Here is a 67,840-nt window from a genome sequence, read left to right on the forward strand (position 1 = left end):
CCTGCCCCTGTAATACTGGCTCCAAAAGGAAGTGTTTTTGTGTGTGAAAATGTCAACCAAGTGTAGATTTATTCACTAGAGCTCTAATGTTCCTTGCGGGGAGGCTGCCCTGCACCTAGAGGGTTCTGGAATATACCCTCATTTTCTCAGTCCTCCACCCACCCCCACCCTGGGGAGTAAGGATGAGAACTGTGAGGAGTGCTGCTGGCTGCAAGGACCCTAGGTTATTTGAGGTTTGGGAGGCCCAGAGAACACAGACTTAGGGATTGGTAGGTGGCAGGGAGCTATAGAAAGTTCTGGAGCAGTGGACAGTGATGGAACCAAGTATCTCTGAACAGTTACTCAAGCAACAAGATGGCAACATGTGATGAAGTTAAGGTGGGCAGAGTGAGCTTAAATGAGAGGAGGGTCTGCATCTTTCTGGGTGACAAGCAGGGAACATTTTTCAATGCAGTGACATTTGGCATGGGTCTTGAAGGATGAAGAGGAGTTCTCTGGTTTAAGTTGCCCTGCCCACAGCTAGAGGCCATGAGTTCTATCCTCTAGATTCTCATCAGACACACGTGCCTCAGTTTTCCCAGGGTGCACACAACGTTAGAGTGCACTAGGGTTCGTATGGATAGATACCGCTTTCTCGAGGTGGGAGGTGCTGCTGTGTGACCAGGGGATTAAATCCTGACCCTTCCTGCTTCCCTGAGTGAACAGTGGGCCACATTCCCAGGTTGGAGAGTAAAGTTGGAGTGGAACAGGGGTGAATGTGGGACAGTTTTTAACCAAAATCTCTCCCTGGTATCAGCCTCAGTTTCCTCCCCTGGCACAGAAGGGGGAAGACAGCGGTTATTTACAGCCCCCGTGCAGTATGGCCGTTTGAGCCTTTGTGGTCAGCCCAGGGTAGTGAGTCCCACTCCTCCTTAGTGGGTCGCTTTCATTGCTGGCCGGGAGGTGGGGAGGGCAGGCTCAGGACTGTGGGCCAGGCAGAGAGGGATACGCCAGCCAGGGAGGACGGGAAAAGGTGTGGCCTGGGCCCGCCGGGGGCCCGCCTCCCGCGCGTGGCACCAGCAGTTCTGTCCCCACAGTACCCGCTGGTAACTTTGGGATGGGTTTTGTGCGAGTGCTGTGGCTGGGCCTCGCGCTGGCGCTGGGACCCATGCCTGCCAGGGGCCACCCGCAACCCTGCGGCGTCCTGGCGCGCCTGGGCACCCTCCTGCCCCGCGCACCCGCTGCCCGCGTCCGCACCCGCATCGCCCTGGCCCGGGCAGTACTGGCGCCACGGCCACCGCACAACTTGAGCTTGGAGCTGGTGGCCACCGCGACCTCTGCCCGCGACCCCGCCTCTCTGGCCCGTGGCCTCTGCCAGATGCTTCCCCGAGGCGCGGCCGGAGCTGCCGCCGCTGCGTTTCCTGGGGGCCGCACGGAGACCCCAGTGCTCAGCCTGCTGCGGCTGGAGGCGCGAGCCCCTCGGCGCCCGGTACGCATGACGCGCGGGGACCCGGGACGCAGATCAGAGAGGTCCCGGGACGATCCTGGGGTGCGGGAACCCTGGGTCCAATGCCTGGGTCCTTGGAACGCACGGGAACTGACAGACCTCTGGACCGCAGATGCAGGAGTCCCAGGGATGCCCAGTGGTCCAGGTGACAGCTGCCCAGGGGTTGGCGAGACCTGGGCCCCTGGACCCCGGATGCTCCCAGAACTCGGGACCAGAGGCAGGAGTCCAGGGATTCAGGCACCTAGAGCCCTGGTCCCATTGCTCCGGGACCCCGCTAGACTTCTCTGGACCTTGGAATACAGAATCCTCAGGACTCCCCCTTTAGGGCACGGAACCCCTGTGCAGACCCTTCCTTGGGCCTTGGTGGTGGAGTCTCACCACCAGGCTGCTGACCCTTTCAGCCCCAGGACCCATCCCAGTCGCTGCAAATGGCCCCTTCTAGGTCCGAGGGTGCCTCCTGGTTCCCACCCCGCAGGACCTCAGATCTGGGAAGGGAAAACGGGGCTCCCTGTTTGCTCTCCGGGGGTGGGGTGCCCTTCTTGGGTCCCCAGGCCACTCTCACCCTAAAGCCCTCCCTCTATCCTCCTTTTCACCCTCTCCACCTCTTTGGAGTTTATTTTCTCTTCTAGATTCAACCCCCATTCCCATCCCAGGCCCTGAATTTGGGATGAAAATTTAAAAAATGAGATAAGGAGGAGAGAAGGGTGACAGGCAGGGCTCTGGGGACCCTTTTGTGTCAGCAGGGAGAGGCCCAACACTGGGACGTGGGTCTGGTGGGAGCCTCCCTCCCTCCAAAGCCACCTTAAAGCCCCCTCCAGACCTTCTTTCTCCTCAGGGAAAAGAGACCCTGACCCCTGAGAGGCCCTGAGTCTCATCAACCCAGCTGACCCTGCTGAGGCCTGTTTTCCATATCCCCGCTTTCTCTCACGGGAGAGATGCAGGACCCAAATCCAGTTCCGTGGCGCCCTCTGCTGCTGTCTCTAAGAACTGCGGCCCTACTCGGAACTGTCCAGCTTTTGTAGGGACTGAGCAGCAGCGTCCAGCCTGTCCCCCAGCACTGGGCACCCTGTCTCCATGCAGGCAACATCCTGCCCACCTTAGGTGTCTGAGAAAGCTCTCCCCTCCTTCACAGGCTGAGCAAATCCAGGATAACTTTCTGGATGCCACTGACACAAGGGACCTCTCAGCCCCTGGTTTACCTGGCTCAGGGGCAGTGATGTGTAGGAGTCTTAGAGGAAGCACTCTGGCTTGGCTCCCAACATGAAGTCATCAACCAGTTTGTGATCATGGAGCTTTAGTCCTGGGCCCTTGAGGGATTCCCATCCAGGAGGGGTGGGTGAGGTCAGAACTGTAGTGAATGAGAGATTTGAGGCTGGGAGAGTCCAGAGGGGGAGCCAGAGTTCTGCATGGTTGATGGGCATGTCTAAATAGAGGAGGGGGCAATGGGGCTGAGTTTTGGGGTTTTTTAAAAAATATATTTTACTGATTTCAGAGAGAGGAAGGGAGAGAGAGATAGAAACATCAATGATGAGAGTCATTGATCAGCCTCCTTCTGCACACGTCCTGCTGGGCATCGAACCAAGATCTCTCAGATCATAGGTCGATGCTCCACTGCTGAGCCGTGCTGCCCGGGCTGGGACTGAGTTTGGAAGAATGTGTGGGATTTGACTGGCTTAGAGGGAGAAAGGTATTCCAGGTTGGAAATGGCACATGCAAAAATCCTCAAAGTGGAATGCTACCAAGGTGGCCAGAGACACAACAGAAGGCCCTGAATGTCAAGCCAGGAAGGCTGGGCTTTGTGTTGATGCCTGTGGGGAACCACAGAAGAGTTTAGAGTGGAGGTAGGCTGGGAGGAGGCAGGCATGGGGTCTAGTTATCAGAGTGACCTCTGTTTATTGAACACCTACAGATAGGGGTGGGAAGGATATGGTGGTTGCCAGCCCTAACTATGACCACCCCCTCCTCAGAACCCGTTCCACCTACAGCTGGACTGGGCCAGCCCCCTGGAGACGCTGCTTGAGGTGCTGGTGTCCGTGCTACAGGCCCATGCCTGGGAAGAAGATGGCCTGGTGCGGGACCCTGGTGGCCTCATGGCCCTCTGGACAAGCCAGGCTGGCAGGGCCCCAAAGTTTGTGCTAGACATAAGCCAGCCAGACACCAGTGATGCGGGGCTGCAGGCCCACCTTTCCTTGCTGGTGGCCCTGGAGGGGGGCTCAGCCCTGGTACCGGTGGCTGTGCTCCTTGGCTGTGACATGGCCCGTGCCCGTCAGGTGCTGGAGGCTGTGCCCTCTGGGCCCCCTGGCTGCTAGGCACACCACTGCCTGCTGAGGCACTGCCCACTGAAGGTCTGCCACCTGGGCTGCTGGCGCTGGGAGAGGTGGCTTGACCCCCACTGGAGGCTGCTATCCACGATGCTGTGGAGCTGATAGCACAGGCACTGGGCAGTGCAGCCCATGTGCAGCCAGAGCATGCCCTTCTCCCTGCCACCACCAACTGCAATGACCAGAAGCCAGTCAAGCCCAAGTCCTCAGGCAGCTTCTTGGCACAATGAGTGGAGACCCTGCTGTGGGAAGGGTGTACAGCCTCCACATGGAGCTGCCTCTGCCTGGGGCAACATTTCGGGGCACTTGCTGTATGCCAGGCACTGTGGCCTCACGAGAGAGCAGCTTTGTCCCTATCTGAGAAAGGGATTCTGGTGAGGGGTTTACTTGGCACTTTGGGAGAAGTGGGAAAGGAGAGGGAAAGGAGCAGAAAAGGTCAGTAGGCATATATCTCTGCCTGAACCCAGGGGAGCTCTGGAGGGTGGACAGTGCTCCAGAGCCAGGGGGCCCTACCGGGACATTCAAACTGGGTAGCTAGTCATTGACTTTGGGTCCCTACTGGTAAAGAGATCTGGTGTGGGGGGACACAACAGCATCTACTGTGGTTCCTGGTATGTGCTGAGAGGTGGGGAGCAGGGTCTGAGCTTTGCTAGGTGCTCCCGCTGCCTGATGCCTCCTTGTCCCCCACCTCCTGCTAGGTTCCTGAGCAACACATCCTTCCAGGGCCGCACAGGGACAGTATGGGTGACCAGCTCCTCCGAGGTGTACATGTCCAGGCACTTCCGGGTGTGGAGCCTTCTCCAGGACCCGCTGGGCACTCCAGCTTGGGCCACACTGGGCAGCTGGCAGGATGGGTGGCTGGAGTTGGAGCCAGGGGGTGCCGCTGTGCAGCCCCCACCCCCGCTGGGCACCCAGGCCCAGCCCAAGCTGCCCGTGGTGACCCTGGTGGAGCACCCATTTGTGTTTGCCAGAGAGCCAGACAAGGACGGGCAGTGCCCGGCAGGACAGCTGTGCCTGGCCCCTGGCACCAATGACTCAGCCACCCTGGATGTGCTGTTTCCTGCCTTGGCCAATGGCTCAGTGCCCCACGCCCTGCGCAAGTGTTGCTATGGTTACTGCATCGACCTGCTGGAGTGCCTGGCAGAGGACATACCCTTTGACTTTGAGCTGTACATTGTGGGCGATGACCAGTATGGCGCTCTGCAGGATGGCCGCTGGACTGGCTTGGTGGGAGACCTGCTGGCTGGCAGGGCCCACATGGTAGTCACCAGCTTCAGCATCAACTCAGCCCGCTCAAAGGTGGTGGACTTCAGCAGCCCCTTCTTCTCCACCAGCCTGGGCATCATGGTGCAGGCGAGAGACACAGCCTCACCCCTTGGCGCCTTTATGTGGCCGCTGCACTGGTCCACGTGGTTGGGTGTTTTTGCCACCCTGCACCTCACCATGCTCTTCCTCACACTCTATGAGTGGTGCAGTCCCTATGGCCTCACGCCCCGTGGCCGGAACCGCGGCACCGTTTTCTCCTATTCTTCGACCCTCAACCTCTGCTATGCCATCCTGTTCGGACGCACAGTGTCCAGCAAAACACCCAAGTGCCCCACGGGGCGTCTGTTCATGAACCTGTGGGCCACCTTCTGCCTGCTCGTGCTGTCTAGCTACACGGCCAACCTGGCTGCTGTCATGGTCGGGGACAAGACTTTCGAGGAGCTGTCAGGGATTCACGACCCCAAGGTGGCTGGCTGTGGGGGCTGGGGGCCAGAGCTAGGAGTTTGCCCACTCACCACCACCCGTCCCAAGACCCAACCACATGTGGCCATCTACTCTTGCAATTATTTATTGAGCACTATGGTGTGCCAGGCACTGGGGACCCAGCTGGGACAAAATAGGTGAAGATCTCCATCCCTGGTGGAGAATCAAGATAGATAAGCAAAACAGATGGCGTGTGAGATAGTGATAAAGTGCCAGGGACAAAAATAAGGCAGAGTGGGGACACAGGAATGTTGGGACATTTTCTCAAATGGGGTTAGGAATTCCTCTGGGAGGGGGTGAGGGACTTTTATGTAGGCATCAGAAAAGTGAGAGCACAACCCCCACGCAAAGGCCCTGGGGAGGACCTTGCCTGGTACTTTTGGGGTGTTTGAGGAACATCCAAGAGGCTTGAGCAGAGGGAGGGAGGTGAGGTCAGGAAGGTAATACAGAATGTAGGTCCTACAGGGCCTGTGGGCGCAGGACACCCTGGGCCTCTAAAGCAGTTCCCTCTGAGATTAAACTTCTGGGAGCCCTGGAGGACTGTAGGGAAAGCAGGGTTGTGCCCCAGTCTACACATATTTTTCTTTTCTTTTGATTTTAGGGAGAGAGAGAAACATCAATGTGAAAAAGAAACATTGATCAGTTGCCTCTTGCACACACCCCAACCAGGGACCAAACCCATAACCTGGGCATGTGCCCTGACTGGGAATCGAACTGGCGATATTTTGGTGCACAGGATGACTCTCAACCAAGCCACACCGGCCAGGGCTACTTATTTTTCTTTTTAATAAAAATTTTTTTAATATCCTTGAGTGGGGAGCAAAGAACATGAATGAACCCACTGTCTGGCTCAAAATCAACTGCCAGCCGCTTTCATCTATCACTAACCTTAGCTGCTGGGTTATTGCCACACAAATCCCAGACCTTGTGTCATTTCACCATAAATACTTGGAACTTTAACAAATATCGGACCCCTTTTCCCAGTTGTCTTTTTTGAATGTTTCAGTTGGTTTGACTCACACATTGCAGATGTTAGAAACCTCTGGGTTCTCAGCTCTGAGTTCCTTCTCATCTCTTTTGTTTTCTAGTGTTTGTTGAAGAAACTGTTGGGGTTTTTTTGGGGGGGGTGCCCCATACCATCTCCCACTGTTTGAATCTGGCTTATTGTGACCCCTGAGGGGTGTTCAGCTTGTTCTGCCACACACACCCCTTTTGTAAATCAGTAATCAAACGTAGATGCTGCCCAGCCGGGCATGGCTCAGCGGTTGAGCATTGGACTAGGACCCAGATCGCAGTTGGATTCCCAGTCAGGGCACATGCCCGGGTTGAGGGCTCGATCCCCAGTCAGGGGCTTGCAGGAGGTAGCTGATCAATGACTCATCATCGATGTTTCTCTCTCTCTCTCTCTCTCTCTCTCTCTCTCTCTCTCCCCCTTCCTCTCTCTGAAATCAACAAAGATTTTTTAAAAACCCAGATGCTGTGCTGTCTGATGCACTAGCCACTCACTAGGTATAGCCACTTTAGAAATTAAATGTGAGTGCTCAACAGCCACAGAGAACAGCACAGATATAGAGTTTTCATCATTGGAAAGTTCTAGGTGGCACTGTTCTAGAGGCTCAATCCAGCTGGTATGGCTTTTGGTGATGCTATAGCCCCATGGGGAACAGCCACACATTCAGGAGGAGTTTGCACAGACCATGGGCAGTGCGTAGAGAGCAGGGTGAGGAAACTGCACTGGTCCAGGAGGGATGGTGGGGGACATGGTGGGGCCTGGATGGGGGCTATGAAAGGGGTAGGCAGTAGGCTGGTTGTGGTGTTGTCATTCCTCACCAGAGGATATTTTTTCCATTGCTTTTTGTGTGTGTGTGTGTGTGTGAGAGAGAAAGTGGAAGGGAGAGAGAAACATCGATGTGAGAGAGACACTGATTGGCTGCCTCCTGCAGGAGCCCTGACCAGGGCCAGGGATCGAGCCTGCAACCGAGGTACATGCCCTTGGCCAGAATTGAACCTGGGACCCTTCAGTCCACAGGCCAACGCTCTAACCACTGAGAAAACTGGCCAGGGCAAGTTTATGGGTGTTTGTAAGGCAAAGTGGACCCCACAGGATTTGCAGGACAGGATGTGAGATGAAAGGAGGGAGAACAAGGAGCCATGGAGGCGGTAGGAGGAGGCAGAGGTCTGGAGTTCAGGGCCAAGTCTGTGATGGACTTCGGATACTTCGTGCTTTTCAACTGGGCAATTCTGTCCAGAGGGGACACTGTGGTTATCACACTGGGGGTGCTCCTGGCATTGTGAGGCTGGTGCCAGGGATGCTGCCCTACACTCACAGTGCCTGGGATAGCCCTCCACAGAGAATGAACTTGCCCCATGTCAGCCAGGAGGGGAGACAGTGGTTAAGAGCCTTGGGCCTGGGTTGGGAGCCAGAGCAGAGTTAGGTGGGGAGCCAGGTGAGGGCACAGGGGTGGTGTGGTACAGACTGGTCACCTGCCCACAGCTGCACCACCCGTCCCAGGGCTTCCGCTTTGGCACTGTGTGGGAGAGCAGCGCAGACGCCTGCATCAAGAAGAGCTTCCTCGAGATGTACGTGCACATGAGGCGACACAGTGCACCCACCACACCCCATGGTGTCGTGATGCTTACGTGAGACCAGGGCATAAAGAGGGGAGTGGCGGGGTGGTACACCTGGGCAGGTGTTCACCTCCTCCACATCCCTGCAGGAGCGACCCCCCCAAGCTCAATGCCTTCATCGTGGACAAGTCGCTTCTGGACTGAGGTCTCCATCGATGCCGACTGCAAACTGCTGATCATGGGCAAGCCCTTTGCCATTGAGGGTGAGGGGCCTCTGAGACCAGTGATCCTGGAGCAGCAGGGAGCCACTGGGGGCTCAAGGTGGGCACAGCTCCCCTGGGCTGTGTCCAGCCTGGTCCCAACCCAATTCCTGGCCTTCACCAGGTTATGGCATTGGACTCCCTCAGAATTCGCTGCTCACCTCCAACCTAAGTTCATCAGCCGCTACAAGTCCTCTGGCTTCATTGACCTGCTGCATGACAAGTGGTACAAGATGGTACCTTGTGGGAAGCGGGTATTCGCTGTCACAGAGCTGGGACAGGGCCTGGGATATAGGGTGGGGGTAGGTGGAGGCCCTGAGCCTGAGTGGGCCTTGACTGAGGTGGCTAATCCCCTGTTCATAAGCAAAATGTGTGTTGGTCTGCTTTCATACACTCTTCATCCCATAACCCCAACTCCAGTGCCCTCTCCTCCTTGAAACCTTCCTCCAGAACACGGAGCCCTAGCCTCCCAATCCAATTGCACTGCCCCAGGTCCACCTCTGGCCCAACCTGTGTCCCCCAGGCCAGGGCTCCCCAAGGGTCTGCCATTACCATGAAGGGCTTGTGCCTGTGTTCCACCCTCTGCAGACCCCGCAGATGGGTATCTACCACTTATCAGGTCTCTGTACTGTTCTGTGTGGGCGTGGGTAGTGCCTTACTCAGTTCTCTGGGGAAGCACATTTTCTACCTCCTAGTGCTGCCATGTATCCAGAAGGGCACAGGCTGCAGTACTGGCTACACACGAGCCAAGTGAAGAGATGGCACAGGGCGGGCAAGCATGGTCAGCCTCCCAACCTCACCCAACCCAGCCTCAGTCTCGCTCACAGAGAATCCACAGTGCCCTCAACACGGAGCCGCTGGACAGGGAGAAGGAACCTGAGCTAAGGTAAGGGGCTCCAGGGTCACTCCCACCCCACCAGCTCTCATACTTGCCTTCAGGCCTGCCATTTCACACCTCCCACTCCAGACCCAAACTAGTCAGTCTATGCCTCCCACCACCCACAGCCTCCTCAAGGAACCTGACCCCAGAGACCAGAGAGGGGCCACCTGTTCCCAGCCCATCCATCCTCTGTCCCCAGGGGTCTGGAGAAGCAGCAGCAAGACATACCAACTGCCCCCTCAGGCCAGGGTGACTGGACACAGGTGCATCAGGCCATGGTAAGGGAGTGTCACGTGTGCTGTCTCCTGGAGTCAACCTTGGCCACTGCTGCATCAGTAGTGGACACAGATATGGAAGGGGCCAGATCACTCGAGGGTCCCATTGGGCTCTGCTCCAATGGCCGGCTACCCACAGCACTACCCACAGGCGCCCCACGCCCAGGTGAGCTGGAGGAACTGGAACAGCACATCGCAGGTGCACGTACAAGGCTCCACCAGGCACTGGTGCGGCGTGGGGAGCTCATGGCCCAGCTCCCAGATGGAACTGTTACTGTGCCTGCTCCAGGCCTACAGGGGAGCAGCAGGGGGCCTCCTAGTGAGGTCTCCACCTGCTTTGTCTGTGGGAGGTGGCCATGCCCCACCACACCCAGCCCACTTGGTTTTGCATGAGGGTGGACCCTGCAGGAGTTAATCCCAGCACCTGGAGCATGCAGACACTGGCTGGGTGCTGTCAACAGACAGTTTATTCTATATACAAACACAATTTGTACACTGCAATTAAATAGAATGGAATGAGCGCTGTGCAGTCCTCACCGAGTGACCTAGTTGGGCCGCTGGCTCTCTCTGGAAGGAGCAAGGCTGGACCCTAGCGCCTGGTTGCTGTCTTTGAGAGTTGGCGCCCGCACGCCGTGTTTCTGTGCCAATACCCCAGCCCTGGCACACACATACGGGGGCAGGGGCTGTGGAAAAGGCACTGCGCACAACGGAGCACCAGCTGAGTGGCCAGGACAGTGAGGGAGGCCCCCACTAGTGTTCACCTGGCTCAGAGACTTGCTAGACTCTGTCCCTAGATACAGCTTGCTCCAGACATTACACCAACCCTTTCCAGAACCTTCCACGGAGACCCTACCCCCTTTCCTGCCCCAACCTGCCTTGATTCGCTGGCTGAGGGGGCCCACCACAAATGTAGCAGGGACACGCTGTGGGCAGGCCCCACACCTGGGGAGAGGAGCCCATCCCTGGGCAAACCAGATGGACCCTGACACAAAGCCAACTGGGCAGACCCAGGGACACTGGGGATAGCCTCCCTGAGCCCCAAGGACCCCAGTCAGGTCACACCGAGCTGGCCTAGACAGCCAAGGACAGAGGCACTCAGTTGCCTAGGACTTAGGAGCCGATCTCCAAGGGCTCATCTGCTGGGGCTGGGGACTCAGGGCTGGGCCCACTAACCCCGGTGGCCAGGAGGTGTGTGTCAGGTGCTGGGGAGTCGCTTGGGGGGACACTGTCCTGGGGGACTTGGAGGCCCTGAGGGAAACCCCCACCTGGGCTCAGGGGGCTGGCTGCCCTTCGTTCCAGGAGAGAGGCGCTCAGGCCAGATAGGAAAGAGGCATCTGTGATGATGGCAGCTGTCTCTGCCATCCAGCCCAGATCACTACTGGCTGCTGCAGCCACTGAGGCTGCTGCAGCCACCAAAGAGCTGGGCGCTTCAGCCACTGGACTGGGGACACCACCAGCCCCCAGTGAGCCAGGGTCCAGGGTGGGGGGCTGGCTAGCAGGGTCAGGAGCAGCGGCCGGGGCACCCCCATTGTTGTTGAGGTCATCTGGCAGCGCCGTGGGGGTGCCAGGGCCCAGTGGCGGTGTCTGTAGCAGCATCTCCTGGATGCGGATCTGCTGCAGGATGGCAGGCAGCTCATAGTGGTGGAAGAAGTAGATCATGGAATGCTGGAGGCAGGGTGGGCATGCATCAGGCCCAGTACAGGGCCAGACCACCCACAGGCTGGACCTTGGGGAGCAGGCAGGACCCCTCACCTGGATGAAGAGCCAGGAGGTGACTAGGGCCAGACTGCTATACTGCCCATTGAAGCGGTAGTGGTAGGCATAGAAGGCGAAGTGGTACAGGTAGAAGAACCTGCAGGAGGCACAGTGAGGTGCCGCCAGTCCATACCCCACCCCAACCCCACCTGGACCCCCATGGCACTCACCGCAGCCAGTGTCTCTTGCTGGTGTTAGTGTGGCAGCAAATGGCATCATACTGGTCAGCCAGCCACACGATGAGGATGATGTAGAAGGCGGTGGTGGTGTCATTGAAGAACTCTGACATGATAGCCTCCATCCCTGCAGGAGGCCGTGGGTTGCGGTGGGCATGGTGGGAAGGCCAGGGACAGAGGGGAGGTGGGTGTGGGGGGCTGGGTGGGGAGGCAGAAGGATGGGCAGAGGTCCTCACCCACGAGGGCCAGGATGACGGTCAGGAGGGGTGCTGCAGGGAAGGCGATGGCCATGTTCATCTCCAGCATCTGCAGCAGGTCCACTGCGGGCAGAGGGTGGAGGGCGGGCAGACCGGGTGAGGCGCCCCTCGGGGGGTGGGGTAGGCAGGGAGCCATGGGGGCCATGGGGGCCTAGGGCTGACCCCACTATTCCTCCCGCCACCTGGAGGGGAGACTCACCAATGAAGACAAAGATTTGGTGATGGGAGTATCGGAGCAGCATGGACACACTCAGGGTCTGCAAGGGAAGGAGGGTGAGGCTAGGGAAGGGCCACCTGCCCCAATACCCTCTGCCCCAGCCCCAGTCTCAGGACACTCACAAAGATGACCATGATGACAAAGGCAGCCAGATAGGATGCTCGGGCCATCCACATGCTCACAAATCTGTAGTGCTCACCTGACACCACGTTCCGCAGGAAGCCTGTACAGGGAGGCCGTGAGCACCACTGCCTGCCTTCCATCCCGCCACTGCAACCCCCACCCTCCCTAGCCCTGGTCCCAATTGCACCCTTGTTCTCTTCGTTCTCGGCCAGGCCCTTCACGCTGGACATGAGGATGTCATCGTAGCCCAGGAACTCAGCCAGCAGCAGGCGGCTGAAACGGTCCCCGAAGCACTGGTCCCGTGTGGGGTCTGCAAGTGGCACACCAATTGGGGTGCACCTGGTAAGGCTTCCATCAGCCCTCATCCACCCCACCCAGGCAGTGCTGTGACTGTCAGACCTGGGGGACAGTCCAATGAGACAGGGGGTTGGGGAGAGCTTTCTGCAGCTGGAGCAGGGATGGCCCCCGGACCTCGGTCTTAAGCGCTTCTGAGTCACCCCCTACCCTGGCCATCTCCCAGGTGACTCACCCAGGGTGACAACCATGACTGGGATGCTGAGCCGCTGTCTCGTGGCCTGTGACAGGCGCAGGAAGCCGTACTCCAGCGAGTACTCCACAATGTACTCGTCCTGTGGCCACACTGGGTGGGAATGGCCTGTCAGCCTGCAGAGCCCCAGCCAACCCTACTCCCACCTTCAGAGGAGGGGCCCAGAGAGGGAGGGGCCCAGAGCACCTCCATCAGTCTCACATGCTGACAGATGGGGAAATGGAGGCTAGGAGTGGCCATTCTCCCCATTCAGGAGGGTGACTCCACCTGATACCTTGGCAACACGTACCTTTCGAGGGTGTCTCGGGGAAGGGGAACTCCTGGCTATCATTCAGGGCCTCGGGGCCAGTGGGTGGCTTCAATACCTTGGGCTCAATGTCCAGCTCAAACTGTGGGTCACCAGGAGGTGGGGCGTCAGTGGGCCCTTGGCACCAGAGGCCTGGCACAGAGACCCCCCTCTCCTGCCACCTGGAAGGAGGAGTGCTGTACCCATCCACTGTGACCTCCAGCCTCTGTCAGAATGTCCTCCATCTCTGGGACTGAAGGGCCTCTGACCAGTGTCCCATTAAAGACCCCTCACCCAACACCAAGATCATGGCCATCTCCAGGTCAGTGTCTGTGCCCTGAAGTTGGGGATGGGGCCACCTGGGTGAGGTCTATACAACACCCTACCCACACCGACCCCTTCACCCACGGAACTCTGCCTTCTGACGGTACAAGCATGTCCTTCCCTGCAGGCTGTGGGCTCCACACACCCACCCCTGCGGGCAGCTGTGTCATCTGGGATGGCCAGGACTGCTAGAGCTCTCAGCCCAGACCCTCCTTGGGCCTCCTCAGCACCCCCAGAACGAGGCCAGTCCCTTTAAGGTAACAGTCTGCCTCGCACAGCACCCCTATCCCACCCCAAGGCCACATGAGTGCCAGGCCCTGCAAGGTCCAGAGCTTCCCCAGCAGCTCGACCAGCTTACCTGGATAGAATGGTTCCCAAACATCTCCATAGTTAGCTCCTCCTCCTCCTCCTCCAGCTCCAGACCACCAGGCTCAGCAGCCAGGCTAGGGAAACTGCTGCGACCACTGTCACAAAACTGCAGGAAGACGGGTGCACGACTCGAGTTCTGCTGTACCTCCACGCGTAGGACGCCCTCTCGTGGCCACTTGTCACGCACGTGCTCCAGGCAGTTGATGGGAGATCGGGAGAAGACGATGTGGATATAGGCTAGGACGAAGAGCACAAACAGGGCCTGGGGGCAGGAGGCCCCAACCCCAAAAGTGAGGCCTGAGTTTTGTGGATGAGGGAGAGGATCCCCAGGGCTCTGAGGTCCCCTAAGCCCTAAACCCACCCTGGCCTCTCCTGGCAACATGGATCCTGGGGGTGTCACTGGTCCAAGGCCCTGACAACCTTGCTCTGTGAGAGTTAGGATGAGGCACTCCTTTGCGCATGTGGAACCCCCACCCTGGGAGAGACCATCAACTAACTGCTCCCATCCTAGGAGGCCCAGCCCAGATGCCACCACCCCTGGGCCACCTGCTGGGCCCCTACTGTCCCCAAGAGGCCTACCCAGCCACCTCACATTCTGCCTTGTCCTCAGAGTGCCCCTGACCTCACCAGCTAAAAACAGCCTCTCTCGCCCACCAGGCACACTCTGGCAGCGCCAGCTCTCTCTGCGGTACTTTCTCCATCACTAAAATGAGGACAGCAGGGGTTTCATCTGGATGCTCCTGTGCCCAGGGGGTGGTGCCAGGGGATGCTGCTCAGCACCCCAGTGATCAGGATGGCCCCCCAAAGAACAAGCAGCCTGATGTTAAAAGTGCCGAGGGGGTCTCTGCCTAGGTCACTAACAGCACCTTCTGCCTGCCTGGCTCAAAGTAAGTGCATCAAAAGGACCCTCCATTTGTATCTATTTAGAACACCCTTCCCCCAAGAGCTCACCTCACTGACAATCTTGCTTCTCATAGGGCCTCAGATGGCCAAGTGTCACCCTCCCATCCTTGAAGCCATGGGCATCACCCCCATATACCCTGCCCACTGCCCACCTTTGGGGAAAGGGCCCAGCTGGCCCAATGTGGTGCCTGCCTCCTTGGGAAAAGATAGGTGTCAGGGAACCTTAATGGCTATTCAGCCAAAAAATGGGGTGATCCTTCAGCTGGGCCAGCACAGCCTCTAACCACCCCCACCAAACACATGCTCCCACACCAAATTACTACTCTCTGGGACCAGCTGACTGTGTGGTCCAGAATCACAGCTTGGAAAAACCTGGGTCACAGACACCAGAGCACAAAGTCCCTCCTTGCCTTCTGACAGGGATACTGATGCTCAGGGGGTTGTTGAGTTGCCCATGGCTACAAAGCTACCAGTAAGGCCTCCAGAACCCCATAGGGAAGTATCAATGCCAGCTGTGGACCACTTGGCCTCCCCTCTGGAGTCTGCTCTGCAGACTAGGCAAAGGCTGGGTTATTAAGGCACCTACTCCTGGTCTGGCAATGGTGGCTGTGACCTGAGAGGGATGGGGAGAGGCGCTGTGTCTGAGCACACCATAGCATGCCTGGATCCAGCCATGCCTGAAGCTGCAGGAGCCCATCCCAGACTCCTCAGTTGCATGAGCTCCAAGAGCTCTCTTGGGCCAATGTGAACCACTTCCTTTGCTTGCAGACAAAAGTGCCACAGGAGGATGGAGGTTAGGGCATCAGTAAGATCTCAGCAGACAGACCTCAGAGCACCTGGGCATTCAGGTCTCAACAAACAGATGCTAAAAACAAGAGTACCTGGGGCCTCTGTTAGGTGAGGAGAGGGCTGGGTGAGGCAGTGTGGAAGGTCAAAGGAGCCTCCACAGGCCAGCCTGCACCCCAGCCACTCTTCTGGGGACCACTGGGCTGGTGATGGGAGTTGTGAAGTGCAAGAGGCAGGGCCTGGGACCCAAAGCTGTGGTGGGAAGCAGGTAGCTAACTCCGAAGCCTCTATGCTCAGCCCCCAGCCCCGCTGCTCTCCAGGCCCTGGGGCTGGCCAGCAACCCAAGTGCCTCCACATCCAGCATTAGCCCTCAAGCAAACCCAAAGCTGGCTTCACAATGTCAGCACCCCCAGCCCCTCCCTGGCAGTACTCCGATGGGAAACTAAATGCCTGTTTCTCCCTGTCCTCAGCCAGGTCAGGCAACAACTGGGACCACCCCTCCGCTCCACCCAGAAACCCAGAACCCTAGTGCCCAGTGAGCTCTGGGCCCACACTTGAGCGAGCCAGCCCCCTTCTTAGAGGAAACTAGATCAATGTAGGTTCTTCCTGAGATGCACTCATGGTTGAAACCTCTATGCCACCTGAGGAAAGATGGGAAGGAGTTTTGTGTGCAGCATCTTGTTAAGACATGAGTAGCATCGATGGCTGTGACGTTATCATTAACCCTGGGAGGTGACCTCAGCTAGGTCACATTCCCCTGTAAGGCTCAGAGGAGGAAGAGTTGGGTTGGGGGGACTGATAGAGGGTCCAAAGGAGGGGAATAGCCCCAAGAAAAGGGGATTCAGAAGGAAGAGATGGAAGGGGGAGCATACTTCCAGTGCAGGTGGGTGGTCCCAGGTGTATCCTAAGGGGAGCAGGGTGCTCTGGAATCTTTCCCAGTTTGAGGAAGCCCAGGATTGGGGACCTGGGCCAGGACAGGCAAGAGAGGACAGGATTGGGGGGGGGGGTGTCCTCCCAAGGCTGATGACCCCAAGTAGCATGGTAGGGGACACAGGGCTGGAAGGAGGTCCCAGGCAGGTCAGAACGAGGCTCCAGGCTTCAGGGAAGTGGGTCATCAGTAAAAGGGTGAGGCCAAGAGTGGGTGCGGCCTGGGAGTTCCTGGAATCGGGACCAGGGGCCACCCATAGGGTGAGATTCGGGCCTTCTGAGGGTGAAGTGTCAAATAGGGGGGATCAGAAGTTAGGGCGGCTGCCTAAAGGGGATGGTACCCTACGGATCAGACCCGGTCTAGACCTCCAAGTGAAGGGGGTTGGCTGTCCTGGGTGGGTTCGGGGTCAGAGGTCGCAAGTCTAGGGGGTGTGGATCCGGCTGTTGAGGTCAAGAGTCGGGGGGTCGGGGCCGCGGTCACCTTGAGCAACACGAAGAACTCGAAGAGACGGCGAAAGGCAGGAGGGAAGAGACGCGAGTAGGTGACTGCCATCTTGAAGAAGAGCGCGTGGAAGAGCCGGTCGCGCACGTTGATGAGCGGGTTGGGGTTTAGGTTGGGGGTGCGGGGCCCGCGCGCGGGAGCAGGGCCGCCGCCGTTAGGCCCGGGCCCCGGAGCTCCGGGCGCCGCGTGCTCCGACATGCCGCCCAGCGTCGCGCCTTAACGGCCCGCGGGTCCCCGAGGGCGCCTCCCGGCCGCCATCGGCCGTCCTCTCCGCCGCCGCGCTCCTCACGGCCCCAGGGCCGCCGCCGCCATCTTCCGCCTCCGCGGCCCTGCTGACGCCAGCGAGTCTCAGCGCCGGCAAGAGCGGACCTTCTACGCCCGCGAGGAACGTAGGGATGCCGGCTGTCTACCCGCGGCGGCCCCGCCCTCTGGCTTACCCGCGCCGAGGGGCGGGGCTGGGTCAGCCAGGTCTTTTGTATACTGCCCCACAATGCCCCGCTGCTGCTGAGACGTGCTTGGGAGGTAAAATTAATCAATATTTGAGGCTTAACCAAAGAGACCTTAGGTAAGCGCGACGGTGGAAGATATTTTTTGAGGTGGCGCTGTAGAAGGCCAGGCCAAATGGAAGCATAAACTATGTCACTCTAAATGTAAAAGTAAGTTCTTTATTGCCTTTAAATCCCCTGTGACGTACGTGGGGGGGGGGCGGCCTCGTGCGCTATATTGCAACTTCGGGGTGGTGTGCTGTTACTTTGCCGTAAGGATAGCGCTGCAAAACTTTGTCGCTGTTTTGCCCCGCCACGCGGGCTGTTGAAACAGTCCCCTCGCGGGGGAGCGGTCTCAGCCAACCCCGCCCTCCCGAGGAGGAGGAGTTGCTGAGTGACCCCCCATCTGAGGCAAGAGGCCGGCGTCGCTGAGCCCGCGCCTCCTTCTCTGACCTCTTACTGGGCCCGTAGCTTGTGTGTCCAACACTCACTGAGTGCGCACTGCGGGCCAGGACCTTCCACACGCGCTACGGTCCCAGGAGCGGGCTGGTTACATGGAAGCGTAGAAAGCAGGGCTCCGGAGGCATGGAGCCAGGGCCTTCAGCGGCCACCCTGACGAAGGACAATGGACACCTAGGCCTGGTGCAAACAGGTTTAGGGAAGTGAGCGCACAATGTCCAGGGCGGTGGTGGGGCGGGGTCCCTGCCCTCGCAGAGCTCGGGGACCAGCATGGAGACCGGCAAACAGGCAAGGGGGGTGTCTGATCTGGCTCCTGGTGTGGAGCTCCCACCGTGAGGTGCGCAGACAGGGCCTCTGAGAAAGGCCAGGGCGTGGGAGGTTGTGGGGGTGGCTGTCCTGAATTGAATCCTGTAGTCAGGGGGGCAGGTGACTTCAGCTGTGACCCAGAGGCTAAGGAGAACCTTCCAGACCTACCTGTTGGGTTTTATAATCCTGGGAGCCCAACACTCTGAGTGGACAAACAGACCGACCCATACCTGCGATACCCAACCAGGAGGCTGAAGTCATTCTCCTCCTGTGTTCTGCACGGTGCCTGCATACAATTGGTGCTCAATAAATGCACACTTCTGAAATTATAGATAAACCCCCAGATCACTTGTTAGTTGTAAAGGGAGAGAAAAAAATCATATTTTCTAATGGAGAGGCCAGGCGGTCTTGATCCCTCTGACCTCGGGGAGCACACCATGCTGCACTGTGGCAGGCACTGTGGGTCAATGATCCCTCCATCACGGCCCAACACATCACCCACACGGGCTCCTGAGCAGGGAAATGTGGCCAGTGAGGCTAAGGAGCAGAATTTTAAACTTAGTTTATTTTTATTAATGTAATTTCTTTTGAAATAGCCCCACGTGATAGGTGGCTGCTGTATCCAGCAGCACAGTCTAGCGCTCACTTATAGATATGTGGGACCCACGATGCCAGTGCAACTTCACCACGGGTCAAAACTGTGTGGCCAGCCGCTGGACAACTGTCGCCATCAAGAAAAAGGACAAGCAGGGAAAGAGTTCTAAATCTAAATCACAAGGCATAGAGGACCCAATGCCTCGCCACCTTCCTGGGGACAGCAGGGGAGTTAGAAGCTTGCCTGAATTTCTGAGGATACTATGGGTGTGTGTGTAGATGGAGAGGGGGTTTGGGGTGGGGGTGTTGAGGCTAGCCAAATTCAGGCAGGTTGGGAATTACATGGGATCTTGGGTTGGGACACTGAGTAGGTGACCCGCCAGCCATGCTGGAAGGAGGGCAGTGAAGGAACCAGGTAGAGAATATCAGGCAGAGGGCACAGCCAAAGCAAAGGCCATAAAGCAGAGCAAGGAGAAGGTCAGTGTGCCCAGGGCAGAGCATGGGGGCCTGGAGGACACCTTTGTTGAGGGAGCAATGGGGATTTATGGCGAACTGTGAGCAAGAGAGGCTCCTGACCCCAGTTAACCGGCTAAGATTGTTACTTTTGTTGTTTTCTTTTTTTAATCCTCACCGGATATTTTTTTTCCAGAGGGAGACAGAGAGGGAGGGGGAGGGGGAGGGGGGAGGGAAAGGGAGACATTGATCTGAGAGAGACACATTGATTGGTTGCCTCAGGCCAGACATGGAACCTGCAATGGAGGTACATACCCTTGGCCGGAATCCAACCTGGGACCCTTCAGTCCATGCGCCGAAGCTCTAATCACTGAACCAAACCAGCTAGGGCACTTTTGTTGGTTTGGCTGCATCATGCTTGTTTATCTGAGGAGCAAACAATGACTTTTTGCAGAGAGCAAGGGGAGTGTCCATAGTCCCCCAGGAGATGCCCAAAGCCTCTGCTGAAGGGCCCAGCCCTGGGTCCCACACTGAACTTCTGGGGTCCCTCTAAGAACCCAGACACTTCAGGGAGAGGATTGCCACAGAGATGTCTGCTGATAAAGGGGCACCAGGGCCCTCACTGCCCCTGCAGCCCCCCTGTGCCCAGCCACCAAAACCCCTGGGCTCAGACCCCTGTTCAGCACCTGAGACCCCTGCAACCCCAGGTCCTCCAGCCCCTGCAGTCTCCCCAGGGGTCAGCCTGGATGGATCAGTGAGTGCCATGGAGCCAAGGGCACAGGGCAGCTGCAGCAGCTCAGGACCTCCCTGCCAGGTTCCCCTGGCTGAGGCCAAAATTTCTAAGATTTTGACATGTGTTGACTCAACAGCCCTTATCTCAGGGTTTACACACATGAACCCACAGATGTCAGCCCTAAGGGCAGTAGATGCTTTACAGATAGAAGAGGGAAGCACAGAGAGGTGAAGTGTAATTGTGGAAGGTCACACAACCAGGTGGGCAGTCATAATTTGAACACAGGCTCTAAGGCGGGGACACTGATGTCAAGAGAACTAACTACATATAATTCCATCAATCTAAGGTCCTCCAGCAGAGGTCCTCGAATTTCAAGCACTCCTTATTTTACTGCATTTTGCTTCCTTGTGCTTCACAGATACTGCAGTTTTTACAAATGGAAAGCAAGACCCTCCACCAACAAAAGGGTTATAGCCCACCTTATTTCAATACTCACTTTATTAAGGTGGTCTGGACCCAACCCCACAGTATCTTCAAGGTATGGGTGTATAAATATTCTAAGCTTCTGGGACCCCAGGATTTCAAAGTCTGGGAGGTCTGAGTCTGGATTTCTGGGGTTCTGGGAGACTCAAAGCCTAGACCAGGGGTTGGCAAACTGTTTTCTGTGAAAGGCCAGAGATCCATTGTTTTCAGTTCTGCAGCCCAGAAACCACCCAGCCCTGCATTAATGGTTAATGCCAGAAGGTTAATGGTCAATAAACGAAGGAGCTGAGCAACGATAAAACTTAGGACACCGAAATTTAAATATTTTGTGATTTCCAAGCTTTGTGTAACAGTATTTTTTAAAATATGCTTTCATTGATTTTTAGAGAAAGAGAAAGGGAGAGGGATCGAGAGATAGAAACATTGATGAGAGAGAAACATCATCAGCTGCCTCCTGCACGCCCCTTCCTGGGGATTGAGCCCGCAACCCAGGCATGTAGCCTCACTGGGAATCGAACCAGTGACCTCCATGCATGGGACGACGCTCACCCGAGCCGCACTTGCCAGGGCTAACTTGCCCAGCTCTTATGTGGCACTTATGACACTGCAAACGCCCCAGGCTTTATTCTGAACGCATGGTGAATATCAATGCCTGGGAGACAGACAATTTCACAGATGGGAGGCTGAGGCTGGGCGGGTGGCGTTGCAGGGCTTGCCTCCGTCTCTGGCAGGCAGGCAGGCTGGTGGGTGCTTCTGGGGTTTGGAACCATCCAGGCTCATTCTTCTTATTTCTGTGTTTTAGCTCCTGGCCAGCACTGTGGAGGCCCCACAGCTTTCCCTGACAGAAATGCTGTAAGGGGACCCAGCCCCCCCGGACATGGGCGGGCTGCTGTCCTGTGAGTGTGCCTGCCTGGACTGGCATGAGTTGGACACAGGGCTGCAGACACAGGTGGGGGTCACATGCAACTTCTCAGAGATTCCCCACTCAGATGGTGTCCCTAGGGAGTAACTGGTGGCCCCCTGGACAAGCACCAAGGGCCATGGCATGGCAAGGAGACCCATGGCCATGTTGCCAGCAGCCACTGACCACCACAGGCTGGCTTGAGCCCCCTCTCACCACTGGCCTCCACAGTTCCCTGGGGCCCACCTCCTGCCCCAACAGGACCTGCATGGAATCCACTTGAACACCCCATGCCCTTACCATCTCACAGCTCCCACCTAGACATCAAGAAACTGAACTGTTCCCATACTCAGAGCTGCATTGCCTCATTGTTGACCCTCCCCTGTCCACTGGTCCCCATTTCACAGATGATGAAACTGAGACCCAGAATGGGAAGGACTCGCCTAAGACTACCCAGCTAGGACTTGAACCCTGAAGAAAGGAGTCTTCAGATAGATGGAATGGGAGAATGACAGGCAGAGAAAGAGGAAGTAGACACTGAGAGTGGGGAGCCAGGGATCAGTGCTCTCCAGGGAAGGGGCAGTGGTAGGTCATCTCTGAGCTTTCACAGAGTCCAACCAGCCACTTGTCAAATGTGTCAAGTTCCTATACATGCTTCAGAACCCCATGTCATGTCTCCTCTTATGTTCAGCTTTCCTTGACCCCTCCGAGTGGAGGCCCAACTTCCCTTCCAGGTTCCTCCACCCCAGGCCCCTTTTTCTGTCCTGTACTTGCTCACTTGGGGCAGGGGACTCTGTGCCTGGCTCTGTCTTCCCCAAGATGGGCAGCGCTAGAGCTAAGGTCTCCTGGAGCCAGCATCGCCTAGCAAGGGACTGGCCCAGAGCCATCTCAGGGAGCTTTAGATGAATGAATAATGAACAAATTACTAAATAAATAAATTTATTTATTGTTATTTATTAATTGATTGATTTATCTGTACAAGCAGACATCACCTATTGAGCATCAACGGTGTGCCTGTTCTGGTGCACTTGGTAGCCTCAGACCTAACCCCAGGGCATCTCCTGATTTCAACTTTACACTATTTCATATACACACACCCATCGCCCCATTATTCCTCAGCCCAGAATTCAAGGCTCCTTCTCATCCCTCCTCCCCTAATCTATCTAATTGATCTCTACATGCTTTCAGCCACTGACAGTCCCTCTAGGTCTTTGCACCTTTTTTTCTGCCAGGAACACAAATCCCTTTTGGACTGGCAAACTCCTACTCATTCACCAGAGCCCCAGCTCCAATGGCCCCCTCAGAGCTCTGAGGACCCCTCTAGTTTCCTTGTCCACCACCCACCTATGGAGTTCCAGGAAGGGAGCTACATTGGGAGGTGCCTCTAAGTGGTAGGGAGGAGTCCTCATTCGTGCACCAACGGAATTAGGGTCCCACCTCTCAACAATTCCCCGCCTTCCATCACCCTGCACGAAGGGAAACTGAGACCCAGAAAGAGGGAGAGAGCCACTTAGAGGCCCCCAGCAGAGAGAGGGCAGGCGTGTCCTGCCTCGGCAGTGCAGAGCGCCCGCTCCTCCCTGCCTCAGTTTCCCTCCGCGCCCCTGGGGCTCGGGCGCTCCGCGGGGGCGGCTGTGGGCGCGGCAGACTGGGTCCAGGAAGTCCGCGGCCGCAGGAATCCGGCGCATCCCGGCCTTATAAGGGCAAGTGCGCCGGGGGCCAATCAGCGGCGGAGGCGGGCCCGGGCCGCGAGTCCCCCGCCACCGCACCCGCTAGGCGGTCGGTCCCGCCGTCGCCGCCGCCGGCATGAGCTCCACGCAGTTCAACAAGGGGCCCTCTTACGGGCTTTCGGCCGAGGTCAAGAACCGGGTGAGTGAGGGGCGCCCTCGGTCCCGCCCCCGGAGATCCTGCACCCTCGGACTTCTGCGGGGCTGGGCGCCCCCCTAGGCTCCCCGACATCTGGGGCTCAATGGCTCTGAGACCTGGGGTGAAAGTGGCCCTCCTCCTCCCCAACATCTGCGGTTCTTGAGGCGCCCACCGAGACTCCCGAGACCATGGCGGAGCAGTGAGGTCTGCGATCTGGCACTGCCCCAGCATCTAGGAGTGGTTGGGTGTAACCCCTTCCCCAGTCCTCCCCCATCTGAACCCCACAGTCTTGGGCTGCTCCAGCACTTCAAAGCCTGAGAGAAAACTGAGGGTCTGAGAGGACCCCAGCAGCCCCTTCCTCATCCCCTGGCCACGCTTATGCTTTTGGAGCCACTTAAGCTGTAGGAGGGGAAACAGCTGGGCCAGGTGGTTTTTTTTATTAGGGTGTGGGCACCCCCACAGGAATTTCCCAAGGTCTTATACCTGGGAGGGAAGGCACCAAGGGGAAGTTGGAGCGGAGGAGGCCTGCTTGGGCTGTTCCCTTGTATGTTCTCTTTGTCTTCATCTGACAAAGGAACAGCAAAGGGGTCCACAGGACACCTGGGTCCACTGAGTGTGACCCTAAAATGTGTGGGTTTTGTAACCTGGAAACACGGGGTGGAGCCAGTGGGAGACACTTTTAAAGAAAACTCTTGTGGTCCTGGCTCAGAGAGGGGCAGACAAGTTTGGAGGATCACACAGCTGGGTCCGTCTAGGGAAGAGGGAGCAGGGGGTGATCCCAGACCAGGGGGAGGTCTCAGGCCTGATAAGCAAGGGCCTTTCCAGCTGAGGGGGTTTTGCCATTCCTGTGCAAACCCTGCTCCCCACCCCCCCATCCTCCCACCAGACATCTGGGAAAGGAACCTGCCTGGGCATGCTAAGGAGACAGCCCAGCCAGCCCTGGCCAGCCCCAGCCAGGCACCTGTAGTCGTCACCCGAGGGCTTGTGGACACGAGGGGGAATTCTCCATTGCCTACAGTAGGCTCATTGGAGCCTCCCTCCATCCCTTTGACAAAAGGGGAGGCTGAGGCTTGAGAAGCCAAGAGATAGAGCATGGTCACTCATCAGGCTCCCGACCCTCCCCCTTAAGTGCATGAATCCCCATTCCAACAATAATTCCACAGAGTGAACATTGAATGTTGATTGGCCGCCTGTGCAGGCGCATGGCATGTGCATGCTGCCTCACACAGCCAAGGCGGTTTAAGGGCCCCAGTTTGCACGGGGCTCAGAGCTGCCCAGGACCACACAGCTTGCAAATGACAGAACCAAGGCTGGAACCCAGACTTGCTGTGTCCAGTGCCTGATGGCCACTGGTCCTCCTGGACCCAGCGTTTACCCTTGGGCAGCAGGAAGTCGGTGAGAACCAGATAGCTTCCGGAGATGGAGTGAGATGGGGGCAGGTTGATACCTGCACTGGTGGGTGAAGTCAGAGGCTCCCTGAAGTCAGGCCTCAGTTTGCAGGTTTGGAGTATGAGTGGGGCACCTATCAGCTTGCCAAGGTCACTTGGCCCAATTCCTATGGCTTGGAGCCCATGCTCCGCCCACTTTTCCAGCTGTTTAAGACAGGGGAGACCCAAAGACCTCTGTCTGGCCCCCGTGCCTCAGTTTACCCACAGCTGGGTGGCCTGAGGCAGGCAGATGTCCAGTGTGTCCCTCTGAGCAGCCATGGCCACTTGATTCTGGCCATGAGTGACTGGCTTTTAGACCACTGAGAACAGCTGGTCTCAATTTAGCAGATTTTGCAGGAGGCAGTGTCTGCATTCCTGGCAGTTTGCGGTGATGAGGACTGCTTCAGGCCACTGTGGGGAGGGCCAGGCGCCTCTGCCCAGCTCCCTCAGAGCTGTCAGGGAGCGATCCGGGACAGCCCAGCTAGGCAGGTGACCCAGGCATCCAGACCAGCCCATCTGCCTCAAGCTCAGCCATCAGGATGTGACCCTGCTCATTCCTCAGGCTAGACAAAGCTTCACCTGGGCTGGACTGCTCCCCCAGCCATGGGAACCAAGAGGCTGCAACCCATGGGGGTGGGCCAAGCGGATCAGGTTAGCCGATCAGCCTCGTGCCTTTGTCTCCCCTGGGCTCTGGGCGGGTGATTCCATATCATATCACGGGGGTTTATATGCAATCACCAGGAGGTGGGGCAGGGTTCAGGAGACCCCTATGCAAACGATTCCAAACATAGATGGGAAACTGAGGTACAGGAAAGAGAACTGTCCACAGTCATGGGGGAGTTGGGGGCAGAGCTAAGAGTAGGAATTAGGTCTGCAGAAGGTTTCAATCCCCTGGGGGATGGGAGGAGAGGAAAAGAAAGGTCCTCCCAAACGGGGACCTGTGAGCAAAGGTGGGCAGGGGGTCTGGAGCAAAAAATGCACCCAATGGGACAGTCTGGTCCTGAATGGGAGCTGGACTCGACTTTTTACCACCTCCAAGGAGCTGCCCTGGGGTTGACCAACTCTGCCCATATTGGCCTGCGTCTCCCTGACTTCTTGGAGCTTCCCTGGGCTTCAACCATTCTGACTTTCTCAGCCTTCAGTGCTCTGAGATGCTACCACAGGGAATGGGGTGTGTGTGTGCGCTTGTGGGCAATGGTGTGCACTGATGGGGACTGGGAGCACTTTTATCCAGAAACAGCACTGAGCTGGATGGCAAAGCTCAAGAGGGGATGGATCATAAGTAAGAAGCTGTATCTTAACAGAAAGTGGAGATAAAAGCTATGAGGAAAATAAGGCAGGGTCAGGGAGAGGGGTATGAGGAGAGCCATCAAAGTTAGCATGATCAGGGAAGTCCTCTCCAAGGAGAGGAAGTCCACTTCAAGTCCTCTTCAAGCTGTGACTGGGTGGAAGACAGGGACCCAGTCATGCAAACATCAGAGTCAAAAGTGACAGCACGTGCAAAGGCCATAAGCCAGTAACTGGTATGGCCAGTTCAAGGCACAGAGAATGGTTTAGTGGTTCCTCAGTAAGTTAAACAGAATCACCACATGATCCAGCAATTCCATTCCTAGATATGTACCCAAACAAATTAAAATAGGTGTTTAAGAAAACCTGTACATGGATATTTCTAGCAGCAGGATTCACAATGGCCAAGAGGTAGAAACAGCCTAAATTTAGCCCATCAATGGGTAAATGGATATGCACAATGTTCTTCATCCACACAGTGGAATATTACTCAGCCATGGAAAGGGCTGAGGCGCTGACACTCACTACAACATGGACGGATAGACCTTGAATGTTTGATGTTCAGTGAGAGAAGCCAGACACAAAAGGCCACATAGTGTATGACCCCATTTATGTGAAATGTCCAGAACAGGCAAATCCACAGAGACAGGAAGTGGAAACAAAAAGGTTTGTCTATAGTACAGGTAGAGCAAGGAGATGAGAGGTCGTGGGATGGGGGGCAGATTTGTGGGGGCCTTCTTGGCTGCCATGTGGGGTTTGGCACCATTGGAAGTAGGTTACAGCTAATGTTTGTTAGTGAGAGATATGAGTGTGTCTGGGGAGGGTGGTTTATCTGTGCCTATGAGTGTCCCTTCTGGTGGGAAAAGGGGATGGTCAGCTCCATAGTGTGGAGTCCTCTAGACCACTCTGTCTCTTTTTTCCCATGGAGCCACCAGCCTCATCCCATCAGGAGCTTCAGAGAACTTCTACTGGGTGTATTCTCATCCCAATCCTGTGCCCTCTCCTCCTCCAGCTTCTGTCCAAATATGACCCTCAAAAGGAGGAGGAACTCCGCAGCTGGATCGAGGGACTCACAGGACTGTCTATTGGTCCCGACTTCCAAAAGGGTCTGAAGGATGGAATTATCCTGTGCACGTGAGTGCGGGTGTTGGCAAATGCTTCTCATCCGGATTGTCCTGCACAATGTGGTCATGCTCCACGTGCCATTTGAAGCCTGCTTGCTTTTCCCTCAATGAGTCTTGTGTCTTTCTCTTTTTTTTCTTGTGTTATTGCTTTGTCGAGGATCTCTTAACAGGGAGCATCCTTGTCTTATGCCCTTCTTTTCATGGGAGAGCCTTTAAAGTTTTTGGAGGCCTTTCTTCTGCTGCATCCTATTCAACTTTTCAAACATTCCAAGGTTTGCACGTTACAAATGTGAATGGAAATTCCCAGATTCACTCCCAGAAATCAGGGGTTCTGGATTATATTCTCAATACTCGTTATTGTCACTCTTTAGCATCTTTGCTTTGTGGGTGAAGATGATATTGCAAGAGGGGAAACTAAGGCCCAGAAAGAGGCAGTGAGGTTGTCCAGGAAGGTGGCCAAGATTAGAATTAGCCTCTTGGGTGTGTGAGATTTGGGTTCACCTATGCTAATAGAAGTTCCTGTTTCCTCCCCACCTATGTGTCCCTTCCCCCCAGACTCATGAATAAGTTGCAGCCTGGCTCAGTCCCCAAGATCAACCGCTCCATGCAAAACTGGCACCAGGTGAGGGACTGTCGGGTGGAGTAAGGATGGGGTTGGGAGACCCCATCTAACCTGTGGGCAGCCTGAGGTTCCCTCACAGCCCCTTTCCTGCCTCCTCCCAGCTAGAAAACCTCTCCAACTTCATCAAGGCCATGGTCAGCTACGGCATGAACTCTGTGGACCTGTTCGAGGCCAATGACCTGTTTGAGAGTGGAAACATGACACAGGTGCAAGTGTCGCTTCTGGCTCTGGCAGGGAAGGTGAGTCCCAGAGAGGGGCAGCGACCTGCCCAAAGCCACACAGCAAAGACGCTGCAGATTTACAGATGCCAACAGATATAGTCCACCCTTTAATAGGCTCACAGTCTGATGGAGGAAGCAGACAATAAAACATTATTTTTAATTAAGAAAAACAACCTTTATTTTAGAGCATTTTTAGGTTCACAGCAAAATTGAGAGGAAGCTATAGAGATTTCCCATATGCTCCATGCCCACCCCAGCTCATGCACAGCCTCCCCCACCATCCACAACCTCACTGGAGTTTGAACCATTTGTTACCATTGAACCACCAAGCACACCTCATCAGCACCCAGAGTCCAGAGTTTACATGAGGCTTCCCTCTTCAAGTCATTTTTTTGTAAGTTATGTCATAGATTGTGAGACACACTTGGAGGGAGAAGAAAGAATTAGACCAATATGTGAGGTCTAGTGACCCTTAAACAGAGACCAGGTTAAGTTGGAACAGTGTTTCCAGAGGAAGGAACATCAAGGCCCTGATATTGGGATAGGGAAGAGGTTCTCATGTCAGGAATTGTGTTCTGAATAGTGTTTTCAAGAGCCACCTGTGGCTGCACCATGAGAACTGGGGACAGAGAGACCAGAGAGGAGCCAGGGGCAGGTGTCTAAGTGAGAGATGGTGGCCATGGCCTGAATAGGCAGCAGTGAGAGTTGGGTAGAAGATAATGGAAGATGAAAGAGCAGTGGCAAGGACACCCCCCCAGAATGCTTGGCCTGAGCAACTAGAAGGCTGGGGACCAACAGGACCTCTGAATCAGACAGCTAAGGCATTGGGCAGCAGGCAAAGGGACCAGGTTGCAGCCCAATCCCCGTGTCTCCAGGGTCACACACTCGGACTGGTTCAAGGGTCCCAGCTGTCCCTCCCTGATACTCCCAGCCCCCCTTCCCTCCAGGCCAAGACAAAGGGGCTGCAGAGTGGCGTGGACATTGGTATCAAGTACTCGGAGAAGCAGGAGCGGAACTTTGATGATGCTACCATGAAGGCAGGCCAGTGTGTCATCGGGCTTCAGGTGGGCACCACAGCCTGCTGTGTGTGGGGAGGATTCTGCTGTGATCCAGGCCCTGACCCACCCAGTGTTCCCTTGAGTTTGGGGCAGTCTGACCTCTCCTGCTTGCCTTCCTGCAGATGGGTACCAACAAGTGTGCCAGCCAGTCAGGCATGACGGCCTATGGCACAAGAAGACATCTGTATGACCCCAAAAACCATATCCTGCCACCCATGGACCACTCAACCATCAGCCTGCAAATGGGCACCAACAAGTGTGCCAGCCAGGTGGGCCTCACCCAGTGACCTCAGGTGCCCGCCCCCCCCCCCCCCCCCCCCCCGCCAAAACCCTTGTTCTCCCTTGACAACCCCACTCTGGGCTTCCTCCTGCCTTCACTGTCTCTGCCCCAACTTGCTCTGTGTCCCCAAAGAAGTTTCTACCCAGCTCCATGCCTCAGTTTCCCTCAAGGAATTGCCCTAAGTCCCATTCAACTCTGAAATTTTTAGATCCTGTGATTCTCACTTTTCCTGCTGTGTCACATGTAGTGGTATGATGATAGTTTTGGAGCACTCAGGTTTTCAGGAGGCCTTGGCTCCAGCCTGGGAAGCTTTCTGGCTGGCAGGGAGAACTGGACCCAAACACCCTTGGTTCCAAAGGAGAGGGTCACTGGTAATGAAATCTTAGTACAGAGTCAGAAAAGAGGGTATCTCAGCAGGGCTTGGAAGGATACATAGGAGTTTGTACTGTGACTGTAAAGGGAGATGGGAAATGGTATGGAAATTTTGGGGCCTTATGTTTCCCCCTCATTCCTTCCATCCTGACTTTCTCTTCTCCCTTTTCAGGTCGGCATGACGGCTCCTGGGACCCGGCGGCACATCTATGACACCAAGCTGGGGACTGACAAGTGTGACAATTCCTCCATGTCTCTGCAGATGGGCTACACACAGGGTGCCAACCAGAGCGGCCAGGTCTTTGGCCTGGGCCGGCAGATATACGACCCCAAGTACTGCCCACAAGGCTCAGTGGCTGATGGGGCTCCAGATTCAGCTGGTGACTGCCCAAGCCCAGGGAAGGCCCCAGAGTACCCCCCCTACTACCAAGAGGAGGCAGGCTACTAAAGCCCCCTCCTTGCAGGGTATCCCCATATCATTGCCCCATCTGAGATTTCAGGTTTTTCTGTGTTTTCATCTTGTTTTTCTGTGTGTTCAAGTGCTTCCAGTTGAGGGTCTGTGAAGGCCAGATCCAGATGTGGGGCCAGGGCACATCCAGGTAGCAAATTTCCCAGCAGGCTTTGGGCCAAGCTGTCAGGGGGAAGAAGAAACCTGTGCAGGGAGAGAAACTAGCCCCAAATGGCTTCCGGTTGCTTCTGCCCATCTTCCCTTTTCTTTGTTGATCAGTTTGTGGTTTCTGTACCCACAGAAGTTTCAGGCAGTTTTAACGAGTGATTTTTTTTTTTTTTTTTTTTTCCGGGAAATGGGGTGGGGATGGTGGAGGGGGGTGATGGGAAAGAAGTTCCCTGGGAGAGAGCCAGGCCACAGTCACCAGATATTTTAGGCATCATGAGAGACTGCATTTCCCCAGGACCCTCACAGGGGCCCAGTGAGGAAACACGCCCAGGCAGGACAATAGAGTTCTGAGTGGTTGAGGCAAAGTCAGATCCCCTCCCCTTCTATACTTGTTCCCTTTTCCCCACCAAGTACTGCACAGGGATTCCCCCCAGGAGGCCCTCCCTGGGACCAGTCCCACCCAGGAGCCCTGGGACCAAGAGATAATGTGAAATACCAACTATGGACCAAAGGCAATAAAAACCTCTCTTTAAAAGGAAAGGTGCTGGGAGAGTTGGCATCAGAGGCAGCCTGGGGGAAATGTTAGCTTGGATCCCTTCTGGGGTCCTGAGGGACCTGGGGGTGGGGCAGTGGGACAAATATCCTCACAGCTGTCTTGGGGGAAGGAGAAGCTGAGGCCCAGGGCACAGACCAGTCTGGGTTGAAAAAATGACCTGAGGCCTAGGACCTGGGATGGAGGAAGAGGCTGGGTCTCCTGGCTGGAGGTGGGGCCTCAATGCCAACCCCCCCCCCCCCACACACACACACTGACAGCTGGGGCTCCGCCCAATGCTCCATCATCCAGCCTCCTGGTCTTTGTGCATTCACTCCACCTAGAGTAATCTACCTGACAAACTCCTATTGTCCGAAAAGCCCTAACAGCAGCACCACCTTCCCCCATAGAACTTTCCCCCACACTGCTCACCCTTCCCAGGACCCCCAGAACTGTGGATCCATACCCTTGTTTCATCTTGATCTTGTGAAACGCACCCACTTCAACAGAGTGGGAAACAGATCCCGAGATTTTCCCCGAAGTCGGGGTGACCATTAGAACCCAGGCCTCTCATCTTAGAATGCTGGGGGGCCCCTTCCCTTTCTGCCATCACCTGTATCACCCCAGGGACCAAGGATAGTTTGTGTGATGAATGATGAATAGTCGAGACCCCGTTTTCCTGATTGACAAATACAGCCTCAGGGTAATGGGGCGAGTCTGGCTAGAACCCAGATCCTCCAGGGGAGGGTGGGGAGAATGGCCTGCGACCGGGAGCTGCGTATTGCAGGCGTCCACGCGGCGTGCGCGGAGGCTGGCCGGGTAAAGCGAGCCTGCCGCCGCGCCCCCTCACAGTAATACCGCAAAAGGAGAGCGGTCCTCTTAAGGAAGGACCTGGTCGGCGCTGCCCCGCTGTGACCGCACCTATTTCCCCGGCGCGCGGCTCCGGCGGGCCCAGCCCGGGAGTAGCTGCACCGCGGCCGAGAGCAGCGGGCGGAGGCAGGGCCAGCGCCGCCGGGGCAGCGGGTGGAGGCACCGTCGGCTGCAAGGGCGCGGCGCCCGCTAGGGGGCCTTTTCTTAAAGGGGCCGTGCTTTCCCAGCCGCCGTCGGGCAGAGGGAAGGCGGCTAGTGCTGGGGGCTGGAACGGTGAGAGGGTCCCGGAGAGAAGGCGGCCCCAAGAGGATGCAGGTGTGAGGATGGGTGGTACGGAGGCAGGTTTCCTGGGAGCTAGGGGGTGCGGGCGGAGTTCGGACTCTCACTCACCTTCGCTTCTGCGGGTGAGTATTGGGGGGCAGCAGAATTGGCCACAAATTTTCAAGAGGGAGTTTGGGCATTAAACTCACCTGAGAGGGGCTTGGCCAACATATACCTGCAGCCTCTTTCCTCGTGAGAACCTCTCCAAACCTCCGTTTTACAAACGGAGAAACTGAGGCCGCTCTCCCAGATCCTACCTTATGTAAAGGAGAGCTCTAGAGTGGGGGCCGGGGTTCTGGGTCCTAGATCCCCCTTTGTATGTGAGCTGTGGCAACTCCCTCTCACCCCCTGGCGATCCCATCTGTACAGTAATGAAGTAGGCCAGAGCTGGGCAATTTCAAGCAAGTGACGAGGTCAGGAATCTCTGGTTCCAGGAGCCTCCATCGCTGTCCCTTCTCCTAATCCATTTTCTAGATCTTGGGGGTCTTCTGAGGGATAAATAATACATGAAGGGTAGGCAGGGCTGGGGTCCCGCCTCTAGATGGACGACTGCCTGTCTCTTTGGGCCCCCTTCCAGCCAGGCGTGTAAAATATATAGCACAGTAAATACTTTGCTGTTATCATCGGGGAAGAGCGGGGGGTAAATGGGGATCCTTCCCCAGGTCAGGGATGAGGTTGGGGGCCAGGATCTGGAGGCTCCCAAGTGGTTTATGGTAGAGCCTAGTTGTGAAAGTTAAGCCGAGCCCCCGCCCCCTGAATAATTAGTTGATAGCCTCTTCCACCGCTGGCGCACTACAGGGAATGACAGCCCTGTCAACCAATCAGATGCAAGAACGGCTTCAGGCAGAGCTCCCATTGGCTTACTGTGTCTAGAGTAAGCACTTCAATAAGTGCTTACTGTTTGCATTCCCCCCCCCCCCCCCCGCCTACATAAAGTACCTGGACCCTGAAGGCGGCTTACATTCATGCTCCTCCAACGGGGAGTGGGAATAGCGGACCGCCACCAGAATGAAGAAGAGAAAGAGAAGCTACAACTCCACCAGGAGCTGGACCTGGGGTAGACAGAACAAGCAGCCAGGACGCAGAGGCCAGCACCAAGTGGAGGCCCTTCGAGCCTTTCTGGGTCCCTGTGGCGGTGGCTACAGCTGGCAGGCGGCTTATACAGATGTAGAGAATCTGGTGGGCATACTGGGCCGTGCTGTGGAGGTGAGGGGCCATCCACTTGGGAAACTTTTGAGGGGGAAGATAGCCTCTCCTATGGAGGGGTCTGCTGGAGGAGTGGGCTCTACGCTGGGGCTCCTAGGAGAAAGCTTGGCTCAGCCCTGAAGTCCAGGACAGGACCAGCGCCCCTCTGACCCAGGCCTCCCACCCTCCCCAGCGTGTGACCCTGGACAAGCTGGAGGCAGCACCCTCAGAGGCAGCCCTGGTAGAGCGGGCTCTGGAGCTGCTTGCTGAGCACCACTTCTGGGCTGGTGTTGTATTCCTGAGCCCCAAGGATTCCCCCGACCCAGAGCAGCTCCCAGGCCCAGGCCACATGCGCATCAAGATCTGCATGGACATTGACAATGTCATCAGAACCAATAAAATCAGGGACAGGTGAGGGTGTGGCCACATGTGGGGGCGGGGTCAAGAGCTTGATGGGTGAGACCAGGGCATCCTGCCCTTGGCCCATCACCCATCAGAGACCACACAAGCAGAGTCTGATTGATTCCTTAGACCAAGGGGTCCATGGTGGGTGGGGTCTAGGTTGTATAAGATGCCTGCTGAAGGACTTGGTGTGTGGGCTCAAACCTTGGCTTCTGTGATAAATGGGAGTGGGTGTGGGACAACTGGGTGGCAGGCCCAGCCGGGCCTATAGTTGAGCACATGGTGAGGACAGAGCTAAGGTTATGAAATGGGCATGGGGTGGGGGTGAGGGTGTTTCCAGCCAGCCCCTGCAGCTGACTACCATGCTCCTTGCAAGTTTGGGGACCCTGGCCTGGCCGCTGACCCCCTGACAGATCTGCACTATGTGTGGGGTGGCTTTGTGTACCTGCAGGAGCTGCTGGAGCATGCAGCAGTACACGTGCTCAGTGGCAGTGCACCCTGTGCCAGCCTCTACCTACAGCAGATTCCCTACCCATGCTATGTGGATGATGTGTGAGTGCCCCCTCCCCTCTCATTCCCTCAGCTGCAAATCCCAGGTCTCAAGTGGGACCTGGTCTCCATTTGGAACATTCATGAAGTCAAGGCTATGAATAGCTGGCTTAGGTGGACCACCCCCTGTGACCTGTAGAGGAAGGAGCAGGGACCCCTTAAGGGTCTGGAGATTCCTAGTGCAGAGAGAATGTGGCCTGTGCTGACAGCTGGGACCCTGAGGCTCAAGGAAGGGTCCAAAGATAAGGAAGGGTGAATGGCTTTGGCTGGCATAGCCAAGTGCTTAGAGCATTAGCCTGCAGACCAGAGGGTGCTGGGTTTGATTCTCGGTCAGGGGCATGTACCTGGGTTCAGTAGGCAACCAATCAATGTCTCTCTCTCACATCGATGTTTCTCTCTCTTCCTTCCACTCTCTCTAAAAAGCAATGGAAAAAATATCCTCAGGTGAGGATTAAAAAATTAAAAAATAAAAAAAAAAAGAAGAGAGGATAAATGTCCGTGGTTACCTGTGCCCTCAGATCCTGGGGTGGGAACCATAGCTACCTGTGCCTTATCCCTGCCCAGGTGGGATGCAGTGAAAGCTCTCAATGGCCATTGCCTTTGTGGGTGGCTCCCAAGTCATTATCCTGGATGAGCCTATAGCTGGTGTGGACCCTGCTTCCCTCGCAACATTTGGGAGCTGCTGCTCAAATACCAGGCAGGTAAGAGTTGGGAACAGCACAAGGTTCTCCTGGATTCTGCTTGAGGGGCCAGAAAAAGGTTTCTGATAAGGAGAAAAGGTTTCTCATCAGGAAGTGGTAGGGATGGGGTTTTGAGGCAAAAGGGGCAGCCAATTCCTGGCAGAGGCTACAGCACAGGCAAAGACCTGGTGGCTTGATGATACATATGTGTTGGGTTCCTATGCTTAGGTCGCACATTGATCCTTTCTACCCACCACCTGGATAAGTCAGAGCTATTAGGAGACCAGGTAGCAGTGGTGGCAGGTGGCCATTTATGTTGCTGTGGCTTCCCACTCTTCCAGCATTGTCACTTGGGATCTGGCTACTACCTGAGACTGGCAAAGTGTCCCCAGTCCCTGGCCACCAGCACAAAGGTGAGGGCTGGAGCTAACCTCTGACACCCAACCACTGATGGTTCTATCCAGCTCCAATGGCCATGTCAATTGGTGCCCCTGTGCCCACAGGGTGACACTGACATGGAGGACAATGTGGATGCCAGGCAGGAGAGGGAGCTGGGCAGCTAGGGTAGCAGAGCTGGTAAAGGCTGTGGTGAGAGAACCAGAGGGAGGGGCCAGTGGGTGGCAGGTGCTTGGTTCAGGACAACAAGGCTTCACCATCCCAGACTGGACCCCTGACCCTGGGCTGAACCCAGACAGAAACCTACTCCTGATCTCTGACCCTGGGTGAACTCCAGTTCTGATCCTAGGTCCTACCCTCAGGTATTTAACCCTGACCTCCTCTGTCCACATGCCCAGGCCCCTTATGAGTCACCCAAGTCCCTTCCCCAGGGAGGCTTGGATGAGAGGGGTGAGGCAAGAACCAGGGCTGCCCACCTTGCCAGGGCCCTTGATGCAACCCTCTGCTCGCTCAGGTACACCCCAGCTGCTGGGAGTGGTGCAGTGCCAGGTACCTGGTACACAGCTGGTCAAGGAGCTATCGCATGAGCTGGTGCTGGCGCTATCCTACGAGGGTGCCCTGGATGGCAGCTTTGCCAAGCTCTTCCTTGAGCTGGACCAGTGACTGGGGGAGCTGGGGCTGGTTGGCTATGGGATCTCTGACATCAGCCTCCAGGACATGGGGGAGGGCTGTCTGGAGGAAGTGGCACTTGAAAGGAGGAGGAGTCTTTTTATCTACAGCAGGGCACCCCTGCACTTGTGCATGCCTGGAGGCTTGGAGTCCTTGGAGAAGCTGAGGGTGGGAGGGTTCTTGAGTCCCTGGCTCCCTCCTGTGGGTCCTCAGGCTTTGATCCCCCTATTCTGTCTCCTCAGATCTTCCTGAAGGTGTTAGAAGACTGTGCTATGGACATAAACCCAGAGAGTGAGGCCGTAGGTCCCTGTCCTTGACCCCTAATCCTGGTCCAGAGTTGGACCTCACTTTATACCAAGTCCCAATTCCTGGCTGGGTCTGGCCCAAGACATAGCCCTGACCTCCATCTCTGACTCCTGATCTCCTTCATCTGTGCCCCCGAACCCTGACCCCTGGTGGCCCCACAGATGGTAGCCATAGACAACACCCCTGTATAGGCATTACTCAACCAAATGTGACCACAGGGCTCAGGATTCTGCCAGAGGAGTCAGCCCTGGAGGACGGGGAGCTGGGTGAGTTGCCCCACCCTGACCCTGTGGCAATGCGGCCTCTCCTGGGCCCACCAGCATGAGCACTGACCATTCCATCTCCCACAGCTGGGTCTGCCCCAGAGTCACAGGCCCTGCAGAGCTCTGGGCCGGACACCACTCTGGCCCCCTCACCCCTATTCACTCTGGTCCCCCCTCATTCACTCTGGTCCCCTCCTTACATTGGCCCCTCACTCTCACACTGATCCCCTTGCTCATGCTGATCCTCCCAAGTTAACTCTGGCCTCATCCTCATTCTGGCCCCCCACTCACTCTGCCCCCCCAAGTTCACTTTAGCCCCCCTGGCTCACTATGGTCCCTCCTGTTCACTTGGGTCCTCATATTTACTCTGGTCCTACATGCTCACTCTGGCCCTCCATGCTAACTGTTCTTCCCTGCTTACTCTGGTCCCCTCAACTTTAATTGGTCCTCCCACATTCACACTGCCTCCCTCCCCGGCCTGCCCATAGACAGTGAGCTTGGGCCTGGTGAACCCGGGGCTCTAGCAGTATGCTGACCAGCCCGTGGGAACATACGGTGGTGGCAACAAGCGGAAACTGGCAACGGCTCTGGCGCTGGTGGGGGATCCTGCAGTGATCTTTCTGGCACGTGTGCCGAGGCCTGGGTGAGAGTGGGGCCAGGGCAGGGCAGGGCCAGTCTTACTGAGTCTTACCCCTGCCCCTCCCAGGATGAGCCAGCCACTGGCATGGACCCCAGTGCAAGGCGCTTCCTCTGGAACAGCCTCCTGGCTGTGGTGAAGAAGGGCCGCTCCGTGGTGCTTACCTCACACAGGTGGGCCCTGCGTCCAACATCAGGGCTGTGGGTCAAGATGGTCCAGGCTCTGGGGAGAGAGGCAGACCCCAGTGAGAGGCTGTGAGATAGAGCATAGGGACACACAGGGTGGGTGGTCCTGACCCTGAGGGAGGATGCGAAAGCCTGACTGTGAGGACACAGGGCAAACCCGGGAACTGAGCGGTCTGGGCCCAGTTGGACATGTTCACAGTAGAAGGGTGGTCCAGGCCTGGAGGGTAGGTGGTCTGGGCATAGCTGGAGCTCACATTTGGCCCTGACAGCATGGAGGAGTGTGAGGCACTCTGTACACACCTGGCCATCATGGTGAACGGGTGGTTCTGCTGCCTCAGGAGCCCGCACACCTCAAGGGCAGGTGAGCTGGGCCAGGCCTCAAGGGCTGGTGTTGGGGCAGGAATAGGCTGGAGGAGGGTGGAGGTGGAGGTGGGGACTGAGGAGAGACCAAGTTCAGGGCCAGCTTGGCTCTAACAGTGAGGATCATGGACTGTCTAGGAGAGATGTTGAGGGGGCATGGAAGGACCAGGAGGGGCTGGAGTCTCATGGGTAAGGGTGGGTCCATGGGTGGAGATAGAAGAGGGTCAGGTGAGTGGGGGGGGCAGGGCCTTGAGAGAGGAGGGGTTAAAGAAGGGATGAGCATTTTAAAGACAAGGAGGAGCAAGAGATGGGGTCACATGTGCTGGGTAGGGGGTTGAGAGGGGCCTGGCATTGAGGGTGGGGCCAGAATAGAGGAGGAGGGTGGTATGGGTGGGGTGGACTGTGGGTGTGTCCACTAACCCTCCCCCTACCTCCTACCCCCCCACAATCCCCCACACCCCCTCCACTACCCCTCCCCTCCACCACTACCCCTCCCCTCCACCCCACCCCTACTTCACCACCACCCCTTTTCCACCATCCCTTCACCACCATGGCCCCTTCACCACCACCACCACCCCTTCACTTTACCATCCCCCTTCACCTATACCACCCACCCCCTCACCTTTACCACCACCCCCCCTTCACCTTTACCACCCCCCCTTCACCTTTACCTCCACCCCCCCTTCACCTTTACCACCCCCCCTTCACCTTTACCACCACCACCCCTTCACCTTTACCACCCCCCCTTCACCTTTACCACCCCTTCACCTTTACCACCACCACCCCTTCACCTTTACCTCCACCCCCCCTTCACCTGTACCACCACCACCCCTTCACCTTTACCACCACCCCTCCTTCACCTTTACCTCCACCACCCCTTCACCTTTACCACCCCCCCTTCACCTTTACCTCCACCACCCCTTCACCTTTACCACCCCCCCTTCACCTTTACCTCCACCCCCCCTTCACCTTTACCACCCCCCCTTCACCTTTACCACCCCCCCTTCACCTTTACCTCCACCCCCCCTTCACCTTTACCACCACCCCTCCTTCACCTCTACCTCCACCACCCCTTCACCTTTACCACCCCCCCTTCACCTTTACCACCACCCCTTCACCTTTACCACCACCCCCCCTTCACCTTTACCTCCACCCCCCCTTCACCTTTACCTCCACCACCCCTTCACCTTTACCACCACCACCCCTTCACCTTTACCACCACCCCTTCACCTTTACCACCACCCCCCCTTCACCTTTACCTCCACCCCCCCTTCACCTTTACCACCACCCCTTCACCTTTACCACCACCCCCCCTTCACCTTTACCTCCACCCCCCCTTCACCTTTACCACCACCACCCCTTCACCTTTACCACCACCACCCCTTCACCTTTACCACCCATCCCTTCACCTTTACCTCCACCACCCCTTCAACCTTTACCACCACCACCCCTTCACCTTTACCACCACCACCCCTTCACCTTTACCACCCACCCCTTCACCTTTACCACCACCACCCCTTCACCTTTACCACCACCACCCCTTCACCTTTACCACCACCACCCCTTCACCTTTACCACCACCACCCCTTCACCTTTACCACCCACCCCTTCACCTTTACCACCCACCCCTTCACCTTTACCACCACCACCCCTTCACCTTTACCACCCACCCCTTCACCTTTACCACCCATCCCTTCACCTTTACCACCCATCCCTTCACCTTTACCTCCACCACCCCTTCAACCTTTACCACCACCACCCCTTCACCTTTACCTCCACCACCCCTTCACCTTTACCACCCCCCCTTCACCTTTACCTCCACCACCCCTTCACCTTTACCACCCCCCCTTCACCTTTACCTCCACCCCCCCTTCACCTTTACCACCCCCCCTTCACCTTTACCACCCCCCCTTCACCTTTACCTCCACCCCCCCTTCACCTTTACCACCACCCCCCCTTCACCTTTACCTCCACCCCCCCTTCACCTTTACCACCCCCCCTTCACCTTTACCACCCCCCCTTCACCTTTACCACCCCCCCTTCACCTTTACCACCACCCCTCCTTCACCTCTACCTCCACCACCCCTTCACCTTTACCACCACCCCCCCTTCACCTTTACCTCCACCCCCCCTTCACCTTTACCTCCACCACCCCTTCACCTTTACCACCACCACCCCTTCACCTTTACCACCACCACCCCTTCACCTTTACCACCACCCCCCCTTCACCTTTACCTCCACCCCCCCTTCACCTTTACCACCACCACCCCTTCACCTTTACCACCACCACCCCTTCACCTTTACCACCACCACCCCTTCACCTTTACCACCACCACCCCTTCACCTTTACCACCACCACCCCTTCACCTTTACCACCACCACCCCTTCACCTTTACCACCACCACCCCTTCACCTTTACCACCACCACCCCTTCACCTTTACCACCACCACCCCTTCACCTTTACCACCCACCCCTTCACCTTTACCACCCACCCCTTCACCTTTACCACCACCACCCCTTCACCTTTACCACCCACCCCTTCACCTTTACCACCCATCCCTTCACCTTTACCACCCATCCCTTCACCTTTACCTCCACCACCCCTTCAACCTTTACCACCACCACCCCTTCACCTTTACCACCACCACCCCTTCACCTTTACCACCCACCCCTTCACCTTTACCACCCACCCCTTCACCTTTACCACCACCACCCCTTCACCTTTACCACCCACCCCTTCACCTTTACCACCACCACCCCTTCACCTTCACCACCCACCCCTTCACCTTTACCACCACCACCCCTTCACCTTTACCACTACCCCCTCCTTCAGCTTTACCACCACCACCCCCTTCATTACCAGATTCGGTGCTAGCCACAGGCTGACCCTTCGAGTGCCCACTGGGAGGTCTGAGTCAGTGGCAGCCTTCGTGGCAGCTGCATTCCCAGGGGCACAGGAGTCGCCTGTGCTTCCAGCTGCAGCCAGGAGGGCGCTGCACCCTAGCACAAGTCTTTGGAGAGCTGGCTGCACGCTGGGCAGAGCATGGCGTGGAGGACTTCTCAGTGAGCCAGGCCACCCTGGAGGAGGTATCCCAAGCACCTGGGAGGGGCTGGAGGCAATGGTGAGGCTGGGGGCCGTGCCCTCAGGCTGACCTCCCTTCCCGTCCTCTCGGTTTCCCACTGGCTAGGTATTCCTGTACTTCTCTGAGGACCAGGGGAAGGAGGGCAAGGAGGGTCACCAGGAGTCAGGAGTGGGGATGGATCCTGGGTTAGGCCCACAGGTCCCCAAACTCATCACCCAGTTCCTGGATGACCCCAGCATGACGGAGACAGTGCTATGAGCCTCCCTCCTTCTGTGGGGCTGGTGGGAGGCCCTGGGAGTGACAAAGGCAGGACAGAGTGCCTGGAACTGGCTCCCAGACTCCCAGAGGGGCTGCTCCCCTAGAAGAAATAAAAAGTTATCCTGTGAAACTTTGTGCACATGTATCTCTGTGCCAGGCTGCATGTGTGTCCAGATGGCTCTGTGCAGGTGTCTGGATCCAGCTTGAGTGTGTGCATGCATAGGTTTGCGGATACTTGCAACTTATAGGGCACAGGTGAGAACCCAGCTACAGCTGACTGGACTCCCAGCTGTGAAGGCTCTGAAGGGCCTGGGAAGTGGGGGACTTTACATGCAAGTGTGGGCTTCATAGAGCCTGGACACTAGTCCCAGGGTCCCGAGTGCCCACATGGGTCTGGCTCCTGAGGGCAGTACCAGTGAGTGCCTGGCCATGAAGTGGGCATGAAGTCAGGGCTTGGGAATGTCCAGCGCAGCTTAGAGGAGTGACTGGGACCTTGAGACCTCAGGCTTCCTGACCAGGCCAGAAGCCTACCAGCTAGCCAGTCTACCCTTACCACCTGGTCCTGGCCCCCAGAGCAATGAATGGTGGGCAGAAGGAACTTCCAGGCTGGATTTGCAGATGGGCCTGTGCCTGGAGAACTGGGTTTGGCATAAGGGGCTGCAGCCCACGTTCCCTGTGCCCTGGAGATCCACCCCTCCCACCTGAGGTCAGTGAGGGTTGGTGTTGGGTAAAGGGGTTGGGGCTTGGTGGGTGGGATTCCGGAAGTATAGGGGAGAGGGCCCAGACTGGGGGGGCTCCAAGAGAATAGGTGGTCATGGGGGAGGGGACAGGGTTCCAGGGAAGGTAGAGGAAGGCGGGAATCTGTACACATGGCTGATACCAGGATGTGAGGAGGTGCATGGTGGCCTCAGGAGTGTTATTAGCCCTGCTGCCCAGTGCGGCCTTGGTCAGCCTGTGTGTCCCTGGAAGGTAGAGTGGGGGATGGGGTAGGGAGATGAGCTGAGGCCAGTGCAGACACCAGGCTGAGGGGGTGACCTGCTATGCCCTGTGTAGCCCAGGCCTTCGGGTTTGCAAGGGTGAGGGGTTGCCTGGGGACATAGGGCAGGGATGCTCATGAGGGGACATGGGGACTGAAGGGAGGTGTCTGTGTCCCAGGTCTGAGTGCAAAGCTCCAGGTCATCCATTTCATCTGTAGAACTTCGCGGAGTCTGAGCATGTGTGTGCATCAGTGTCCCTGCGGTTCATTGTCTCTGTGTGTCATTGTGCACACGTGCCAGTGTCCCTGTGTGTGTTCATGTCCCTGCGTCTGTACTCCTGCTTGCATTTGGTTGTGTCTGAGTGAGGGTCAGCGTGTGTGCAGTCAGCCGTGTGGGTCTTTGTGCCTGCGGGTGCCAGGAGGGGGCGCCCAGTCCAATGCACACGCAGAGCTCCTAAAAATGGAAGCTGGAGGCGGGGCCTGGGTGGGGGCGGGGCCTGAGACCCCTCCTTCAAGCCCACTCTGTGGAGGGGCAGGCTGAGGCCTAGGAGGGTGGTGGGGGGAGTCTGCGTCACTGCCTCCGGAGGCCTTTTCCTGTGGGGGGAGGGCCCGCCAATGAGGGCAGGGCCTGTCACGTGGACCTGACAGCTGGGGAGGGGGTGGCTAGTGACTATGTGGTCCTGAGGTGGTCAGCTCCGGGCACTGCAGCACTGAGACCCCCAGCCTGCCCTACCCCAGCCTGCCTGCCTGGGCTGCTCTGCGGCCCCACCATGTTCTCCAGGAAGAAGCGCGAGCTCATGAAAACCCCTTCTATCTCGAAAAAGAACCGGGCGGGAAGCCCCAGCCCGCAGCCCTCGGGGGTGAGTTAGCCTCTTTGGGGAGGAGTGGGTGGAGACCTTGGAACAACAGGGGGACAGGGTGCTCCCTCTGCTTGGGCAGCGGGACAGGGGCCCGGGGGCAACATGCTGGGCCTGCGGTGGGGGGCTCACGCCAGCTACAGCCCCCACCGGGCGGGACTGCAGGGGCCGCGCAGCACCAGCCAGGACCCTGGCATTCAGCTCATGGTAGGAGCCCTTTGGGATGGCCACTGCCTCCCTCGTCTGGTCCAGGGCTGGCTGCGGGATCCAGGGAGTGGAGTGATGGTGCCAGGGTGGGGGGTGGCATTTGGTTGTGGACTCTGTAGGATGGGGCTCAGGGAATTTGGGGGTTCCGGCGCAGTTGGGTGTGAGAGCTATGGCACATCATTGGGCAGAAGGTTTAGAGCACAGCAGAGCATCTAACAGGATCCGCGGGTGTAGGGCCTCCAGGGCCCAGGGGTGTACACAGTTTGGGAGGATCTGTGGGACTTAAGGGTCTCTTGGACCATTAGGGTATAGGAATTGTCAAAGGTGTCTTTACGAGGGCCTAGGTGTGTCTGCCACAGACTGAGGTGGGCTACAGGGCCCAGGACCCTCTTCTGGTCCTCCTTCCCCCACCAGGAAGTGGGGTGCCCGCGCCCCCGCAGGCCCCGCCCCTGGCTGTGGTTTGGGCAGACGTTGTTTGTGAAAGCGCTGGGGAAGAGGATGTTGGGTAACAGATGTGGGAGGGGCATAGCCCCAAATCTCAGCCCTCTGACCTCTGGCCTTTGACTCCCATAGAGTCAGACTGAAGACCCCCCAGAGTCCCATTTCACTTCTGGGGAAACTGAGGTAGTACCTGGGCCAGAGCACCTGCCTTACCCCCCCAATCCCCAGGAGCTGCCCAGGAAAGATGGGGCCGATGCTCTGTACCAGGGACCCAGCGTGGAGCCACTGAGTGTGGCCTCCAATGCCAAGGCCACAGGCACGCTCAAGAGGCCCACGAGCCTGAGCCGTCATGCCAGCGCTGCCGGCTTCCCCCTGTCCGGTGCCGGTTCCTGGACGCTAGGCCGGGGCCACCGAAGCCCACTGACAGCAGCCAGCCCCGCTGAACCACCCATTGAGGGGCCCTGCCCTGATGCCGTGGAAGACATCTCCCACCTCCTGGTTGACGTGGCCCGCTTTGCTGAGGGCCTGGAGAAGCTCAAGGAGTATGTTCTACATGATGGTGAGAGCCAGCAGGGACACTGAGGCCTGGGTGGAAGGCCAAGGTGGATACAGATATCCCAAACCCTGCGGGGTCAAGGCAGGGTAGAGGGAAGGACTTGGGGAGGGTCCGAAAGTGGTCACAGGGAGAGCTTTGTGGAAGGAACTACTGCAACTAAGGCTTTCAGGGATGTGTAGGAGCTTGGTGGCAACTAGGAGGGAAAGGCATTGAGGCATAGGAGATGTCATGTGCACTGGCTCAGAAACATGAAATGGAATTGTATTTGGAGGAACAAGATTTGGGTGTTGTTGGTGTATGAAGTGTTTGAAGCTGAAGGTATTGAGGACATCAGGCAGAAGGATCTTGGATGTCATCCTGAGGTCAGTGGGGAGTCACAGAAGGTGTTAGAGCAGAGGTAGGACAAAGTCAGATTCGTGTGTTGGGCTGAGGTGGGCTAGAGGCAGGCTGAGGTATGACAGAGAGAGTCAGAAGGAACAAGGGGCAGGACAGCATGTGAGCTGCAGGAGTGAACAGCCTGTGGGATGGCAGTTCCGTTTTCTCCTCCACAAGACTGACAGCCTGGCTTCCTGCTGAGTTATTTTCATCTGTTTCCTGTTTGTCCCTGGCAGCCCTGGCAGGCACCTCAGACCAGGCAGGCACGGCACCTTGTGTGCTGCCTGCTCCTCCCGGAAACCACAGTGCCAGGACCACTCCAAGCACTCTGACCAGCTCACCCTAGGTGCCCATTTTAGAGATGGGAAAACCAAGGCCAGGAGTGGGGCCCTGACCCCTGGCTCACTCAGCCAAGGAGGGGTCAGAACCAGATCTGACCTTAGCCTGCAGCTGCCTCTGCGCCTTCAGGTCACTGATGAGGGTCTTTGTGTAGAGGCACAGACCTTTCTTGGTGGGGGTGGGAGTCCCCAAGGTTATCTGGTCAGAAGGGCAGGGCCTGAGCTCTTTCCTGGGGAAACTCTAATCTCAGTTCCTTTCCTATTCTAGCACTTCCTTGGAGGCCTGGCCTGGGTGGGGCTGAGTCCTGGAGGCGGTATGGATGGGGTTGAGGAGGCCCTTCTCTGTGCCTGGGGCATCTTGGGGCATCCTGGGCCTAGAGAAAGGACTGGAGCAGAGAGAATGTGGGTTTGAGAATGTGGGTGCTGCTCCTGCTTGTCCAGCTGTGAGACTCTGGACCAGCTGCCTCCCTCTCTGTCTCAGGTGTCTTATCTGTAAATCAGGGCAATGATACGCCCTGGGCTTAGTGACTGTTACCAGGTGATCTCAATATATTGTAGTTGTCTTGAGGACTAGTGTGCTGCTGTGTGGGGCCCCAAGGTGAAAGAACAGAGCAGGGCGCAGGGTCCCCAGCCCTCTGGGAGCATGTGGCACTTGGGGACGCAGCAGCTACTGCGCTTTGCTTGGCCCTGCCAACCTGGGCCTGTCCAGGCTTCGCTGGAGTCAGCTTCCCTAGAGTCAGCTTCCTGGGTGGGGGTATGCAGGGACCCAGGTGGCTGAGACCAGGTGACCCAAGGGGCCAGGGGCCGGGTGTGTGGAAGGAGTGTCCTGGGAAGGGGCATGGACTGCCCTTTCCCCAGGATCTTCCCTGGATTCCTGAAGCCCCTTTCTGCCTCTTTGAGTTGGCCTCAGTATCAGGACTCCCCCAGGTTTCAAGGCACGGGGGTCATCCAAAGGGGTCCTCAGCCCTGAAAAGGGTCAGGCACCTATTTTCAGGTTCCACTTAGGTTTTGAGCAGGTCTACCAGCCACAAATTCTGAGGCCCACAGGTGTCAGAGCTGTCTTCCCAACTGACCCCCAGACCTCCTGAGTCTTAGCACCTGGTTGTCCCTTCCCCTTACATACACTGCTATGGTTTTGTTTCTATTGGATGGTGTGTGTTTCGTACACACTGTTCTGCCTGCACACACTACTTTTAAGAACATTTGAAGAGGACATTTAAAACTACAGTTCTAAGATGCAGAGCTAACCTTGACCCTCTTTTGCTCCACCACTGTCTGTGGCTCCCCTTTGCCCTCGAGATAAAGCCAGACAGGATCCCTGTTTGGCATTCTCATTCCTTCAAACAGTGTAGGTGGAAAAGCTGCATGATCCTTGAAAAATGACTTTCCCTCTCAGTGCTTCAGTTTTCTCATCTGCAAAATGGGGATGACAGTGCCTGTCTCATGGGATGGCTGTTGGGAGAGTGTGAGATAATAGGGTGCTTGAGGCAGGCAGGAAAGGGAGAGAGCTGCATAGAGCCTTGAGCAGCCCTGAGGGGTTGAGGCAAGGACAGGGCCAGGTGGGCTACATGGAGGAGGAGTTATCAGGACTGCAACTTGAAGGACAAACAGGAGGGACTTTCTGGAGGGATGAGGAAAGTGTTCTGAACAGAAGGGACTGCCTAGGCCAAGGTCTGGCCTTTGTTGCCCTGGTCAACAGCCCAGAGAGGGACAGCGCCCTACTGGAGGTCCCACAGTGAACCTTGGGCAGCTGCCCTCTCCCACCTCTGCCTCAGTTTTCCCACCTGGGGACAGGATCTTTGAGGAACATGTGGGCAGCTTTTCCCTGGGGCCAGGTCCCTCCCTCCCTGCTCATACTTGCTTTGCCCAGCAGACCTCCTTGAGGCCCGCCGGCCCCTGGCCCATGAGTGCCTGGGTGAGGCCCTACGAGTGATGCGCCAGGTCATCTGCAAATACCCACTGCTGAACACTGTGGAAACGCTCACAGCTGCAGGCACGCTCATTGCCAAGGTTAAAGGTCAGCTGACCAGGACAGAGCAGCAAGGGCTCTCTGACTGGAAGGGCTTCCTGGAGGAGGGAATGTTTGAAGTGGGTTTTGAAGGATACCTAAGAGTTTGATGGGCACACTTGCTCCAGTGATTTCCCTGGGCTTAGGGCCCCCTTCAGTGAGTTACAGGGGAGGTCACATCCAAAAGTGGGCCAAGCCCCCTTGTCCTTGTCTCTGCCCGCCAGCCTTCCATTACGAGTGCAACAATGAGGCAGACAAGCAGGAGTTTGAGAAGGCCTTGGAGACCATCGCTGTCTCCTTCAGCAGCACGTGAGCGTGGGCCCCCTGGGGTGGGGGTAGGGGTGTGTGGGGCCCTCATACCTCTGGATGCTGACTATCCCCCACCCTGCAGTGTGTCTGAGTTCCTCATGGGTGAAGTGGACAGCAGCACCCTCCTGTCAGTGCCCCCTGGGGACCCGAGCCAGGTGAGCTGGGGTGGCCTCCTCTCTCTGGGGGTGGTGATGGTCTCCTGCAGGGTGGGCATCAGACAGGACCTAGCACAGGGCTGGACTCACCTGGGTTTCCCCCTGCACAGTCCATGGAGAACCTGTATGGACAGGGGAGTGAGGGCACCCCCCCTAGCGCTGAGGACTGTGACGCCGGTAAGTCTCTGAGCCACACACCCTGGGCAGGCATTTGCTTGAATGGTGGATGGAGGGGAAGAGGACTGGGACTGAGGGTGTGGTAGAGGGTGGAGCCCAGGCTGAGAGGCCACTCTGCAGGCTGCCTGCTGCCCGAGGAGGTGGACATGCTGCTGCAGCGCTGTGAGGGAGGCGTAGATGTGGCCCTGCACTACGCTAAGAACATGGCCAAGTACATGAAGGACCTCATTGGCTACCTGGAGAAGCGGACTGTACTGGGTGAGTGCTGGCCCTGGGTGACATCTGCTGGAGGACCTCCTCCCCTCACACCCTCCCGCTCACTCCCCTTTCCCCCTGCACTAACTCCCCTTCCCTGTAGAGATGGACTTTGCCAAAGGCCTGCAGAAGATTGTCCACAACTGCAGACAGAGCGTCATGCAGGAGGTGGGGCCACGTGCCTGGGTGTGAGTCTCTGAGACTGAAAAGTGCCAAAAGGAAGGGGCTCCCCATCTATGCTACGGTGGTAGCTGAGGGAACCTAAGGGAACCAGGGAGGGCTTCCAGGAGGGCCTGGGTGCTATTCCACCCCTCTGACTGCTGCCCCCCCCCCAAAGCCCCACATGCCCCTCCTGTCCATCTACTCGCTGGCCCTGGAACAGGACCTGGAGTTTGGTCACGGCATGGTGCAGGCAGTGAGCACACTGCAGACCCAGACCTTCATGCAGGTGGGCTACACCCTGGAGGGTGGGCTAGGAGGGGGTTGCCAGGGTCTCCTACTCATGGCCCATCTCACCCTAGCCCCTGAATCTGCGGCGGCTTGAGCATGAGAAGCGAAGGAAGGAGATCAAGGAGTCCTGGCACCGTGCCCAGAGGAAGCTGGTACCTTCAGGCAGGGGGCGGGTGGGGGTGGGGAGGAATGGCTCGCACATTCTAGGCATGGTCCTGCACCATGCTGTGGTTTCTCCACCTTTTGTACACTCTGTGACAACTTACTGAGCACCCTGTTCTCCTGGTCTCTTATACTCACTTGACATCCAGAAGCTTGCTCCACCTCAGCCCACCCTCCTCCCTTTTTCTTGGCCCTTTAGAGGTGCTCAGCTGTGGAGATCACATGAATTACTTCACTAAATCTCTATTGATGGATACTTTAGTTGTTGCTGAGCTGTTGTTGTTTCAGACATCACTGCTCTGACAAGCCTGTGCCCCATCTTTCGGACCTGTGATCAAGCGTTTATTTCAGATCTGTCCCTGAAAGGGAATGGCTGGGTTGGGGTGTGAGTGTATGAGCTACCCTCTCGAGCCAAAACTGGACTTTTCCCCTTCTGTGAAGCTAGGTCCATATCCTTTGCTTCCTTTGGATTGGGCTGTGGCCTATTTCTTATTGATTTGCCAGAGTTCTTTACATGTTAGAGAACTCAGCCCCTGATGGTGTGTTTTACAGACTCCCCCCACCCAGTTTATTGTTCTGACTTTTGAATTTATCTGTGGCCTATTTTACCAGGTAGAAACCTGTGATTGTCAGCAATAGTCTTTTCTCTTTTTTTGTTAATCTTCACCAAGGATATTTTTCCATTGATTTTTAGAGAGAGTGGAAGGGAGGGAGGGACAGAGAGAGAGGGAGGGAGAGAGAGAAACATTGATGTGAGAGAGACACATCTATTGGTTGTCTCCTGCACGTGCAACACCAGCCAAAGCAATCTTTTCCTTTATGGTTTCTGGATTATATGTCTTGTGTCGAAATTTTTTATTTAAAAAGTTCCCCCATGGCCCTAGCCAGTTTGGCTCAGTGGCTAGAGTGTGGGCCCATGGACTGAAGGGTCCCGGGTTCGATTCTGGCCAAGGGCACATACCTTGGTTGCAGGCTCGATCCCTGCCCCTGGTTGGGGCAGGTACAGGAGGCAACCAATCGATGTGTCTCTCTCATATCCATGATTCTCTCTCTCTCTTTCCCTTCCACTCTCTCTGAAAAGCAATGGAAAAAATATCCTTGATAGAGGATTGGAAAAAAAAGGTTCCCCCATGGTTTCTCCTAGTACCTGTACGAGTTCTTTATGTTTAAGCCTCTGACTGTACGAGGGTGCAGGCTGCAAGGTGTGGCTCCATGGGTTTTGACTAAGTGCCTTCCTGCCCACCCGGAGGGTGCTTGACTTCCTGCCTGGGCGGCTGCACTGTTCTCTGTGAGAGGGGAAGTGAAAGAGAGCGTGCATTACCAGCCGCTCTGGCGGGGGTGGGTGTAGGTGTCGGGTTGATGTAGGCTGTGCCTCGTTCAGATCTTAGCTATGCCTCAGCTTTCTGGGCTGTCAAATGGGCACACCAGACACCAGTTCCTCCTGGGGTCCCATTATAGGTGTCATCTAGTCTACTGTCAGTTCTTGGGCAGGTGCCTGTTTGCTCACTGGGCCATGGGATGTCAGCACAAGCAACATGGGTGGTGGTGGTGCCTGACTCAGTGTCTGTCTGCTGGAGTGGAAAGTGGAGGAAGCTGGGACACTAAGCCCAGTTGGAGGACAGTTTGGAAATGATCTTTTTCTTCCCACGTCCACAGCAAGAGGCAGAGTCTAACCTTCGCAAGGCCAAACAGGGCTATGTGCAGCGCTGCGAGGACCATGACAAGGCCCGCCTGCTGGTGGCCAAGGCAGAGGAGGAGCAGGCAGGCACTGGGCCTGGGGCAGGGAGCACAGCCTCCAAGACCCTGGACAAGCGACGGCGCTTGGAAGAAGAGGCCAAGAACAAGGTGAGGGTGGGTGGGAGGGGGCAGTGGAGGATGAGACCCAGTGGGGGCAGTTCCTGACACACTGTGCAAAGTTTCCCACCCCCAGGCCTTTGCCTAAGCTGTGCATCCTGTGGGGAAAGCCCTCCCACTTTTGTTTGGGGCTTGAACCCACCCCAGGCTAAGGCCTCTCTGCGCACTCCCTATGCCCCACCCCAGGCAGAGGAAGCCATGGCAACATACCGCACATGTGTAGCAGATGCCAAGACTCAGAAGCAGGAGCTGGAGGACACCAAGGTGACAGCGCTCCGGCAGATCCAGGAGGTCATTCGGCAGAGCGACCAGACCATCAAGTCGGTGGGTGCCGGGTGCCCCCGTGCTCTGGCTGTGGGCAGGCTGCCCAGCTGCCCCTGCAGCCTCCTGACCTCACCACCTGTGCCCCCTCCCTCAGGCCACCATCTCCTACTACCAGATGATGCACATGCAGACGGCCCCGCTGCCGGTCCACTTCCAGATGCTGTGCGAGAGCAGCAAGCTCTATGACCCGGGCCAGCAGTACGCGTCCCACGTGCGCCAGCTGCAGCGCGACGAGGAGCCTGATGTGCACTATGACTTTGAGCCCCACGTCCCCACCAACACCTGGTATGACCACGTGCCTGCGCCCTGGGAGCCAGCTTCTCACCTGAGATGGGGCGGCCCTGATGATGCCTCTTTGACCCCCATCATGGCTGCTGCTTCTGGCTTTTATCCCCACCAGGTCCCCTGTCATGCGTGTCCGAAAAGGCAGCTTCAATGTTGGTGACACTGCAGAGTCTGCCGGCAGCCCTCCAGAGGAAGGTGGGCCCGGCGATGGGCTGCTTGCCAAGGAGCGTAGGGGTGAGTTCTCAGTGGGGGTGAGTGCCCAGCAGGACCGTGGGGTGAGCAAGGCTTCCCTCCGGCCCTTCTCAGCCCCACTCAGCCTTTCACTAGATGCCCCATTCTGCAGGTGGGCGTGGACACCAGGTGCACAAGTCATGGCCAATCTCCAACCCAGACTCCGATGGCAGTCTGGACCCCAGCCCTGGCTCAGGTGAAGGACCTGCCCTGCTGGCTGGGGGCAGAGCTCACCATGTGGCCAGGGTGATAGAGAGGGCCCTTGGCGCAGCCTCTGGCCAACCAGATGCCTACTCCCTCCTGGCTCAGGGTGTCTGACACCCCTATTTCTTGCTCAGGGGACTTTAAGAAGTTCGAACGGATGTCTTCCAGTGGCACCATGTCATCCAGCGAGGAGCTGGTGGACCAGGAAGGCAGTGCAGGGACATCAGCCTTTGAGCAGTGTAAGGGGGCCTCTGACCCCGGCAGTGAGGGGAGAGGAGGTTTATACTCTCACCTGGGGCCTAGTCCTGACCTGCCTTGGTGACAATGACCACCTGTCCCTCCCCCAGCTGACCTCAATGGCATCACCCCTGAGCTGCCAGTGGCCGTGCCTAGCGGGCCTTTCCGCCACATGGGGCTTTCCAAGGCAGCCCGTACTCACCGGCTCCGAAAGCTCCGCTCGCCAGCCAAGTGCAGGGAGTGCAACAGCTACGTCTACTTCCATGGTGCTGAGTGCGAGGAGGTGAGTGGGGGCCCCAGGGACGGCTGGAAGGTCCCATGCAGAGCACAGGGAACTCTGGGAATGACCACCTGGACTGTGCTTTCGGAAACTGCCGTGTGGGGAGTGGGTCATGAGGGCTTCGGAGAGGAGGGGGAGGAGGAGCCAGGCTCTCCGCTCACTCTGTGCTGCCCCCAGTGCTGCCTGGCCTGCCACAAGAAGTGTCTGGAGACCCTGGCCATCCAGTGTGGACACAAGAAACTTCAGGGCCGCCTGCAGCTCTTCGGCCAGGACTTTGTACAGGCGGCCCGTGGCACTCCCGATGGCGTCCCCTTCATTGTCAAGAAGTGTATCTGTGAGATTGAGCAGCGGGCACTGCGCATGAAGGTACCTACTGTGGGGACAGCGTCAGGGGCTCCATCCTCGAAGCACAGGGAGGGAAGGCAGGTGTGGGCTGAGATTGACAGTGGGCCCCCACAGGGCATATATCGGGTGAATGGAGTGAAGACACGCGTGGAGAAGCTGTGTCAGGCCTTCGAAAATGGCAAGGAGCTGGTGGAGCTGTCACAGGCCTCACCCCATGACATCAGCAATGTCCTCAAACTCTACCTGCGCCAGGTGAGCCCCATGGGGGAAGAGCAGATGCTGGGCCAGGACCTGTGCCTGGCAGAGGTGGGGCTTCTTGGGGCAGTGAGCTGATATGCCAGGGATGTGGCCAGGGCAGGAGCAGGTCTGATTATGGGCTGGGAATGGGACCAGCACCTGGCAGGGGTAGGGCTGATGCCAGGGAAGGACAGGAGGGGACTGGACCAGGACGACTGATGACACCCCCCACCCCCACACCCACCTGTCGATTTGCAGCTGCCTGAGCCACTCATCTCCTTCCGCCTCTACCATGAGCTTGTGGGGCTGGCCAAGGACATTCTGAAGGCAGAGGCTGAGGCGAAGGCAGTGTCCCGGAGTTGTCCAGATACGGCTGAGAGCGAGGCTGTGGCCATGGCTATGGTGGGCCGGTTGCGGGAGCTCCTGCGTGACCTGCCTTCTGAGAACCGGGCCTCATTGCAGTATCTGCTACGGCACCTGCGCAGGTGAGGGCCAGCCAGGCAGGGGTCCAGGGTGGCTGGGTCCAGGGAGCCGCTCTCACCCACTCCTGCACTCCCCGGCTCCCCAGGATTGTGGAGGTGGAGCAGGACAACAAGATGACCCCCGGGAACCTAGGCATTGTGTTCGGGCCCACGCTGCTGCGGCCTCGGCCCACAGAGGCCACCGTGTCCCTCTCCTCCCTGGTGGATTACCCCCACCAGGCCCGCATCGTGGAGACTCTCATCACTCACTATGACCTGGTCTTTGAGGAGAAGCCTGAAGAGGAGAGTAGGGCTCAGGTGAGGAGGCAGGTGGACCCCAAGGCTGTCCCCTCAGGGGAGGGTGCAAGGCTCTGCTCTGCTCATGGAGGGATACAGATGGGAGGTGTCTGGTTTCCACAGGGGCAGCTTCTGAGGGGCCTTTTAAGCAAAGAACTGACAAAGTGTGGGCTCAAATCTGGGGGACACCCCCCTCAGTACAGAGGCTTTGGCTCGCCCTGTGCCTTCCAGCTGGCCCCTGGGCTGGGTCCAACCTGCTACTTTGCCTTGCTGCTGGGTTTTAATTTTAAGCCAACAGTTTTTGTTTCTGCAGGTTTTGTATCTAAGCAGCACCTGGCTCTAGTATTTTTTTTTAATCTTCACCTGGGGATATGTGTGTGTGTGTTTTTAAGTGATCGTTTTAGAGGGGAAGGAAGGGAGATACATCGATGTGAAAGAGAAACATGATCGGTTGCCTCTTGTACAAACCCTGACCAGGAATTGAACCTGCAGCCTTTTGGTGTACAGGATGATGCTCCAACCAGCCTAGTCACCTGGCCAGGGTCCTGCTCTAGTATTGTCCCTTTGCCTTGTGTCTTTATCCATCTTCAGATGTCTCTTATGGTTTGGGTAACAGGTCCCTGTCTCCAGAGACAGGACTGGTGTGGTCTCAGGATAGCAGTTCCCTTGCTGGCTGTCCCTGCAGGACTCAGCCCAACTGCCAGAGCCTGCTGCCCTGCTGGGGGAGCTCAGGCATTCATGACATGGGAACAGGGCCCTCATAATCTCAGATGCAGGGGATGGTAACAACTGTTAGGAATTTTTTAAATGTGGCTAATTTAAAGACAGACTATGGAGCTTGGAAGGGCTGGATTCCAGGTCCCTCCCTAACCTCCCTGCCACCCCTGCAGTGCGGGATGTCCACCCAGCAGGCTGAGGTGTCGCTCCAGGTACCCTACTCGGAGGCCAGCGAGGGAGCTGCATTCCCCCGGCAGGAGGAGGCTGAAGACAGGGGCCCAGGTGAGCAGTTCGGCCTAGAGTGCTCAATGGGAGAAACCTCCCTGTCTCTCCCTCTCCCATTCTCCTCCTGTCTCTCTCTTTTTCTCTGTCTCTGCTTCTCTCCTTCTGTCTCTCCTCTCCCTGTCTCTCCTTAGTCTCTCCGTCTTTCCCCCTCTGTTCCTCCCTCTCCTTGGTCTCTCCATCTCTCTCTCTCTCTTACAGACCTACCAGAGTCCCATGCTGCCTCCAACGACTCTGACTCGGAGCTGGAGGAGGCCCCAGAGCTGCTGTCCCCAGAAGATGGGGGTGCCCTGCACCACCTCAGCTTCCTGGAGAAGCAGAGCAGTGAGGCCAGTGTGGAGGAGGCCGGGGACAGCGGCAGTGAGGAGCAGCTGGGGCCCTCGGCTGGGGAGGACGGTGACTGGGAGGGGCTGTCCCAGTACAACACCAACCAGTGCAACAACGTAGCTGAGGGTCGGCTGCCCGCCATGAGTAACTGTGGCGGGCAGGTCACAGCAGAAACCGGCCGAGAGAGGCAGCTGGAGTTTGTCTAGCTGGGGCCATGGGTAGTCTGTGCTGTGCTTTGGGGCTGAGCACCACCCCATTCTTGGCTCCTGTCACTGTGGATGTCCCTGGGCCTGGCCACACTGTGCCCAGCTCTATGCCCAGAGTGCCTACGCTGCAGCATCCACTCACCAGGAGGCCCTCTCTCGCCCACAGTGGGGAGGGCATCGCCGGCCGCCTTTTCCACAAGCTTCCAGGGGTGTGAGCGAGTCCATGGTCCACCCAGTGCCCTTTTGCATGACCTGCTTGGCTGAGCTGGAGACTTTGCTCTCAGGAGTTACTGTGGGGCTATGTGGACAGAGGAACCCCCTGAGTGACCCCTGCCCTCTGCTCAGGGCTGGCCACTCCTCTGACATGCCCTGACCTATAACTTCTGGTTGTTGGGCTGTGGAAGGCCACTCTGACAGCCAGATGAATGGCAAAGGCCAGGGCATCTGAGGTTTAGGTACATGGTGGCGTCTCCCTTCACATGTGCATGTATTTTGCTTAAAATAAAGTTAATCTGAATGGCAGCTTGGGGACAGGGACACAGGGGTCCCTTTGCTTCCTTGCTGGGGAGAGTGTGAGGAAGGAAATTCTACCCCAAAATGGCCCCGTGAGGTGGGTGAGCCCAGGGAGCCTTTGAGGCAGGCTGTGCAAACATGCAGATGGTAGATAACCACTTCACATAATTGTCCTCTCAGCAGTATCCAGTAGAACCTCCCAGAAGACGGAAATGCTCTCTATCTGTGCTTTCCTTTTAAAAAAAAAATTTATTGATTTGAGAGAAAGTGGCGGGGAGTAGGGGGCGGGGGAGAGAAACATCAGTTGGTTGTTCCAGTTACTGATACATTCATTGGTTGATTCTTGTATGCGCCCTGACTGGGGATCGAACCTGTAACCTTGGTATATTGGGACGATGCTCTAACCAACTGACCTACCTGGCCAGGGCTAGGTGCATTTCCCATGGGTGCTCAGTACTGGAAATTAGGCCAGACTGACCTGAGGAACTCATTTACATTTCATTTAGTTTGCCTAGATTGAAGAGCCTCAGGAGGGTGGTGGCCACCACTTGGGACAGCACAGAGGGGACAGGCAAAGACCCATCCCAATGCATATTACCCTCTTCTAGTTCAGAGTTCCCCACAGCCGGGTTTATATTGGACAGCCCAGTAGAGAGGAGCCCCAACTTTTAATTCAGTGCAGATGGATTAGGCAGAATCCACACCCAATTATGACAAAAGCAGCCAGAAGGGCAAAGGCTTCCCCTCTTAATATGGAACTAACCCCCAAAATCACAGCATACCCCAGGCATAGATAAGAAGTGGCTGTGACAAGTTAGGATGCTTTGCAACAGCAGGCTTTGTCCCTGCATAAACTTTCTAAGAAAGCCAAAAAAGGAGACTATGCGCCAGCGGACTACAGCCTGGTACTGTTTTGTTGTTGTTGTTTTTTAATCCCCTCCCCACCTGAGGGTATATTTTTCCATTGCTTTTCAAACAGAGTAGAAGAGAGAGAGAGAGAGAGAGAAACTTTGATGTGAAAGAGACACATTGATTGGTTGCCTCCCACACTCGCCCCAACCAGGGCTAGGGATTGAGCCTGCAACCAAGGTATGTGCCCTTGGCCCGAATTGAACCCAGGACCTTCAGTCCGTGGGTCGACACTCTAACCACTGAGCCAAACCAGCCAGGTCCCGGTACCGTTTTTTGCAAAGATTAGTTAGCACATAGCCACACGCCCTTGTTGACATGCCACCCTTGTGTGCAACTTGTGTCCAGAGCTGGGCCATTGCAACTCTGAAAATTATTGTCTAGTTCTTCACACAAAAAATGTGCTGACCTCTGATCTATATTTTTAAAAGAACAGAAGAATGAACAGGTAAAACTAATAGTCCAGAGTTCAACTGGACAGATTTTTACTATTGGCATTAGTCAGAAAGCAATGTCATAAAAAGCACCCCTTTCTCGGATGCAAAAGCATCTCTGGAAACTGGTGGGTGTCCAAACACCTGGCGGGTGTCTCTGGAACCTGGTGGGTGGCCCCAACTTGTTAGAGGTGCCTTCACAAGGTAGGCCAACTTCCGGTTCACAGTATGTCCTGGTGGTGGGAGGCTACGTGAGGCCTCATCCCACCCTGTCCCCCAGGAGCCTCAATGTGAATGTCACAAAGCAATGGCCCACCCTGAGCCAATATCAGGACTTGGGACAGACTGTGCCTGGTGGCATAGGCAGAATCTGGTCCCTAAGAAACAATGGGGAGACATAGCTGGTTTGGCTCACTGGTTAGAGCATCAGCCGATGGACTGAGGGGTTCGATTCTGGCCAAGGGCATGATCCCCAGCCCTGGTTGGAGTGTATGCAGGAGGCAACCAATCGATGTGTCTCTCACATCGATGCTTCTCTCCCACTCTCTCTGAGAAGCAATGGAAAAAATATCCTTGGGTGAGGATTGAAAAAAAAGAAACAAAGGGGAGCCAGGTGCTACTGGGAGGAGGGCACAGAGGCCACAGCAAACTCCCCCACAGGTGACAATGTCCACACCCTCTGCAGCTGGAAACCTAACCAAGAGCACCCAGGCCCTTCCCAGAGGGACACAGCAGGTTTTCACCAGCTTCAGAGACAGAGCAAACCCAATCACAGCAAAGGACTTTACATGGATGCTTGTGAACTGATTCTGTTCATTCCAAGAGTAAATATTGAGGAATAGCCAACGCGTTTTGTGTGTGGTAAGATACACGTAAAATTTACCATCTTAACCATATATAACGCACAGCTCAGTGGCATTCAGCACATTCACATTGTTGTGGAGCTATCACTACCATCCATCTTAGAACTTTTTCATCTTCCCAACCTGGAACTCTGTTCCCATTAAACAACTAACTCTCTTTCCCCCTCCCCCGGCCCCTGGCTCCCACCATCCACTTTCTGTCTCTGAGTCTGACTCCTCTAGGGACCTCCTATGAGCAGAAGCACACACTCTTCTTCTGTGCCTGGCTCATTTTGGAAAACTGTGTGCATATTTGGAGGAAAAGGGAAGACTGTTCTACCATTAGACATACCATAAAACATTACTTTTTAAAACCTAAATTGAATCCTAGCCAGTTTTGCTCGGTGGTTAGAGCCTTGGCCCAAGGACTGAAGGGTCCCAGGTTCAATTCTGGCCAAGGGCGTGTATCTCAGTTGCAGGCTCAATCCTTGACCTGGGTTGGGGTGCATGCAGGAGGCAACCAATCTGTTTCTCTCTCCATCTCTCTTTCCCACTCTCTCAGAAAAGCAGTGGAGAAAATATCCTCAGGTGATTAAAAAAACAACCTAAATTGAGCAATGGAAGAATCTCGAAACAGATCATCTGTGAGTCTACATGAGAGAGGGGCAATCCAGGGAGGCCGCCAAAGGATTTCCCAGATATTCTACGTAGGAGTGGGCAACCCTTTTTGTGCCAAGGGCCCTTTGGATGTTTATGACATCATTCGCGGACAATACAAAATTATCAACTTAAAAATTAGCTATGGCCCGGCCGGGCATGGCTCAGCGGTTGAGCATTGACCTGGGATCCCGGTGATCGGGCTTTGATTCCCAGTCAGGGCACATGCCCGGGTTGTGGGCTCGATCAGTCACTCTCTCATCATTGATGTTTCTATCTTTCTCTCTCCCTCTCCTTTCCTCTCTCTGAGATCAATGAAGATATGTTTTTTAAAAATTAGCTATGAAAAAAGCCCTAGATTTATTGAATTTCAAGTCTCCCCTGTGGTTGCCTTGGTAGAGCCGGATTAAATGATTTCGCTGGACAGACACAGCTGGAGGGCCAGACGTTCCCCACCCCTGCTCTACAGTGTTGAGACCATTGTCTAGGGGAAAATGATATCTGTGGATCTCAGGGTGCCCAAAAGCAAATTCTAGGATTTAAGGCCTGCATGTAAATGCCACACCTATAATTGGGTATTTAAGAAATACTACCCCCCAAATTTTTTTGAGATAACTTTTGCAAATTGTGTATCTATTAAAGACCTTGCTGACCAGTAATGAGTAAATTGGTGTCTGCACTTACATTAATTTAAGTAATTTTAAACACCTTGCTGACCTTTCACGATGGAAAAGTAGCTAGCCTCACCGGTGAGTTTTGGCTTGAAATAGCCGGTCAGCAAGGTGTTAAGGGACCTGTATCTAGAATAAAGAACTCTTACAGCTCAATAATAAAAACACAAACAACCCAACTGAAAAAAAAGGGCAAAGACCTGAATACACATTTCTCCAAAGATTACATGCAAAACAGTCATGAACATGTGAAAGACACATCAGTCATAGGGGAAAATGACTCCTAACCACAGGGAGACTCTACCTCTCTCACCCCCACTGGGATGGACCTGCAGATGTGAAGCTGGAATCTTTGTATGGGGCTCATGGGAATGCAAAACTGGGCAGCCATTTTGGAAAACAATCTGGGAGTTTCTAGAAAGGGTATCCAGAGTTTCCACATGACCCTGCAATTCTCCTCGTAGATGCACATCCAGGGTACTGAACACACATCCTCACGAAACCTGTTCACAGCAGCATATTCACAATGGTCAAAAGATGGAAACTACCCAAAAGTGTCCAACAGTTAATGAACAGACAAACATAATGGGGTCAGTCCACACACTGGAATATTATTCACCCATGAAAAGGAGTGAAGCTCTGACACTCGCTACAACATGGATGGACCTTGAAAACAGGATGCTCAGTAAGAAAAGCCAAACAAAAAAGGCCACACAGTGTGATTCCATTTACATGAAATGTCCAAAACAGGCAAATCCAGACAAAAAGTGGGTCAGCCCTAGCCAGTTTTGCTCAATGGTTAGAGCATCAGCCCACAGACTGAAGGGTCTCAGGTTCAATTCCTGGTCAAGGGCACGTATGTCGGTTGCTGGCTTGATCCCCAGCCCCAGCCGGGGTACGTATGGGAGGCAACCAATAGATGTGTCTCTCACATCTATGTTTCTGTCTCTCCCCCTCCTTTCCACTCTCTATAAAAAAATCAATGGAAAAAATCCTTGGGCAGGGACGGGCGTGGCTCAGCCATTGAGTGTCGGGCTAGGATCCAGGAGATCGCAGTTCAATTCCCCATCAGGGCACAGGCCTGGGTTGCAGGCTTGGTCCCCAGTCAGGGGCGTGCAGGAGGCAGCCGATCAGTGACTCTCTCATCATTGATGTTTCTATCTCTCTCTCCCTCTCCCTTCCTCTTTCTGAAATCAATAAAGATATATTTTTAAAAATAACCTTGGGTGAGGATTAGCAAAAAAAAAAGAGTGGGTCAGAGGTTATCAGAGGCTGGGGCACAGGCATGGGGGTGACCGCTGAGGAGGACGGGTTTTGTTGTTCCATTTCAAATTATTTTATTAAGCCTTCTGCAATTTATCAATCAATAATACATATGGCATGTATCCTTGGCAAATAAAATGAGTAGTGCAACGCAGTACTTACAGCAAGGCGACAATATTAGGTCAGATTAAAGGTTTATTGAGCGATCCTACAAATTGAGACCTGACAAATTGAAGATATAACAATGAAATAGAAGGCTGCCATAAACCAATTTATTTTATTTTATTTTATTACTTTTTGTTAATCCTCACCCAAGGATATTTTTTCCATTGCTTTTCAGAGAGTGGAAGAGAGAGAGGGAAGGGGAGAGAGAGAGAAACATCGATGTAAGAGAGACCCATTAATTGGTTGTCTCCCACACACACCCAGATGGGGGGTGGGGAGAGAACTGCAACCCAGGTGTGTGCCCCTGACTGGAAATCGAACCTGGGACCCTTCGGTGCTCAGACCGATGCTCTAACCACTTAGCCACTGGTCAGGGCTTTATTATTTATTTATTTATTTATTTATTAAAAATATATCTTTATTGATTTCAGAGAGAGGGAGGGAGAGGGAAAGAGAGATAGAAACATCAATGATGAGTCATTGATCCAGCCCACAACCCAGGCATGTGCACTGACTGGGAATTGAACCGAGATCTCCCGGACCCTAGGTCGATGCTCAACCGATGAGCCACCCCTGGCCGGGCCTTATTTTACTTTTAAATTGATTTTAGAGAGAGGAAGGAGAGAGAGAGAGAAACCTTGATGTGAGAGAGAAACATTGATTGGTTGCCTCCCTTGAGTGCCCTGACGGGAATAAACCAGCAACCTGGGTATGTGCCCTGACCAGGCATCCAAAGGGCAACCTCCTGGCGCACAGGACGACACCCAACCGAGTCACGCTGGCCAGGGCCAAACCAACTGATTTTAGACATAAAGGTTGAAAAAATGTGCCCGGCTGGGCGTGGCTCAACGGTTGAGAGTCGACCTAGGATCCAGGCGATCGGGGTTCGATTCCAGGTCAGGGCACATGCCCGGGTTGTGGGCTCGATCCCCAGCAGGGGCGTGCAGGAGGCAGCCGATCAATGACTCTCATCAATGATGTTTCTCTCTCTCCCTCTCCTTTCCTCTCTCTGAAATAAATATATATTAAAAAAAAAAAAAAAGATTGAAAAAATGTAAGAGCAAAATAAATGGTGTTGAGGAAAATAATTATTAATTACACCTCCCCCCACCCCAAACACAAAGAAACATGATCATGAAATCAAGAAAACACTAAGATTAGGTTAATAGATTCTGCACAAGATCTCAACTTGGATCCTTAAATTTAGGCAAGCAAAACTGATTGAATAAATACTCTGATGATGCATTGAAACCATTTGTTTAACTCTATGATCTGGAAAAAACTTGGTATGGGCTATGTCCAAGTTAAAACTGTGTGTGTTTTCACTCACTAATGTGTCGGAGGTGCTTACCCTAACCCTAATGAGCATCAGTGAGCTCTCAGTAAGTAAAAAAGGGAAGAGACTGAAAACAAAAACACCTAATTAAATTTTAAATTAAATTTTAAATACTACAATAATGCCAAGACTTTCATTACTGGGACATACAAAATTATTAGTTTAACGGTAACACTTAAGAAAGTATATAGGAGGATAGCTGTGCTTCCTTAAGCAAATGAAAATATTAGTATTTTGAAACTGAGTGGAAACCACATTCCCAGCCTTCTGTATAGGACTTAAAGGTGTTGTGTTTTTAATACTCACCCAGGATATGTTTTTATTGACTTTAGAGAGGAAAAGAGAGAAAAAAATATCGATGTGAGAGAAACACATTGATTGCCTCCTGTACACGCCCCGGTGGGGATCGAACCTGCAACCTGGGGTATGTGCCCTGACTGGGAATCGAACCCAAAACCTTTTGGTGTAGGGGACAGCACTCCAACCAACTGAGCCACCTGGCCAGGGCTAAAAATGTTTAAGATTAACAAGTAACCTTATAATTAACAGGCTAACAATGGCTACCCAATTGTATTAATCATTACAAAACCATCAACACTGTCTTTTCTTTTTTTTCTTTTTCTAATCCTCACCGAACACATGCTTATTGATTTTAGAGAGGGAGAGAGGAAAACATCAATGTGAGAGAAACACTGATCAGTTGCCTCCCGTACGTGCTCCAACCAGGAATCGAACCCACAATCCAAGTATGTGCCCTGACCTGGGATCGAACCCACAACCTTTCGGGGCACAACACTCCAACCAACTGAGCCACACCAGCCAGGGCAACTGTCTTTACTTATTTAAATATATCTTTATTGATTTCAGAGAGAGGAAGGGAGAGGGAAAGATAAAAACATCAATGATGAGAGAGTCACTGATTGGCTGCCTCCTGCACGCCCCCTGCTGGGGATCGAGCCCGCAACCCTGGCATGTGCCCCGACTGGGAACTGAACTATGACCTCCTGGATCATAGGTTGATGCTCAACAGCTGAGCCACGCTGGTCAGGCACAACTGTCTTTTCTTGTCCAAAAATTCCAAACATGGCATAAGATGATTTGTAACATTATAGCCGAAGTCCTATTGTATAGTTTCTGGTTTACCATTATGCTTCTTTTAAAGTCCTAGTTTTCCAGCCAGTAGGAAATAAAAATTCCCAATTTGTTTCCTAGTTTTCAAAAATTATTAAGGCCTCCGCCAGGTAGCTCAGTTGCTTAGAGCATTGTCCTGATACGCCAAGGTTGTGAGTTCCATCTCTAGTCAGGGCACATACAAGGAGCAACCAACTAATGCACCAATGTAAGTGGAACAACAAATTGATGTTTCTCTCTCCCCCCTCCCTTCCTTTCTCTAAAACCAATCAATAAAAGAAAATTATCGCTCAGCTGGAGTGGCTCAGCAGTTGAGCATCGACCTATGATCCATGAGAAAGTGGTTCAATTCCTGGTCAGGGCATGTGCCTGAGTTTTGGGCTCAGTCCCCAGCAGGGGATGTGCAGGAGGCAGTGGATCAATGACTCTCAAAATATTACCAATTAACTTATTGGTGTTCTCAGTGCTATCATAGTGAGTGAAGGGAGAGGAAGAGAGAGAGAGAAACATCAATGATGAGAGTCATTAATCCACTGCCTCCTGCACGCCCCCTGCTGGGGATCGAGTCTGAACCCCAGCATGTGCCCTGACTGGGAATTGAACCACGATCTCCTGGATCATAAGTCGATGCTTAACAGCTGAGCCAGGGTAGCTGGCAATAAAGACTTTTATTATCAATTAATTTATTGGTGTACTCAGTGCTATCATAGTGTTAGTGAATAGCTAACTAGAAGGTGAATTAAAATGTGCACACTAAGCCTGACCTCAGTTTCAGTGAGCCTTTTCTTCAGAAGGAAACTGCATAAATGTATCTCAGAGCATGTTTTGCTTGGAGCATAATGAATGGTCACCAAAGCAGCCACACATGGTCCTTACGTAAAGCCTCAGGAACACACATGTATTTTGCAAAAGAGAGCAGACAGGGTGAACAACAAACTGACTCAGAGAGAACAGAGCTAAATGGCTCAATAGAATTATGACCATGGGACCTACTAGGCGACTGTCCTCTATAAGTCCATTTACAGAAACCCCAAAATCATCATCCCTACAGTGTGGGCTTCTGGTATGTGGAGGGCTTTACAATGTCTACATTTCTAGAACTGTCATAAACTTGTCTTTTTCCCCTTAGGTCTTTTCCAAGTTTTTATATATCTTTTATAAAGTTTTTGTAGCACATAAGTGTTAAGGGACAGAGTTCAGAAATTGGTGTGTGGGGGTCATAGCCCTTATCATCATAATTTAACCAAATACTAAGCATCTACTGTGTGTCAGGCATAACTTTTACACAAAACACCGGTGGAGAAAAACAAACCTCATTCCCTTCAGGAGCTTACGCTCTACTGGGGAAGAAAGTATAAAATAAGCATGTAAGATATGCAGAATGCCTGGAGGGTAAACTGAGAAAGGGGGACAGGGAACTTGCAGTTCAGAGTGGCCACAGGAGCCCCAGGTGACATTTGAGCAAAGTCCAGAGGGTAAAGAAGCTGGCTGTGTGGACACGGAGACTGGCAGAGGGACAGCAGGGACAGAGGACCTGCCTGCAAGGGTGCTGGGCAGTGCCCCTGCCCACTGCATGCAGCCTTCACACTTACCTGCACACCTTTTACCTGAAGACGAGCTCTCTTTCCATTTGCACAAGTAAACAAAACAGAGAACCAAGGAAGGAGTCATTACCTGTGTCATGAGCAATGTCATAAGTGGCACTCTGCCCATGATCACATCTGTACTCCAGCTGGGCCAGCACCTCACTGTTGCATATGTGAGGAGGAAAATACTGTTTGAAACTGGCTGGACCAGGCCACTGTCACCCAGGCCTTTGTCCCCATAGTCAGTGAAGAACCTAAACCACTGCCAACAGAAAACAAGATTGGAAAAGACCATATATTTCCAGAAATAAATGCAGCATAAATGCTGTTCCAATTCAGTGCAGCCGGGAGTCTTCTCTGCCTCCAAGGGCTGTGTCCAAGATTAATGCAGGGCAGGGCAGAAAGTCTGGCCTCTCCAAAGGGTGGACACATCCACCCACCAGGAAAATAGGAGAGTGGCCTCCCCATGCTGCAGAATCAACAATAAAAGGCAACCTGTATGATGGAAGGAGACTTGACTTGGGGAAGTGAAAACACAATACAATTATACAAATTATAGGATTGTACACCAGAAACCTAGGTTTTATTAACCATTGTCACCCCAATCAATTCAATTTTAAAAAAAATATGTCTTTATTGATTTCAGAGAGAGGGATATAGAAAACAATGAGTGATTGATCGGCTGCTTCCTGCATGCCCCCTACTGGGGATCAAGCCCACAACCCTGGCATGTGGCCTAATTGGGAATCAAACCGTTATCTCCTGGATCATAAGTTGATGCTCAACCACTTAGCCACACCAGCCTGGCAAATTCAATTTAAAAAAAAAAAAGGCAACCTGCATAGTCACCTAAAGTGGCAGTGGAGGTGAAGTGGGGAACAGGGGGTGGTTGTTGGGAGTTTGGGTTGCTTTTGGGGGTGAAATTTTCCAGAATTGGTGATGTACAGACAGCTGGGAATATACAAAAAGCCACTGAATTGTGCACTATAAATGCATGAACTGTATGGTGATTATGTCTTAATAAAGCTATTAAGAAACACACATTTCTTTTAACTGGTACCACTCTGGGGGGAAGGGATTCACTGGATGCCAAAATTCTAAGCAAAAAAGCACAGGGGAGCACAGCTGGAAGCGAGCGCTGGACACTAATCTTGCCCTTTGGATGAGGGGAGGACAGATGCAGGCTTGAATTGTGGAAAATGGACACAGGTGTGGCTGTGGCAGTCTGCAGGTGGGGAGCAGGGAGGGGTCCTGGAGACCCTGCCTTGAAGCCACAGCAAACCTATTCTCCCACTTTGGTTTTTTAGACAAGTGGAACTGTTTACTCAAAATACGTTTAATTTTAAAATACCCAGCATTCAATACCAACTCAAAATCCAGATGTTTTATTTTTTAATCCTCACCCAAGGATATTTTTTTCCATTGGTTTTCAGAGTGGAAAGGAGAGAGACAAACATCGATGTGAGAGAGACACATCAACTGGTTGCCTCCTGCACATGCCCTTGGCCAGAATCGAACCCGGGACCCTTCAGTCCATGGGCCAATGTTCTAACCACTGAACAAAACCAGCTAGGTCCAGATGTGTTTTAATCTCTCTGCCTGCTGATCTCAAAGTGCTGTCAGTCAGGGACAGGGCCACTGTGAGGGGGGCATGGAGATGGGAAGCAGGAAGTGGGGGCTGACTAGAGACTCAGACCCAGGCCCCATTTGTGCGGAGCCAGCTAAGGGTGACCGGGGGGGACAGACAAGAACCTAGGACTGTCTTGATTGCTGGATGGCTCACTGGTCTCCCCTCAGCATCCTGTCCTCTCCTGAGAAACCATTACACGGGATGCCAGGTAGGGGTCAGTGTCCACATGAGGCCACAGGGCCCTCAGCCCAGGGAAGGCAAACACACAGCCTGCCTTGGGTTCCAAAGGAGCAGCAGGTAGGTCTCCAGGGTTAAGCAGATTCCAGCAGGGCAGGTCGCCAGCAGGCCAACTGCCTGGGTAGGCTGGACACAGTCCATTTGTCTCCGGGGCTGGAGGAGAGAAGAGAGGGCCACCATGTGACACATCTGTCACATGGGTTGGACACACCCAGGCTCCAAGTGCCGCTGCCTCTGGGCCCCAAAGGAGATGGACAATGACAGGCTGTGGTGGAACCTGGGAGGAGAGGGTTAGGGCAGCAAAGAGGAAAGCAGGTTTGAAAGAAGGGGCTGAGCTCAGAGCTCTGGGTCAGAACGTCAGTGGAGTGGGGAACAAGTAGGGCTCACTCAGGAAAAGAGTCAGGTCCTTCCTGCACCACCACAGTATATACAGACACGCCCCCACCTCTGCCTGGGCCCCCCCTGCTGGGGAGGCATCCGTCTTACCTGACAGGTGGTGGGGTGGCTACTGTACCAGCCGGTAGGTGATGTACCTGCCTGCGGTTTCACTGGGCCGAATGATCTTCACTACCTGTATCAGGGTGAGAGCAGGGCTGGGCAAGGCCTCCCCAGGGACCCAGGTGTGTGGGGGAGGGCATGGGGTGGCAGCAGGGCATGTGGCCCCAGGACCCCAACTCTGGGTGAGGAGACCTGGAGGTAGCCCTGACTCTAAAAGGGGCTGGGGCTGGATCCTGAGGGTCCTGCCCAGTAGGAAAAAGGTTTGGGGGCAGGGCTCTCCTACCAGTAGGGGCCTCTCACCTGCCCTCGCTTTATCCCAAAGTAGCGTGCCACAGGGTCTCCAGCCTGGATCCTCGGCAGCTGGTTTTCTCGGAGTTTACTGGAAAGCTCAATCAAGAAAAAAAGCCATGCTGGGCTGACTGGGAGGGATGGAGAAGCCAGGAGAAGAGGAGTGGGGATGGGGGGACCAGAAAGGATACTATCTGGCCAGCAGCTCCGTCACCTCCTCCTTGGTCATAACGACATGCTCTGGGACCAGCTGCCAAGAGAACCTGTATCTTCAGAGTGCTATGACAGACTCCACTGTGCCCCACACTCCCACAGGGGGAGGGGTACAGTGTGTCCCTCAGGGAGTTTGCAACCCACCCATGACTATCATGCAGAGGGGCCTTAGGACACAACCTGGGATCCCCTACAGCTCCCAGGAGAAGTGAGACTCCCCCACCCCCCCACAACAGTTTGGCAGAGTGAGCCTGGGAGCCTGCATTCCTATCAAGGCCCCAGGAAATGCTGCTACTCTGGGCCCTGGGGGCCACACTTTGAGAGCCTGGGTCTACTGCCTTTACTGTCTTACCCCTCCCCACCACCAAACTCCCCCCACCTTCCCGAGGCCCCACCTCGTGTTCTGTGATGTTGATGAGCAGCTCCTGCTGCAGAAACTGCTCCAGGATGTACTTGGGGGCCATATCAACCAGCGACTGGAAAAGAAATCCTCAGGCATGGCCATACCTCCCACCTGGGGCCACGCCTCCCCACCCTGTGGGACTGCAGACCTGGCTCTTGTTTCTTCCCCAGAGGCCAGGGCAGGTGAAAAAGCTAAAGGGGTTTGATCTTGTGCCTCAAGCAGCCAGGCATAAGCTGGGAATTTCAATCCCACATGTGGGTTTCTCCCTGCTTCCCCAGCCTTGGCACATCTCCAGGATTTGTTTGGCCTGGTGTCAGGAAATGAGTTTTCATCAGTCAAATGAGCCCAGGGGTTTGTCCTTGAGCCTGCATGATAGCCCCTCCCCAGGAGAGGACTATGATGGAGAGGACTATGATGGTGAGGACTATGCAGCCCCCATAGGCACAGGGAAGAGGGTGCTCACTGCTCCTCCCATCCCACTCAGGCCTAACCACAGACGGGACACACTGGGCCTGCTCTGGGGACCACCCACGCCGCCCACAAAGGACAACAGCTCCTTCTCAGGCCCTGAGCTCCTGCATTAGAACGTGGGGCCCATACCCCAAGGGGTCAGAGGCAAGTGCCGTAGAGGATGCAGTGAGTGCCCTGGATGAAGATAGCAGCGGGGCCTCACAGGTGTCATAGGAAGGGGAAGTGAGGCTCATGAAAGAATAGGTCGGAAAGCGGTCAGGCTTATTGCTGTGGGCACCCACCTGCTTGGCAGAGGGTGTCATGCCCTGCTGCACCACGATGAGGGCTCGGGTGATGTTTTCCTCCTGC

General features: G+C 55.3%; 5 protein-coding genes and 1 long non-coding RNA gene across 7 annotated transcripts in view; 4 read left to right on the forward strand and 2 right to left on the reverse strand.

Annotated features, from left to right (window-relative positions):
* Window positions 1-1,096: 1,096 nt before the first annotated feature.
* On the forward strand, window positions 1,097-9,932 carry GRIN3B (glutamate ionotropic receptor NMDA type subunit 3B; the record flags this gene model as incomplete). The annotated part of the gene is given in 17 exon segments (XM_081135439.1): window positions 1,097-1,359; window positions 1,361-1,407; window positions 1,410-1,468; window positions 3,454-3,781; window positions 3,784-3,869; window positions 3,873-4,033; window positions 4,506-5,538; window positions 8,051-8,196; window positions 8,274-8,324; window positions 8,326-8,387; window positions 8,509-8,553; window positions 8,556-8,656; window positions 8,973-9,007; window positions 9,009-9,100; window positions 9,103-9,134; window positions 9,212-9,270; window positions 9,464-9,932. Coding segments are annotated over 17 exon segments (3,069 nt in total).
* A 52-nt stretch (window positions 9,933-9,984) lies between these two features.
* Window positions 9,985-17,118, reverse strand: TMEM259 (transmembrane protein 259). The gene is made up of 11 exons (XM_081135303.1): window positions 16,691-17,118; window positions 13,583-13,855; window positions 12,904-13,003; window positions 12,597-12,707; window positions 12,255-12,377; window positions 12,067-12,167; window positions 11,927-11,984; window positions 11,707-11,790; window positions 11,465-11,597; window positions 11,292-11,391; window positions 9,985-11,204 (listed from the first exon to the last, which is right to left on the reverse strand). The coding sequence occupies exons 1-11, from the start codon at window positions 16,907-16,909 to the stop codon at window positions 10,650-10,652; spliced, it is 1,857 nt and encodes a 618-aa protein (XP_080991429.1). The 5' UTR covers window positions 16,910-17,118; the 3' UTR covers window positions 9,985-10,649.
* A 103-nt stretch (window positions 17,119-17,221) lies between these two features.
* On the forward strand, window positions 17,222-22,028 carry LOC308556176. The gene is made up of 3 exons (XR_013998685.1): window positions 17,222-17,367; window positions 20,160-20,279; window positions 21,027-22,028. It is a non-coding gene; the product is annotated as an uncharacterized lncRNA (long non-coding RNA).
* Window positions 22,029-22,578: 550 nt separating this feature from the next.
* On the forward strand, window positions 22,579-30,532 carry CNN2 (calponin 2). The gene is made up of 7 exons (XM_081134691.1): window positions 22,579-22,991; window positions 26,715-26,836; window positions 27,382-27,448; window positions 27,550-27,687; window positions 28,617-28,733; window positions 28,850-28,996; window positions 29,552-30,532. The coding sequence occupies exons 1-7, from the start codon at window positions 22,929-22,931 to the stop codon at window positions 29,825-29,827; spliced, it is 930 nt and encodes a 309-aa protein (XP_080990817.1). The 5' UTR covers window positions 22,579-22,928; the 3' UTR covers window positions 29,828-30,532.
* Window positions 30,533-42,187: 11,655 nt separating this feature from the next.
* Window positions 42,188-54,996, forward strand: ARHGAP45 (Rho GTPase activating protein 45). 2 transcript variants are annotated; one of them, XM_081133972.1, is made up of 23 exons: window positions 42,325-42,528; window positions 43,402-43,732; window positions 46,316-46,459; window positions 46,675-46,759; window positions 46,842-46,914; window positions 47,025-47,091; window positions 47,212-47,349; window positions 47,450-47,514; window positions 47,684-47,794; window positions 47,868-47,948; window positions 49,615-49,803; window positions 49,999-50,136; window positions 50,231-50,421; window positions 50,537-50,655; window positions 50,765-50,848; window positions 50,991-51,095; window positions 51,204-51,376; window positions 51,551-51,739; window positions 51,833-51,970; window positions 52,214-52,440; window positions 52,524-52,734; window positions 53,604-53,712; window positions 53,914-54,996. In XM_081133972.1, the coding sequence occupies exons 1-23, from the start codon at window positions 42,439-42,441 to the stop codon at window positions 54,243-54,245; spliced, it is 3,390 nt and encodes a 1,129-aa protein (XP_080990098.1). In that variant the 5' UTR covers window positions 42,325-42,438; the 3' UTR covers window positions 54,246-54,996. The 2 variants fall into 2 exon arrangements, with proteins under 2 accessions (XP_080990099.1, XP_080990098.1); XM_081133973.1 differs by lacking the exon at window positions 50,765-50,848 and having other exon boundaries at window positions 42,188-42,528.
* Window positions 54,997-64,361: 9,365 nt separating this feature from the next.
* The window catches only part of POLR2E (RNA polymerase II, I and III subunit E), an 8,130-nt gene continuing 4,651 nt past the window's right edge, over window positions 64,362-67,840 (reverse strand). The window contains exons 3-8 of the mRNA XM_081135115.1: window positions 67,774-67,840; window positions 67,014-67,094; window positions 66,597-66,655; window positions 66,418-66,496; window positions 66,106-66,190; window positions 64,362-65,772 (exon numbers count right to left, since the gene is read on the reverse strand). The exon at window positions 67,774-67,840 is cut by the window's right edge and continues 49 nt beyond it. Coding sequence (XP_080991241.1) covers window positions 66,125-66,190; window positions 66,418-66,496; window positions 66,597-66,655; window positions 67,014-67,094; window positions 67,774-67,840 — 352 coding nt within the window. The 3' untranslated portion in view covers window positions 64,362-65,772; window positions 66,106-66,124. The remainder of the gene's footprint in view (window positions 65,773-66,105; window positions 66,191-66,417; window positions 66,497-66,596; window positions 66,656-67,013; window positions 67,095-67,773) is intronic.

This window comes from Miniopterus schreibersii (assembly GCF_964146895.1).
Source record: "Miniopterus schreibersii genome assembly, chromosome: 4".
In the NCBI taxonomy this organism is placed as follows: domain Eukaryota; kingdom Metazoa; phylum Chordata; class Mammalia; order Chiroptera; family Miniopteridae; genus Miniopterus; species Miniopterus schreibersii.

What these genes read in the sequence shown, in the direction of transcription:
- TMEM259 (XM_081135303.1), bottom strand. Translation starts at nt 16,909, where the DNA reads ATGTCGGAGCACGCGGCGCCCGGAGCTCCGGGGCCCGGGCCTAACGGC. An exon ending in CCCCGAGACACCCTCGAAAG is followed by an intron (nt 12,708 to 12,903) that starts GTACGTGTTGCC and finishes ATTCCCACCCAG; the next exon opens with TGTGGCCACAGGACGAGTAC. An exon ending in AGCAAGAGACACTGGCTGCG is followed by an intron (nt 11,392 to 11,464) that starts GTGAGTGCCATG and finishes TGCCTCCTGCAG; the next exon opens with GTTCTTCTACCTGTACCACT.
- CNN2 (XM_081134691.1), top strand. Translation starts at nt 22,929, where the DNA reads ATGAGCTCCACGCAGTTCAACAAGGGGCCCTCTTACGGGCTTTCGGCC. An exon ending in CCATGCAAAACTGGCACCAG is followed by an intron (nt 27,449 to 27,549) that starts GTGAGGGACTGT and finishes GCCTCCTCCCAG; the next exon opens with CTAGAAAACCTCTCCAACTT. An exon ending in TTCTGGCTCTGGCAGGGAAG is followed by an intron (nt 27,688 to 28,616) that starts GTGAGTCCCAGA and finishes CCTTCCCTCCAG; the next exon opens with GCCAAGACAAAGGGGCTGCA.
- ARHGAP45 (XM_081133972.1), top strand. Translation starts at nt 42,439, where the DNA reads ATGTTCTCCAGGAAGAAGCGCGAGCTCATGAAAACCCCTTCTATCTCG. An exon ending in CCCCTGGGGACCCGAGCCAG is followed by an intron (nt 46,915 to 47,024) that starts GTGAGCTGGGGT and finishes CCCCCTGCACAG; the next exon opens with TCCATGGAGAACCTGTATGG. An exon ending in GGAGAAGCGGACTGTACTGG is followed by an intron (nt 47,350 to 47,449) that starts GTGAGTGCTGGC and finishes CCTTCCCTGTAG; the next exon opens with AGATGGACTTTGCCAAAGGC.